The following is a 56133-nucleotide window of genomic DNA, read 5'->3' as shown; positions in this document are numbered from 1 at the left end:
AAACAAGTTTTTATTTGGGTTGGATTCCCCTTTAAATACGACGTACATGTATTATTAATGAATTAATCAAATCGTCGCCAAATATGTCTGCAGATAGAGAGATTGAAGAGCGCCATCACATTCAACTTCACCACTTTGCTTTGGGTTTCTATCAGTTTGCAAGAAAAGTAACTGGATACTACATAGCGTCCGGGGCGCGTGTTTTTTTACCGTACCGCTAACGCGTCAGATTCTCCAATTTAATGCCAAAGAGCGACTTGAGCGGAGGCCGTTATCTGTCTACGAATATAATGCCTCGGCTATCTCGATCTCGCTCGCGCGCGCGCTATACAAATCACCTTTGCAAATCACACATGCAGCATGTAGCAGCAGCATAGCAGCCTGTACTCTACCGTAGCGTATAGACTTCGAGTTCGACAACGTCTACCTCTTCAGTCTTCGATCAGTAGATCTATCTTAGTATCTAGGCCTACGATCATCACTGCACTTGAAGCTTCTCGTAGCCATAATGACGTCTACATCGAGAAACTGTGAATGTGGTGAAGGGGTAACAGTTCCTGCAGCCATTCAGGTAGATCTAGGCCTATATCTAAGTCTTTTCTGTCTACCTAGGCTAGGCCTAATAAAAATAAGACTAAGTCTTGACACGTTTAATAAGCCCAGCTCATTTGACTCCAACTTAACTTAGTCTAGAAAAGAGTTAACCAGGCGGCCTTCCTCACTTTTAAGCACTAAAACTAACAGAACATAGAATTATTATTAATTGGAAGGCTGCCTAGTTAGTAGTGTAGAGTCTAGCTACTAGTACGGTACTAATACTATTAAAAATACTACTGCTAAACTATGACTATGTTTTAAACTAGTCAGCCTTACATATTAGTACTACTAATATGTAAGGCTGACTAGTTTAATACATAGTCATAGTTTAGCAGTAGAGGCGCACGGCCAATATATGGGAGACTCCAATGAATAGGGGAGACAATCTCCCACATTTTGTCATTGGAGACTTGCTTTGCAAAAGGACAAAAGAAACAACACCAACAAAAGCATGATTTTTTACACCTAAAATTTTGATTCACTGAGGTCAGAAGCCCATTTGTTTTGTGTGTGATTGACAACAAAAATCCTTATCAAAACGAAAGTAGACGGTGAAAAGTGGTAATTTTTCATGAGGAATCTGCTTATCACATTTTTATTTGCCGCCAAGGTAATCCTTTTGCAGCAAATGTAAACAAAGGAAATTGGACTCCAAAACTGGAGACTGTCTCTGAAATTGGATACCTAAATTCTTTACAAAAGTCTCTGATATTGGAGATAATCTCCCACATTAGAGACAGTCTCCAATATTGGCCGTGCGCCTCTACTGTTTAGTTTACTCTTCTTCCTATATAGGCCTAAGTTACTGTATTGTGGATTTGAATGCTGATTGCTGAGAATCCAGCGTTGAAGTTGTGGTAAAAAAAGCAAACATATGTATAATATTTACATATTTACATACAAATGCAGACTAACATAGTCTGACATGTTGCACCTCACTCTTGAATTTGCTGAGGTGCTGTCTACGACGTCCTGAGGTAGGGAATTCCATAACCTGGCAGTGGCAGGAAAGAAGGAATTTTTTGTAACATTCCAACGATCTTGTAGGACGAAGCTTGTTCATCGATCAAACTTTGATTCAAAGTAGAAATGTCTATTGCTGCTCTCCTTAATATTAGATGCGCTACTTATGTTGGCATGGAGGGGTGGCAGGGAGATATAAAGTTTAAACTTGATTCCCTTTTTTTATTACAGGGAATAAATAAGTACTTAAACAAACTAATAAAGCATAAATAGTCTTACGTCTCTTGAAATCAGTTCTGGTGTAATTCCAATTTTATGGTCCAAATGATAAGATCCCAGTTGGCTGGCGAAAATTCACAATGATGGCGATGATGAAACTGATGTTGAAGTACGATGAATAATAAGAGTCACTGTAACAAAGTTGAAATGGCCGTGAAGACGATGTTGATGATGATTAACAGTCAATTTCAGCAATCCATGGGTTGAAGCGTGTTCATTGAACAGGTTGATGATGTTGATGATCTCGATGAGAACTGATAATTTCTCTCTCAAAATAACTGCAAACAGTTCATTGATGGTGGGCAAATAATTCCACACAATATAGATATTCCAGGTGGAAATAAACTGCTTTGATCTGATCTGGTGAAGTGATCTCATATGATGTGGTGATCAAGTGATCTAATATGATGTGATGTGATCTCCTGCTCTCATATGATGTGATGATGATCTTGAAGAATCTGCCAGCTTTATATACTCATTACAGCTATCCTTCTAGAATTCACTATTAAGGAAGGTTCTAGCATTTTCTAAAAAACTTTCTCCTTTCAGGAGCAGTCAAAATCCAGAACACTCTTGAATGACCTCATTGAAATCAACAGTGTCAATAACATAGCTAAGCCTATTGTTCATTTCCACTACCAATGCAATTCTAATGTTTGGCTTTTCCCTATTCAACAATAAAACTCCTTAGCCTTTAAATAGGCAAGGCCTTCATAATAAAAAGACATTCTGGAAAGTTCTTTACAATTCTTGGCTATCCTTAAAGGGAAATAACTAATAGATGAAAGTAATTGCTTTTAAAATTCTTTTACAATTATTCTTATATATAACAAGTAGTAGGGTCATTCCATAAAGGTCGGAAGTACATTCGGACACATTTAAGAGCTGTATCTCCTTTGATTTGATAGCAGTGTTCAGGTTGGCTGTGTTTTATTTTTTTTAGTATATCATAACACGTGACCTAGGTTATCATTACGCCATGACAGGAATAGGCTGCAATATGAAGAATAGAAAATATGGGCAAAAATGTGAGGGGTCGGACGTACATCAGACGAAAACAGGTTTTATGCTTTTAGAGTTCATGTCAAAATCTCTGATTTTTGTGATGCAGGTAATATGAGCTGTTAGCTAAAGGATGAATCTTAAAGGAAATGAAGGAAAGAAATTGATATAGGCATTGCCTTGTTTTAATTACAGGCTGATCTATTTGGGGTCGGACGTACACTTTAAAGGGGTCGGACGTACATTGTGCAAAATATTTGCACACTGTACGTCCGACCCCCTTTGAAGATCAGTTACACAAAACATAGACATTCTAAACTGGATTTTTTTTACATACGGTACTGTTTGGTTAGTTGTCTTTCACATAAGACAGTTCAATGAATCTGATGCTGGTGAAGAGTTATGCTTGATTAAAGTTGACATGCATTCAGACAGTGTACCGGGTATGTCCGACCCCCATACTGATTTTTCTCACAGTCAAGCAAAATGCTCCTCATATCTATAACAAATGAGTCATTGGGTTTAAACTGTTTCCATTTTGATATACATTTTTAGATCACATCAATAATGACACAACTCAACTATTCACACAATGCAGGATATTTTTTACTGCTAAACTTCAAGTAAAATGTATCTTTTTTAATGGTTTGCATAAGACATGACAAAGAATTTCTTCAACATTAAAAAACTTGTCCTGTTACAAACTTTGTTTGAATAAGGTGGGTTATGAACCATGAGTCTTCCCTGATGTTGCAATCAACAAAACATGCAATATGACCTTTTGACCCCTAGATGACCTTTGATCTCTACATCCTCAATAACACATTTTGTTCCAAGTTTGGGCAAAATTAATGCAAAAATATGTCATTTGACATTTTTACACCTAGATGACATATGACCTCTCCATCCTCTTTAACAAATATGTTGTACCACCCACTGATAATTTGTTCCAAGTTTGAATACATTTGAATACTATACACATAAAAAACTACCGGTATCAAAAGTTAACTTTTGACTCCTAGAGAGCTTGAACAATTGACCTTGAAATAACAAAATGAGAAAAAGTGACTTTTTACCCCTAAATAAGCTTAGAAATTATCATCTTCATCAACCAGAAAATTGTATTACTGATTTTGTGTTTTAAGTTTGAACAATATTGATGCAAAAAAAAAAAATGATTTAAACAAAGTCTTCAAAAAAATATGAACACACTATATTTTCATGGTATCAACCAAGGATCATTTGTACCAAGTTTGAACAAGGTTGATGCAGAAATAAAGAAATGAGAACAAGTCAAAATTAAATTAATAACCCTTCACATTTTCATAACTTACACCCCTATAGGCAAAAGTAGAATAGTCTAGACATCCATGTATTATTATAGCAAATGGGCAGATCTATTTCCCATAGAGGGGCAATTGCTGTACCTGAGATTGAGGGGAAGTGGCAATTTCTTTTATATGGAACTTCTTTGTTTATTAAATTTCTCATGTATTTGTAGGTTTTTGATTTTGTATTTATATTCTTTTTTAATTTCCTGCAGGCTTTTATTCAGTCATATAGCTTCATAGTATTAACAGCATTCTTAGTGTTATCTCATTTCCTAGGGATAAAGTAGGCCTATAGCATTATTGCATATGTAAACTGTCAGAACCACAATTCACCCCCTAAACTGCTGACAGCCTCGGAAGTCATATACATGTAGCATAGTTTTGACATACATTCTCTTCATGACTGCAATATGCAGACGAGACAACGCTTGGTATTTGCCTTGTTTTCATAATTGTTTTTTTTTATTTAGTCTAATATATGCTTATTTGCTTCATCTGTGTGTGTGACTTTAATTATGTCGACATCATTTGTTTATTCCCTCACCAGAGTATTTTACCTGAGGGCTATACTTACCATGCGTGCCACGTAGATAACTTCTCCCAGGGTGATGAAGTGCATTTTGCTGCAACCATTCGCCTTGATCTGCGTTCAAAACAAGATTTTGGCAAGTGGCTGGACAGTTTCCAAGAGGCTTCATCAACCACTTGGCGAGTGAAGCGAACATTTCCTTCAGTTGGAATGAAAATTGTTTTTAAGGTATGAACGTACTCGTAGACTGCAAAAAACTTGGTTTCAAGTAAATGCTACAAGAAGAATTGGTTAATTAGCCACATTAGACAAAATCAAAGTCTGCATATCTTTGAAAATACTTTTTTAAAATCTTTAGCAAATTCTTCTTAACTGCTAAAAATCTTTTTTTTTATACTGCAAGTCTGCATGACAGGAATATATTTGACATATTTTATAATCAGTCGGGTAGTATAAAAATATGATGGGTAATCTTAAGTTACGTAGGTCTACCTCAAATACAATCTTCACCAACAGTAACTCTGTATCAATAAACAATCTGTATGTGTAAACAATCTCTGTATCTGTAACTCTGTATCAATAAACAATCTGTATAGATCTGTAAACAATAGAATTGAAAGATATACTGGTATGAGTCATAAATATTTCAAATGAACGGCGGTTCAGACTATTGACGCTCTGTTGGACAAAATGAAAATAACATGATGATTGACTTGTATGTTTGTTTAAAAGCTTACAAAACATAATCATCAGGTCTAATGAAACACCATGGTGCATATCACTTCTGGGAGGATAACAAATCTCAGCAATGGTGACTGAAATTTCAGACTGAGTGCACTGTGGTGTACAAAATTTGCTCAGATTTTTTGTGTTGTAGGAGTCAAAAATGATCCAAAATAATATTTGATTGGAGCACAAATCAAGTCTACATAATGCAGTGTTAAAGGGGAAGTTCACCCTGAAGAAAACTTTGTTGTAAAAATAGCAGAAAAAATATTTTAAAATATTGGTGAAGGTTTGAGGAAAATCAGTTAAAGAGTAAGAAAGTTATTAGAGTTAAAAGTTTTGGATATGTGACGTCATATATAAAATGCATGAATTTCAAATTTTGTATGGTTACTGATGACTTAAAATTGTTTTCTATTCATGATCGGGTGTGAAATGATTTGTCTATTGATATACAAAAGGTACAGTGAAAACCATTTTCAATTTTCTGAGAAAATGACATTTCATTGATTTTTTACCATTCGCTAGATGTAGGAATGCTGCTCGCATATGATGTCACAAATCAAATAATTGAAATTCTAATAACTTTTTACTTATTTGATGTATTTTTCTCAAATCTTTGGCAATATTTTTTATTTTTTCTGCTATTTTTGCAATAAAAATTTTGTCAGGGTGAACTTCCCCTTTAATACAGGTTTACATGAACTTAAGATCACAAATGAGATTTTTAATAATATTTTGATGAATTTTTCAAAACTAAACCATCATTCAACAGACACGACACCATAATGTACACAATTCACCCAAGTGTGGATTCATATCAGGTACATGTAATCTATAGAAAAATGCAAATACACATACTTTTCTCTTTCATCTAGAAAGCATACAGGTGCCATCACAACACAAGACCAGCAAAGGAGTCTACCAATGCAGGTCGTCGTGTGGCCTCTAAGAACACCAACTGCCCAGCTGACATGGTTGTCTCCATTAAGAAATCAGTGTACGAAGGGCGCACCGTCAGCAGGTACTTTTTAATGGCCATTTGAAAAGAAGTGGGGGGGATACTTAAAGGGATAATTCAAAATTGGTTTTGATTTTTAATCTGGATTATAATTATGATTGATTTAAATATTTTATTAATTTTCCCCAAATTCAATAATAATGGTTAAATGTATGCTTATGTAAAATTAACATATCCTCACATATGTGTTACCCAGTAATAGCGCATTTCATATAATACGTAATCAGCAAATTGCACATAAATAATGATTATTTTCGAATTTAAATTGTCATCCAAGGATACTTGGACCGCAATTCGAACCATTTTTCAATCACATTTCAGTTATTTCATAGATTTTCCTCAAATAAATGGCATTTAACTTTTAAAATTAATATTCTGCTTTAATATACAAAGTAGGTTTTCTCCTACCTACTGAAATAATTTTCTTTCTGGGGCACCCGAAGAACCCCCTTTAAAAATTCAAAATGTTATATTGCTGGAATGAGCTCTCTAACAAAGCTGGATCTGTATGTAGCATTACCTTAACATTATCAATTACTGCACAGTATTTCTTTTCAGTACCAACCATACATCATTAAATTTTGCAAAGTTTTATAGAAGTCATTAAATTCTAAGTACTAACAACTAGAGGTAAACAATTATTTGTATATAAGGTCATTATTCTTCCAAAAGAAAGAAAGAGTAGACAAATTAAAAACATGTAGATAAATCTACACATACTTTATAAAAAGCAGTTTTCTTTGTGTGTATACTTATTCTATTATTTTTTTTTAACAGGAGCAAAGATCACCACCTCCCATTGTACCCAGCTGAGATCAGATTATCATACATACATAATCACCCAATTATGTGTGCAGACGCCCTGAAGTTCCGGGATGTCTCGGAGGAGGCAAAAGAAGAACTGATCTCCCTCTTCAAAAGGAAATATGGCCCTACTCAGGCCATAGACATGATTAAATACGAGCTTCAGTTGAAACATGGGGCCAACTACCTGTTGAAGGCAGCTGATAGGGCTGTATGTCCTGATGTGCAGTTCGCCCACCGGTGAGTGTTAATGAATCAGAATTGGATCTGTCTATGCTATTAGTTTATTTCATAAAGTTCAGACCTGAATTCTTCAAAAAACAACAACAAACAAATACCTTTTAAAAACAAAGAAATACAAAAAAAAAGAATATTTGCATAATTCAATTAACTATTTAAAAAATGATGATGTTTTTTTTTCTTTTAATTCTTACTAGTCTTGATGTGTTTTACGCCTGTAACAATTTTTGAGTGGGTCATTAAATTTGATTAGGAGATCTGAAGGGGGGCCAAAATAGCTCCCATCCCTACCCCGAATAAAAAAAATATATTTTTTTTATTTTATTACCCCGAATAAGAAAAATATTTTTTTTTATTTTATTACCCCGAATAAGAAAAATATTTTTTAAATTTTATTACCCCAAATAAAAAAAAAAATTTATTCAAGAAAGGTTTTGGCACATCGATCTTGCAACAATAGAAACTCCACAGGAATATTGCAATGTACTTGTTATGATATCGTCACTAAATTCCTAAAAGTCCTAAAATTTTTAAGTCCTAAAAAAGTCCTAAAATTTTTAAGCATGGGGAAAGCAGTATACTATAATTTGCATATTATGCAAATTAACAATTTGAATTTGATTGTAAATTGATCATACCATGTACACTAGAGTGAAAAAATAAGAAAAAATCATGAATTGCACAGCTTGACTATGATGCAAATTAGACCACCTCTCCCTGCTTGAATATATTAGGATTTTAATTCAACAGTAAACTGTAAGTTAGGATATCATATCATGTCATATATTGCAGATGTTTGTTTGTTAATATAGTGGTGTGTAATGTGTTACATCTTCAAATGCGGTAGATTAACATGACTATTATCTTTCCATTATAATAAGGCCCCCAGAAAACTTGTTATGTTGCCAACCGACGGTAAAATACAGAAAAACAGATTTTGTAAGAAATGCAGGATACGTTTGAAGAATCAATCTGCTCGAACACTGGCTTGAAAAAAAAGCATACTTGTATGAGCTTTGACTGGCTTCTGCCTATGTTTCACCATTTAGAAATTCTTGAATGGATTATGTCCACAGTTTCCGCATTTGGAAACTTTGGCTTAAATATTCAAATTATGTACTTGCGAAAGCAACGTACCTTTTTTTGTTGCCAAATACTGATTTTATTTAATTGTATCACTAATAATAATGATAATAATAATAACCATGATAATATAATAATAACAATAATAATAATAATAATAATGAATAAGAATTTTTATAGCAGCAATCATTCTGGAAAATAAAGTACTATCAGAATAATCATAACGAATTTGGATTTGGATTTTGGCATCTAGACTAATTGATTACTATATTTTGTTCTTTCCAGATTGTACCGCAAGGTATTTAAAGAAGAGTTTGGGGAGTCAACTGGTGAGGGGATGCTGCATAGCCTTAGAACGTACATCTCTCATTACAACACGCAAGTGGGCTCAGAGTGCATGGCGCTTGATATAACAAGCGACAACAAAGTTGTGATGGCTATATGCACTCCGCTAATGAAGAGGGTCCATGAAGAAGTGAAACATGCCTCAGAGCTGGTATTCATCGATGCCTCATCGAACATGGACAGGTACGGCTGTAGTGTCTTTTTGCTGCTGACGCATAGTTGTGCAGGTGGCCTTCCTCTGGGGGTGCTCATCACCTCTAGTGAAGCAGAGGGGGTGATTGAGGCAGCCCTCAAGCTGTACCGCTCTCTCCTTCCCCAGAAGTGTTTTGGAGGAAGAGGAGTCCAAGGGCCAGCTCTCATCATGACCGATGACTCTGCAGCAGAACAGAATGCCATCAGTCACGTTTTCCCTGCCAGTCAGACACTCCTTTGCGTGTTCCATGTTCTCCAAGCCACGTGGAGATGGTTGTGGAATGGCAAAAACCAAATCCCCAAGGAGCAGCGACCCAATCACCTCCAACATCTAAAGCGCCTCATCTACGCCTGTACTGAGGAGGAGCTTGAGGAACTGTACCAGGAGAGTCTTCAAGACACAACCCTGTCCGAGTGAGTTAACTTTATTGCTTTATTAGTGAGCATGCATGTATTGAGATTACGGAAGAGGGTCCCCCATTATATTATCATGAAAGCCCATATAATAGAAGAGTGTATGTTAACCCTCAATAGCCTGGGCTATTTGAAACTGCATAAAATTATGACCATTGCAATATGTATAATATAGATCCAATGATGATAAATTCAACGATAATGATAAATTATTTCTTATAGAAGATGATTTCAAAATATATATTTCAAATAGTCTTTTAGATTAACAAATAAATGAGTTTGACTAGAAAGATTTAATTTGTCTAGGATTTTATCAAATATGTATGCAGAAACAGTTGAGATGTTTAACATTATGTGTATACTGATTGCCACCTTTTTCACTTTAACAGCAAATTCAAAGAGCATCTTACTGGCTACTATGGGAGGAAGGAGAAGTGGGCAATTGCTTGTCGACTTGACCTCCAGGTGCGTGGTAATAACACCAACAATTTTTGCGAGGCAGCCATGCGTGTCCTAAAGGATAAGATCCTGGAAAGGACAAAGGCGTTCAGTATTCCCCAGCTGGCAGACTATATGTCCACCTTTCTGGATGAATACTACCAACAACGGCTGATTGATGTAGCCAATGGACGCCTGCAGAATGTGATTGCCTCTAGGTATATGCCCCAGGAGAAATCAATCAAGCTCCATGACATCAGACAGGTAATGAAAGTAGAAGACCTCCTAAAAAAAACAGGAATCACCCCCAAAACAGAGGTGCAAACCCAGCTTACAATCAAATGGCATGCTTTCTGAACTTTCTAAACATAAATCAATTGAGTTACTTGTACGTTTAGCGATTTCATCGTTTTGGAAACCTGTTTTTTGTGTGGAAGGTTTTGCCTATACTTCATATCATGTATGATTTTAATATGAAATTTGTTAACAAGTTTTCCACATTTTAAATCTAATCCCAAACCTTTTGCTTTCAAAACTTATGTAAGAACCTACCAGATGCTGAAGATAGTCTGCAAACATTTGAAGAACATAATAAAAACATCAGAAAACATTACTTTAAAAGTCAGGAGACAAGTTGATTACTTGATTATAAGTAAGATTATTGAGTCAAGAGCTTATATCCCAATATGTAGAATAAGTAATTGTAGAAATGTTCATTAAATTATTGTCAAGCTGCAGTAAATTGTAATGGTGTAAATTGTATAACTATTTCTTTAACTTTTGTTTTGGTTATAGCTCTCAGACTCCCAGTTCATCGTAACAAGTCAGACTTCGCAAGACAGGGGGTACGATGTCGATATGGAACTTGGACACTGTTCTTGTCATGCTGGGAAGACTGGAGCCCCCTGCAAACACCAGGCAGCAGTGGTGAAACATTTCAATGTTTCTTCGACAAACTTTGTCCCAGTCAATGACCCGCAGTCAAGACTACTGCTGTATAAGATCGCAACAGGTAAATGTTTGAAGCAATATCTAATTTTATATGTATATGGTATTTGGAATTTCAAGCTTGGATTCACTTCTTTATGTGATATTCCATATTGAGAAACATTCCAAATCTTAATTGTACAATTTCACTGCATTTTGATAAAGATGCAAATATGTCAATAGAATGAATAGACCTCTATTCTGTATTCAAGAATCCATACTAAACGAAACAAAAATGCTGATACACACATGTAAATAATGTAAGCATGATGGTCTGATTTAAATTCTCATCTCACATCCCTTCTCAGATAGATGCCTTTTTGGAGGTTCAATATATTTTTAAATTTTGATTTATACACTAATAGCATAACATATTTATTTAAAAAACAGAAAAATACAACACATTATGAAAGTAAGGTTTTCCATTAAAGGGGAATCCAACCCAAATAAAAACTTGTTTTTATAAGGAAAAGAAAAATCAGACAAGTTGATTGGTGGAAGTTGGAACAATATTGGACAAACAAAAAGAAAATTATGAATTTTGAAAAGTTGTAAATATTGGTAATCACTATACCAATGGAGACTTCAAATTGGCCGCATATGGGATGTGATAGTGATGTAAGGCAAGGACTACTCTTCCATGTACTCCAATACACATTATGGCTAAAATGTCATTTTTCCCAAAAGTTTTATTTCAAATTATATTTTTCTTTCACGAGGACATGAAACAATATACTCCCTGGTTTATATTTAGATTACTGCCACAGGGGAATGGGTACTTAGGAGAAAACCACAAATCCCTGATAATAAAGTACATGGCCTATGGGAAAGTTGTCCTTGCCCCTTGTCATAATTTACTTACTCAGTTGCCAATTTGAAATCTACATAGTATTAGTGATCTCAATTGTAAAGCAGCTATAACTTCCTTATTACTTGTCCGATTTCTTTCAAATTTTCACCATTCTGTTTAATTTATTTTTCTCCTTCCCAACACTTTATGACCAAGGCTGGATTCCCCTTTAAAGAACCATGCAAAGACTTTGATTATGTCGAAAAAATAAAAATGATTTAACTGCACTGCCCCCCCCTCCCCAGACAAATTTAAACATGTACTCCAAACAGCTGCACCTCATGCCACACAATTTCATGAGTTTTTTTTTTTGAAGTCTTGCGCATATTTTGACACCAAGTTTGCGAAAATCAGACCACCCATTACAGAGTCACATGACGTTTTGTGACCAAAGGTATACCGGAAAAGTATTTTTTTTTCCATTTTGTGTACAAAACCAATGGCAAAGTGATTTTTTTTAATTGGGGGTATAATCCACTATATTTTCCTGTTTTGGCTTTTTAAATAATTTATTCCGACATGATATTGATTGAAATGAAGTACTAAAAAGAACAATAAAATACATAACAATTGAAAAACAATAGAATTCATAAAAAAATTCATAAAGCAATAAAATACATAAGAATGAAAGCATACTTCAGTTATTTTTCCATGTTTTAATGTTAACCAGTCTTCTAGTATACTTATGGCACCCAAATGATTTTTAAGATGCTTAATTTATGAAATTATTTAAAGAAACAATATCCATGCATCTCATTTGCATAAATTATCGTAACTAATGAAATGAAGTTGTTTTCGTTAAATCTTTACCACAATCCATCTATTAACGGGACTGTTGATGTGCGGGCAAATTTTTGTGGCAATCGGCCTCTTTGGAGCCAAGAGTGTTTCTATGGAACAAAATAGCCCAGTGCAGTGATGGTTAACGATTTGGATGCATTTGAATATTTTTTAAAATATTTATAATCTGAAAACCCATTTGCCGTTTGTTGTTGTTTTTTCCTGGCCACTATTGTAACAGTTATGTAATATAATTGATTATGATACCAAATTGTTTCCAATATAATTATAGTGGTAACAAAAGAAAAGTCAACAAAGTTAAAAAGAAATTGAAACATGAGTTGTGTGTTGCAGTAGGGTTTTTGTTTAGGGTTGGCGTTATGGAAATATGTATTGTAAAGGCCGTTCAGAAGGTATAATTTTGATTAGTATGAGGGATTGCATGTGGAGCTAATGCTAGGGAACCAAGGTAAGGTGGCACTTATGACCCTTGTGGGCTTTTTAATGTTACATATACACATGTTGCCTGATGATCTAATGCCACAGTGTGACATCTGTCCATCTGTCATGCATCCATCCACAGTTTTCAAAATGCTTCTCCCTTATCATTGAGGGATTTAAAACTACTTCACTGAATCATGAAATTCAATTGTCTAAATTGTAATTTAGTAATTTTATTTAAAATCACAGAAAAATGCTTCAACATATTTTGTATTTTGATTCTAATTGAGGTATGCATGCACACAAAACTTTACAGAATTTTGATATTTTCTTTTGATCACAAACTACTAACTTGTGCAAATTTAATCTCAGGAACAAATAGATAAATGAAAACCCCTCGCAGGTCACATGGTAAGGTCAAAGGTCATTTTCAGGTCAACATTAAAGTTTACGTGCAAGGCTCTTATGACAAGTGTTATTCCATCCCAGTCATTTCACAATGAAGTTTCAATATAATTCTCTTGCGTGCCCTCACAAATCACGTTATTTCTGGTTATTTTTCATAAGTGGGCGAGACACAAAATAGCTTTTGCCTTGTTTATATGATACTATTTTTATGAATAATCTCTAATGGCCTCTCTCCTATAATTTTCATGAAAAGGAAATTGTAGTGTTCCATCAGGGTTCTTTGATGGATTAATGACCCAGCCCTCAGTATCAGGAGATATTTCCATCATGGATGCTAGCTTCCCAGCAGAACCAGTAATAGATGAGATGGAATCTATTCCTACAAGCCAAATTGATCCCAATCCTGCTGTTGCAAGTCTGCGTGCACAAGCAGCTGCTCAGAACCACTTTGATCTTCGAGGCTCGACAAGATCAGCACAAACATCTTCCAGCACCAATGGTCCTTACCTTTTTTCAGATAGTTCCATCATCGTTTTGCTGGCTTTAGTCGCATGTTTGCCAGACCGTTTTGCATGCTCTACTAAATACTGTTCTAAAAATCCCTTTTGTTTATCTAATTTTTGTCTCGCCTGCATAGCAGAGACTCTATGCGGCGATAGGCAAGGCTTATCCGATGGCGGCGTCAACATTTAAATCTTGACCAAGGTTAAGTTTTTGAAATTTTGTCATTACTTAGGAAGTATTTGGACCAGGTTCATGAAACTTGGACATAAGGGTAATCAAGTATCACTGAACATCCTGCATGAGTTTTCAGGTCACATGATGAAGGTAAAAGGTCATTTAGGGTCAACGAACTTAGAATATGCTCAAGTTTTTATGCCAAAGAAGTGGCCAGAGGCATTATGTTTTTGGGTTGTCCGTCCATCCCATTTTGTTTTTGTTGATATCTCAAGAACCGTAAGGTGGTTTTACATCAAACTTGGTATGAGGGTATATCCTGGGAGGATAATACTTTGTTTGGATTTTAGGGTCACGTGGACAAAAGTCATGGGTTATTTTTGTCGATATCTCAAGAACCGTGAGGTGGTTTTACTTCAAACTTTTTATGAGAGTATATCGTAGGGGTATGATACTTTGTTTTGAGTTTAGGATCACAGGGTCAAAGGTCACAGGTCATTTTGTGAAGAACATTTCTGGTACAGTATTTTACATACTATGAGACATGAACATGTAACTTGGCGTAAGGGTAGAATGTGACAAGACAAATATTAACTGGTATTTTTGGGTCAGAGGGCGAAGGTCACAGGACTCATTTGCATGTACCGGTATATTGGATCTCTGACAGGGCTATGAATATTGGTAAATGATATTTCAATATTTTTTTGCCTCCATCAAGAAAGTGGCCCATTGTGCTATGATTTGGGGGATCTAATTGGGTCAAAGGCATTGTGGTCATGTCATTATTTGAAATATGGGAATCTAGGTTATTATTTAACCTGTTGGCTCGGGTGGTCCCTGTTCAAAGTCTATGGGGATTAAAAGAATTCCATAGGGAAATTGTTAAAAACCAAATCATAGAAAGCTAAATTAAATCAAAATTTATATTTTACTAGGTTTAGAAAGTACTTCATCTAATTCTGGCGTGCATGGATGAATGATCAAGGATTTAGTACCGGTCTTATAATAATGTCAACCTACAGGTGATGATTTGCAGCATTTCTTCAGTGCCATTTACACGTGAAAACACAATCAAAGGTACCCGGGGGCCGTACCATTAAACTCATAAGTGTACGTTTTTTATAATTATACTTTCATAGTTAATTTTTTTTTTGGGGGGGGCTTGCTTTGTTTGCATGCCTTTTTGCTTGTATTGTTTCGTTACGTTGAAAAATTTTGAATTTACTATTTTTTGGAATTGTTGTACAACTTACATGGTATGAATATTCTGAATGGATAAATGTTATTAAGAATGTAAGATATAAAGGTCAGTTTTGACCTGAAGATTATAGCTTAGACCTGCAATTCTCTGTAGACAACAATATGTCACACATTTTTTTGGACACCTTGTAAATCCAATGTCATGTGACAAACACAATTCTTCCTTGTTGACATTCATTTTTATTTCTTTTCATTTTCCAGATGATGACCAGCTCCTAGAACAATTCCAGAATATGCATGATGACCTGTGCACCAAGATGAAACAGTCACCAGACCTCTATAGACCCGCCATAAGGGCCATGCTGGCCAGCTACAGAGGTATCAAGACTGATACGCATCTGGTATCAGCACTGCATACCTTTGGGAAGTATTCTGGGGCTGCCATGACAGTTAGGAAACGAGGTCTGGCAGCAAAAAATGCTGCAGTAAGACATTTGAACCTGAAAGGTTCCAAAAAGATCGGTGTCCAACCCACATCAACTGCTCGAAGGTGCCACATGGGACGTGGAGCAAGTCGACTACATGCAGGACGGCCACCCAAGTCGTTGCGCATCCAGGAGCATGGCTATTCCCGACTGTCTTCATCCCAGTCATCAGCTGTCGTGCCGCTAATGAGGAGGAGAAGAGCACCTGCTCCTCACAGTTTGAGCCATGTTGTGTCGCTTAACCAAGCACTGGGGAAGACGCACAGTGCTAAATAGGTGGTTAACTCTACTAATGTTAGTGACAGGGTATAAAAGGGTAATGTTTCAAATACCAGCTTTGCATTTTCCAGTTTTGCATCTTATTGAAAAGAGATTGACTTATCAATTTGACATCATTCTTATGAAAATTAAGTGCCAGCCAAAAACATTTTTTTGTATTGGGTGTTCCGAAATTCAGCTTTGCATCTTCAAAGCTCATAGTTTTAATATACTGAAGAAACCAAATATGATTTTAATGCATGTTTTCAGTATTGGAAAGGCTAATAAACTTACCTAGACTGTCATCATCACTCAGTCTACCTGGTCCATCCATCTGAACAATATATATGCAACAGACATCAAAGATGAGGAATTTTTTATATATGGCCTCTGCAATGTTTAGTTTGTTTACCAATGTCTTTATAGATTTGTTCAGAAACCCTAACCCAATTCAATAAATATTTTAAATGATTTATATAAAATCAAATAAAAGATATTTAGAGCATACCATTACTGCTCGATGACTATCTATTACTATAATTTTAGGGGAAAATAGTTTTTGAAATGTTTTCAAATTTACCAAAAACTATCTTGTTGCTTTTAATACCTGAAACTTTATCACATATTTGTCATATATGTTTTGTACATACTGTTGTGTTGGGGTTGGATCGATTGCACTTTAACTTTCAACCAGACTTAAAATGAAGGAGTCAATACAAAGCCTGTACAGTTCATATATACATTTATTGAAGATGATAACTAAGGTGATGATGATGACAAATAATACAGGAACATGAGTAAGTCTGATGGTGACTATACTCTGCAGTATAAAATATAAACTCTTCTGTAGCTGTCTGTATGCTGGAACAATCTGTAAAGTAATCTGTAACAAGCTAACAATCAATCTGCATTCTCTGAAGTAATCTGATTTGGGTTCAGAAGTAAACCCCTTTTATATTGGTCTGGTCTAGACTCTTTACGATCAAACAGGTGTTGGTCAACCTTGGACGCTTGACCAAAACAATCTGTACGTCATAACTTTACTCTGAATTGGGGGAGTTGACCTTATAGGGAGAACATGAAATGTAGTGAATAAGAAACCCATAAAATGTGTGTGCGTCAGAAGTTTAGCTGGAAGAATGAGTAATACTTTCTAATGAAAGTTGGAGCTGGTATACTTCCTGTAGAAGTATTGATTATGTATTGATATAATATTGAATATGTGAGATATGTCTTATCATCACATAACAATACATATGTAAATGCAGTATTGTGTCAGAATATGTATGGTAAGTTGTGTGATATCACATTAAGTGAAAATGGCAACCCAAACATAAAGGTGGCACCAAAGACCAAACCAGGTTAGTTTATACCAATAGAGGTAAAGGTGAATTAAATTGATTTGCAACTCAACGTAATACAGACATTGACAAGTTGTGCCAAACTCCACAACTTGTAATTTTGGAGAGCGCTTAAGCCCAAAACCTGCAGGGGAGGGGGGGGGGGTTAGGGGGTTGGATTACCGTTACACCAGTGATTTGAGAATTTCCCTAATAAATCAAAGTAATGGTTATGGTGTATGACCTAAATAATGGAAACAGGCATTCATATGATACAATGTTGCTTAGAATTATGCCAGCATATTATTAGCTAAAGTGTACCTTTTTGGTGGGGGGGGGGGGGGCAGCCTGTCCAAATTTTACTTTGGCTGGCTCTGACTGTCTCCATTTTCAACCCATTTTTGAAAAAAAAATGGTGTAAATTTTATCAGGAAGTTATATACATTCAAATGAGATATACAATTACATTGGCATGTACATTGGAGAAGTCGTTAGTAAGAATTATAAAACGGGTTGAAAAATGTAGCCAATGCAAACGGTTGATTCACATCACATGAATATGTGTTAGTTGAGCTTGGGTGTGTGTTAGTTCTCTGAACTAACACACAGGGACTGGGGTCGGTGATTTTAAGCTTTTTGCCCTTTTAAAAGACACTTTTTGGTAAAAATTAATACACTCAACCCGTTTTTGTCTCACCTGCGAAGCAAAGTGAGACTATAGGCGCCGCTTTTCCGACGGCGGCGGCGGCGTCAACATCAAATCTTAACCTGAGGTTAAGTTTTTGAAATGACGTCATAACTTAGAAAGTATATGGACCTAGTTAATAAAACTTGGCCATAAGGTTAATCAAGTATTACTGAACATCCTATTAGAGTTTCATGTCACATGACCAAGGTCAAAGGTCATTTAGGGTCAATGAACTTAGACCATGTTGGAGGAATCAACATCGAAATCTTAACCTGAGGTTAAGTTTTTAAATGTCATCAAAACTTAGAAAATATATGGACCTAGTTCATGAAACTTGGACATAAGGTTAATCAAGTATCACTGAACATCCTGCTTGAGTTTCACGTCACATGACCAAGGTCAAAGGTCATTTAGGGTCAATGAACTTTGGCCGAATTGGGGATATCTGTTGAATTCCCATCATAACTTTGAAAGTTTATGGATCTGATTCATGAAACTTGGACATAATAGTAATCAAGCATCACTGAAAATTTTGTGCAAGTTTCAGGTCTCATGATTAAGGTCAAAGGTCATTTAGGGTCAATGAACTTTGGCCGAATCGGGGGTATCTGTTGAATTACCATCATAACTTTGAAAGTTTATTGGTCTAGTTCATTAAACTTGGACATTAAAGTAATCAAGTATCACTTAACATCCTGTGCGTGTTTCAGGTCACATGACCAAGGTCAATGAACTTTGGCCGAATTGGGTGTATCTGTTGAATTACCATCATAACTTTGAAAGTTTATGGATCTGATTCATGAAACTTGTACATAAGAGTAATCAAGTATCACTGAACATCCTGTTCGAGTTTCAGGTCACATGATCAAGGTCAAAGGTCATGTAAGGTCAATGAACTTTGGCCATGTTGGGGTTTTTTGTTGAATAACCATCATATCTCTGTAAGTTTATTGGTCTAGTTCATAAAAAAGGGAAATAAGAGTAACCATGTATCACTGAACACTGAGCACTGCTGCTATATTGAACCGCGTGATGCAGGTGAGACGGCCAGAGGCATTCCACTTGTATTAAAATATTGACACATGATTTTGAGCTCATGCATTAGGGCGTGCGGCAGCACTCACGATTATTTTATGGTGACCAACAAACGAAGCTTGCTGAGTTCGTTAGGAACCACAAAATAATTAGGCACCACGAAATAACCGTTCATGCAGCCGCCCGACCTAACGCATTCGCATTCATGTGTTAATAGTATACTATTTACCTCGAAGTAGAGCTGGCCTCAACTGTATATACTGTATATGTACATATCATGTTTATGATATAAAGCGATGCGATTAATCCAGTAATGAGTGCTATATAAATGCAAATATTGTATTGGATTGTATTGTACTGTGGTATACTATTAGTCAGTCGAACCTCGTTACAAAGCAGTCAGATACATCAAAACCCTCACATAATATGGTACTCATGCTGGTCCCAGCTCTTTATAGATTGTTTTTGTTGGTTTTATTTACCCTAATATGAGAAATCTGATAGAACAAGATAATATTCATAATCCCAAGGACCTCGTTATAACAAGGTTTCAACTTATTAAAAAATCATATCTCATGAAACATGTACAAGTACATCTTATTTTCTCATTTTTCCAAGATTGTGCAAAAATACTCTTGTCATTTTGTGGTGTATTAGATCTTTCTAAATACAGGTGAACCTCACTATAACGAGTACTTTAAGAACATTACAATTACCTTGTTATATCATGTTTCTCACAAAGTCACTCAGGGTAAAAAACAACAACAAAGCAATACAAATACACCAGCTAAATCACCTTTTTATGAGAGGATTTTGTTATATCTGACCTCTGTAGGTTCCATTTTACAATGTACATGCAATTAAAGGACAAATTCACTAAATATATCTGACCTATACTAAACCCTGTAATACATTTTTTATATTTTGTTGTGAAATACCTACCGGGTATATACATTAAAAGTTCGGAAAATGAAAGAATACAATTTTTGCTATTTTTTTTTGGCTATGAGTGAAAGTTTGAAGAAAATATACCCCAAATTAACGAAATTATGAATCTGTGACGTCACGAGTTATTTAAATGTACATTCCATAAAATGTAATTTTTTCAGAAGAATATTCCCATGTGCATATACCATCAAACTTATGTTAATATACATGCCTCTATGAAATAGATTCATTCTTTTATCAAGAACCATTAAAAGAGACAAACATATACAACACATGGGACATGACATCACAGAATCAAAACTTTAGATATTCATATCAAATTTCGCTATGTTTCTTCAAACCCTCATATATTTCTTTTATTTTCTGTTTTTTTTAAAACCAGTAAAACCAGGGAGAACTTTCCCTATATGAACATCTTCATTTTCCATATAGTGTGTGTCTATGTGTTGTGTGTGGGTGTTGGGGATGGGTGTGTGTGTGTCTGTGTTTTCTTTTCTTTTTTTCATTTTGGGGGAGGGGGTTACAATGTAAACTATTATTGCTCTGTGATTCAGGAAACGAACCCATACCCAATCAAAATATATTTCATCCTAATCTAGCTATCCTCTGCCCACCCCCCCCCCCCACAGGCACACATATTACAGAGGTGCCAACTAGTACTGATTTTCAGTATTTAGTACTTAAAAATGAGAAGAATACTGATGGTTTCTTGCAAAATACTGATTTCTAAGTTTCATTTTTATGTGTTCTATGGTATTTCTTCAGAAATACTGATTTCCTCACCAAAATACTGACTCTTTTTACTTTTAAAATACTGAATGATCTTGTTCAAGTTGGCAGCTCTGATATTACATGCAAGTAAACATTCACAAATGGAAAGTGACAGGAAGGTAGATTCTGTTGACCTAGTGTGTTTGCATGTTCAAATGGCACGATGGACACATGTATGTGGTTTGAATTGTGCTGGGTGGTGGAATCAAGGCCTGCAGTCCTCAAAATATAAAATTATAAAATTAGAGCAAAATTACTTTGCTGCAGTTATTAAAAGCGGAATCCAACCCAAATAAAAACTTGCTTTTAGAGGAAAAAGGAAAATCAGACAAGTTGATAGGTGTTAGTTTGAACATTATTGGACAAACAGAAGTTTATGAATTTAAAAAAAAACGAATATTGGTGATCACTATATCTACGGAGATTTCAAATTGGCAACAAATGTTCAGTAAATCCAAAAATGAGATAAGAGGTTTTCACAAAGATGAATTTTGACATTTTATTTTAAAGATATGCAACTGATGTGGTTATTACGAGTTACACCTCACATTTATCAGTTAAGTAATTTCAGAAAAATTTGAGATACAAGGTTTTAAAGGGGAATCCAACCCCCAAAAAACTTGTTTTTATAAGGAAAAGAAAAATCAGACAAGTTGATAGGTGAAAGTTTGAACAATATTGGACAAACAACAAGAAAGTTATGAATTTTTAAAAGTTGTAAATATTGGTAATCACTATACCCATGGAGACTTCAAATTGGCCGCAGATGGGATGTCATAGTGATGTAAGGCAAGGACTACTCTTCCATGTACTCTAATACATATTATGGCTAAAATGTCATTTTTCCCAAAAGTTTTATTTCAAATTATATTTTCTTTCATGAGGACATAAAACAATATACTACATGGGTTATATTTAGATTACTGCCCCAGGGGAATGGGTACTTAGGAGAAAACCACAAATCCCTGATAATAAAGTACATGGCCTATGGGAAAGTTGTCCTTGCCCCTTGTCATAATTTACTTACCCAGTTGCCAATTTGAAATGTACATAGTATTAGTGATCTCAATTTTAAAGCAGCTATAACTTTCTTATTGCTTGTCCAATTTCTTTCAAACTTTCACCATTCTGTTTAATTTATTTTTCTCCTTCCCAACACAACATTTTATGGCCAAGGCTGGATTCCCCTTTAACAGCCAAGTGACGATACGTTCCATTAAAGTGCTTTCATTGACATTGCAAGTTGAACTACAATGTATATTACATGTATTTATATATTTATTTCATGTGGGAATTTTGTTCTTATAATTAGTCCTATAATGGTCAATGTTACAGACTCTAAGGGACTCTTGTGCATTTTTTAAAAGATGTCTTTAATTTTTTCCAAGTGCGCCAACCCTGAAAAAGTTACTAGCTTAATTAGACTCAGACTAATGAACACCAATAATAAAGTTGAAGTTCTCATTTATGGGGGACTCTTGCACATTTTTTCATGACAAATTTTTCCACAGTGCACCTGAAAAAGTCTCCCAGTGGGTGGGGGTGGCTCTTGTATGTTTTTGGAATGTCTTCAATTTTTCCCACCGTGCCAACCCTGAAAAATTCACTCAGTTTGGGTCTAAGGGGGGGGGGGACTTTTGCACATTTGTTCATGTCCGATTTTCCTCCGGTGTGCCAACCCTGAAAAAGTTGATCAGTGGGGGGGGGGGGGGGTTGGTATAGTGTATAGTAAAATATTTTACATGTTTATCATATGCACACTATAAATACTACATATAAATATGATTTCTTGTGATAATACTTGCAGGTACAACTGAAGAACATACATGTATATGGTCAGATAAGTGTTTTGAAGAATGATGTTCAAACTGGTTGGAACATGCTTCTTCTCTCCTTTTGTTAATGTCAACAAATATTTTACTTTTAACATTACAATAAATAAACATGTACACCAATAATGATACTCAATATTTTCTCATCATTTTGATTGCATTGATTTACATTTTGCATTACAGGGATATCACCAGTGTTGTGTTTGTTACAGATTGATGAAGATGGTGTTGGAAAGTGATATAATTATGAAGTTTGTTATGGTGATAATATAAAGGATGGTGTGGGTGATGATATTTATAAAGGCAGTTGTGGTAATGTGATTATTCTATACCATGAATTTGTGTGTGATATGATAGTGATAATGCTGATGGTGATAATTGATGTAGAACTTTTTAGATTAGTTAGATTTGGGGGGGGGGGGCCTGACCTTAATTCAATACCCACTTTGTAGATATAGGTACCCATACCTACATACACGTTATTTGGATAGACCAGGGAGTTGAGAGTGATTGGATCAAGTCCCTTAATTACTGAGATAAAGTTCAACTGCATACAATCACGACAATTTGTGTGACTAAATTGCGTTATAGATCTTCTCTATTCCTGAATTGATAATAAAATTAGTATAACACTGCCCTTAAAGGGGAAGTTCAGTATATGGGGTAGAGGGTGCTTCAGGTTGATAACTACTTCGGGAGGGAGGATGAAAACTACCATGAGTATATTGAAGCAGAATTATCATCTATGAAGAAATATGCCTTTGGTTTGAAGAAAATCTGTTCAGAAATGGCTGGAATATGAAGCAAAAACTACTGTTAACAGTTGGGTATACCCGACAATATATAATTTCACATGCTATACGCTGATTGGCCTTTTTTTTTGGGGGGTAATGCATATGTTAGAATTTTTAATGGACTAGCTATCATTTTAAATTTTGAGGGATTTTTTTAACCGATTATAATGATAATCAACTGTTAATTAATTTTATCCAATTTATCTCTAACAGTATAAAGAAGCATTTTTTTTTAATGGTTTCTAAAATTGCTAAATAATATTCCACTCCATAAATGTAATGTTAGCATGATTTTTTGATATGGTTGAAAAATCAAAACCACTACTGAGAGAGATCTGAGACAAAACATAGAACAGATTATTTACTACAGGTAGTTTAGTTTTTGTTTCTAAGTATATTCATAGAATAAATCTGCACGAATTTGGAGGTTGGGAAGGGCTTGTTGCCATAAACTACCATTGCAATATACCCCAATTTATCCTCATTATCAGGTCCTTCGGAGAGGACCTTAAGCCGTCGGTCCCCGACCTGGTTGCTTGCTCACAGGCACTTGTGGTTTCTTAGCAGTCGGGTGAAAACCTCGATGTATGCGTGTGTACTCATGTATATATAGTGACTGCAACAAGGACTGCAATCACTAATGAAGTCCACGCGCATGCGTATTGCACAACTTTCGTGGTATTGCACTTTTTTGCGTACCGAAAGCGATAATGGCCTCTGCTCAAGACGCTCTGCGGCATTAAATGAGAGAATCTGACGCGTTAGCGGTACGGTAAAAAAACACGCGTCCGGGGCATATGTGCAAAATAAAATTCATCTAACGGTCTTGATTTGAATAGCGAAAATAAAATGCTAGCAACAAGCAAAATAAAGACAAAAGTTGAAAAGTATCCTTAACAATAAACAAGAGCTCTGCCGACAAACTTTTAAATGAATATTCATAAGAAGACGTGATTATTATGTTCACGGGTTATAATACAAAATCACGAGCGGAGGGACGATTGAGCTCGAAATCTTTCTGGACCGCATGATGAGGTGACTGAAAGGCACAGCGAGAAATTTTCTTCCTGCGTGACAGTAAGTTTTGATTTTATAATAAAGTTATGAATTAATTTTTGGCAATGATCCTGTCATTTATTATGCGAAGGCAGTATGCAATAGAATTAATTTATAATATATATTTATCACGAGTAAGAAAAAACAATCATGCTCGCTTAATGCGATAAGACCTCATTCGTTAGCCCGACAGCTCCCCGAGAAATGTTTTTAATTTCTCGATGGAAGAAGTTCTTTTACTTGTCGCGTTGCTATATCAACATTTTAAGTTCTCACATGGCACATTATCGTTTATAAAATGATGATGGTGGTGGTTAATGATAGTGACTGATGATTATTGCTAATGATTGTGATGATGGTGGTAGTGATGATCATGGTGATGATGATGATGGTGGTGATGGTGGTGGTGATGATGATGGTGGTGGTGGTGATGATGATGATGATGATGATGATATGATAATGATGATGACGATGATAATGATGGTGGTGGTGGTGGTGGTGGTGATGATGATGATGGTAATGATGATGATGGTGGTGGTGATGGTGGTGATGATGATGATAAGTATAAGTATTTATTTCCATAATTGGAAATTCTTCTTGTTTACATGCCATGCAAAATGATAGACAACAAATTGTATAAATTTAACATGAACAATGGATGATGATAATGATGACAGAGATGATGGTGGTCGTAGTGGTGGTGGTGGTGGTGGGGGTGGTGAGGAGGGTGGTGATGGTTATGATGATGATGATGGTAATAATGATGATGGACTGGTGAAGATGATGATTCTGGTGGTGGTGGTGATAGTGATGATGATGATGATGCCTGATGATGATGATGACGATGATGTTGATGTTGATAATGATGATGGTGGATTGATGAAGTTGATGATTGTAGTGGTGGTACAGGTTGGTGGGGATGATGACATTGGTCATAAAGCTGCTGCTGATTTAAAGAAAGTAGGGTATACAGTAAATGGTGATTAGCCAGTCCTGTAAATGATGATACATGTAGATGATTATAGTGGTTATGATGGAGGTGATTGAATAGCAGTTGAGTATGCGATGGAGATTTACAATGATAGCAATGGTGGTGATGATAATTATCATGTAAGATGATTATGATAACAGTGAGTCAATGATCATAAAGACTGAGGAGGATAGTCATGATGTAAAAAAATAGAAGAAGTTTATTGTGATGTGGATTTGCAATGATTGGGATAATGTAAATGATGATGGGGATGATGATGATGCGAATGCTAAAGATGAAGATTGAATATCAGTATCCCATTTATGTCCTTAATATAAGCAGTAAAGCACTGATTCATACTATCAAAAATTCAATTTCCTCCTTAACCCCTGTCCTTTGGTAATGCATACTTTTTTCCAGTTACATGTTTTGAACTTGGTGTTATAAGATCATGTTTACTCTATTTCTGCTTAATTCTGTTGATTCTTTTGATGTCAAAAGAAATAATCACATTGTTGATCATTAGTTTATGATAAACATTGCACTGTTTAATAATCCCTTAATTCTGAATGCTTTTCATTTCAAGTCCAAAGCCATTACCTACACACCTACTGGTTAAAACGCAACTATGCACCTCTGTGAATGTGTTTGTGTCACATACTGTACATTCATTGTGTTTATGGAGCAATGAGAACAACAGTGTCGGTTAATTGCCAAGCCAACAGGAAATAATTTGAAGGAATGTCTGCCATTATTTGTTTTTCTCCCTCTGCATGACCGAGCAAACCCTAAACAAGTCTGCTGGCTTCTGTTTCTCGTGAAATTGATTTTCATTTTGTATCCTGAAACGAAAACTTGATTTTATCCGAGCACTATTCATTATTTTATCATTTGTATTTGTTTGAATAGAGTAATTGTAATGTGATGTTATGCAGGAACAATGATACATTAATTATGAGAGAGGGTTGCATGATTAACATTAACTTAACATTATTGCTATATGAGTATACAGGACAACATGTTTTCAAAACCACTACTAGAGGTTCTATTCATCATTCAAAACATGTCATATTGTTTGCATTATAACAAGAAGCTCGTTAAGTTTTAGCCCTACCCTTTAGGCAATCTAAGTTGCTTGAAAATTCATAAATTGGGGGTTGACTTCTTGTGAATTGTAAACAAAAATTATAAATCATTCCTTTTCTTGACCTGCTTTGCCATTTTTGCTCTAAAACTGAACTTCATTTGTTTTCCAATTTTATATTTGATACCCTTAAATTGCATCACATACATGTATGGCTATACAGTGCGTCCCAAAAAAAACTATACACTTTTGAAATGGCTGCCAAATAAAAAATGTAGCACTTTGGGGGAAAAGACTTATAGATATGGAAAGCCAATAAAGTCAACTTTCAAATGACACCAAAAAGTTGGAAAATTATTCATGCTTGAGCGAGCACTGCCCACTGAAACAGAGGGTATGCAAATTATGGTGGGCTGGAATTAGCCTTCCAATTTATTTCAGATTTTTTGTTTGGTACTTGCAAAGTTGAAGGTTATTTGGTGAATTAAAGATCAGATGTGATCAGTTTGTTGTTTGTGAAAATTTCATACGTTATTAAATTGAAATTTAATGCATGAGTGATCATGAATTGCAATTTTTAGTGCAGCTTTATCATGTGGATCATGTGGATCTCAACAATGTGTTCATGACAGTCAGGAGAAGAGGGGGTAATATGACTTAGGTAGGTGAAGTAAGTTGATGGGCTAAAGGTCAACAGAACATTTAGCAACCCCTCCCTCCATCTCTACCCCCTCCCCCCCCCCCCACTTCTCTCCTCCTGAGAGACTAAGCTTGGCTAGGCTGGGCAGGAATTAGTCATACAATTTTTTGAGAGGTTAGTCCTTTGGATCTTACAAAGCTAAGGGTGTTCTGCTATTCATGAGTGAGATAAGTTTTGGTTTTAATAGGCAAATTTCATGAATTACTAAATTGAAATGTACTGCATGAGTGAACAGGAATTGTAATTTTAGTGTAGCATATTCATCTTGTGGACATCAGAAGTGTGTTCATGAGAGTCAGAGTAATGTGATGGTACATGTACCTGTTACAAGCAAGAGGGCGAGGTATGCTAAGACTTGGTTAAAAGGGCATTCCTCTTCTTTTTGTCCTTTTACAAATTAAAAGTCATAGGTACCCTCCCCTCTTCATCTCCATTTTCCAGCCCCCCCCCCCCTCTCTCTCTCTGTCTCATCTCCTGGATTGTAGCCTTTTCAAAACTTAACTGCCAAGTGACCGGTGGCTGATGGTCAGTTTGAATGATTACCAACAAAATTTAATGATTATGATGATTAATGAAATAATTTATTGGAAAAAAATGAATGTTTTATTGATCACATTGCACATTGAATGAGTTGATTTACTGATAAATTGTTGATTGAATGATTGATAGGAAAAAGTTGATGCCCTAATTCAGAATTAATCATTAAACCAACATTCTGCTCTGGACTTCACACGTACATGAGAATAGCCATCAGTCTCTCAACAGGAGGGGAGGTTGGGAAACAGGGGGGGGGCGGGGCTGAATGTTCTGTTGACCCTTATTTCATCTACCTACTTCTCCCACTTAAGCCCTATCTTACGATTCTCACCCCCTGTTCTCCCGACTGGCTGACTCCCATAAACACATTGCTGAGATCCCCATGATAAAGTTGAAATGCTGCCCCAAAAGAGATCCACACAATAAAGTTTAAATGCTGCTCCAAAAGTGTAATTTGTGTTCACTCATGCATAAAAGTTCAATTTAATAACTTAAAAAATTTACTTAAGCTATCAAAACTGATCAAGGTTGATCATTAATTTATCACAACGCCCTTAACTTTGCAAGTTCGAAATGATTTGCCTCTCAACAACTGAAATAAATTGGAAGGCTAATTCCAGCCCACCCTAATTTTCATACCCTTTGTTTCAGTGGGCAGTGCTCGCTCAAGCATTAATAGTTTTCCAACTTTTTGGTGTCATTTGAAAGTTTACTTCATTTGCTTTCCATATATGTGAGTCTTTTTCCCCAAAGTGCTAGATATTTTATTTGGCGGCCATTTCAAAAGTGTATAGTTTTTTTTGGGACGCGCTGTATATCATGTGTGAGCTTGTAAGATTTAATACCATGTTAACTTTTTTTTAGCAAATGAGAAATACATGTGTAATGCCACCCCCCCCCCCTTGAAAGGAGGATGGTTTAAGGAGAGGAAGAGGAGAAGAGAGAGTGAGGGGGGGGGGCGAAAAATATGGAACGATTCTGTAGATAGAGAAAAGGGAATTCAGAGGAAGCAAGGGGAGTGAGTCCAATTTTAGAGCAATAAAGGAAAGAGGGTGTAAGAGGCCGTTCTCATTACGCTTTTTATAAACTAGTTTACTGGAAACCGATTCAGGAAACCACTTTGGAAGATCGCTTTGCTAGCATTCTCACTTGATCACACGAAAGTGGTTTTCAAAATCACTTCACGTAAAGCGCTCTTGTTGCTATGGAGACGCTCTCAGTGGGGTGACACGTTTCGCGCGAAATTTGAAACCGCACTAGGCATTCTACACCTGTCGTGTGGAGTAGCGCTCAAAATGTGCGAAGATCGCTTCCCGAAGAACGGTTGTGTCCTCACGCTAAAACCAGTTTAACGAGGCAAAGCGATCTTGAAAACTACATCGCAAGGTGGTTTTCCAAACTGGTTTGGAAGATCGCTTCCAAGACCACTTCGACCATTCTCACTACGTGTTAAACTAGTTTCCACTAAACTAGTTTTAGGAACGTAGTGAGAACAGCCTCTAAGTAAGTGTGTGGCATGTTTTTATTTGAATGGGAGAGTTAATTTAAAGGTAAATTCCAGTTCTGGTAACGATCTCAAAATGACTTTTTACAGAATCCAATATAATGACCACCCAAGTGTCTGTTTGTATGAATAAAAAATATGTGCTGAAGGATTCTGGAAGAAATTGTGTAATTGCTGAGAAATACGCAAAATAAGCACGGATTCAGGCACTTCCGTCGGGTCTTTATTCCAGCAATTTGATATACACTGTCCCCGCGTGTGCCTATCTGTGTTAGCGATCTTCAGTGTGATTGTTTTTCAGCTTAGATTTAATGATTTCACAAAGTTCAGTTTATGGAACTGTACAAGATCTAGATCGACGATGATATAGTAATACTTAACCTTGGTTTTACAGACTTTCTCACGAAATCAGTGTTTTACTGCAACTACTGTAATTCAGCTTTAATATGGAGGGGGGAGAGGAAAAATAGGATAGAATGGAAAGGGTAGAAAGACCAGCACTCTTAAAAAAAATTACTTGAGAAAGATTGTAATGAAATAGTTATAACAGAGATGTAAAATAGACATTTAAGATTAAAATATGTATGAGACTTCTGATGAGAATAATTCCTGGAAAAGGAGATTTTATTTTCCGTGAAAGTGTAACATCCGAATATTCTCTGATTACCGATAGAGGTAGATTTATCAACATGCATTTGTTAAGCTTCATGTATGATCCCCATACTTATTCCATCTCTTCTTCTTTATCTTCCCTTCAGGTTCCAATTTACACAGCTCTCCTCCATTACCATAAATTAGGGCTCAAACTGCTCATCTCCATGGCAACAAGAATCTGCTGAATATTAACACCAGGTAGGCATCGGTGACATGCGAACGTCAGTTGAAATATTTTACATCAAACGATATTCAGCTTACAAGTGTATTCTAAGAATTTTTATTTTGATAGATGATACAATTCCTTTGATTCATCACCCATGTTGTTGTTTACCTTCAATAAAAAAATGGAACGTACAAGTATGAAAGGGCATTTTTTTTCATTTTGAGATGGAATTCGATGTCAAATATATGACGTGATAGTATACTTTATTAATGATAATAATATTATTTTCTTTTATAGTACACCATGTCATCATGTAATATCTCTATGCTTGCAAAGGCATTTTATAATAGCATGTCTGTTAGTATTTTGCAATTAAGAAAGTTTGGAGAAAGGAACAAAATGATAGTATAATTTTTTTTTTTTTTTGGGGGGGGGGTAGAAATCTCTACAGTAAATACCAATGTATATGTATTTACAAGGTATTTAATATGAGATAACAGTGAGAGAGAAAAATGTATAAAATAACATACGTAATCATGCTAGACATAAAAATTTGAGTTTCAAGGGATACTTTGATGTTGAAAGTCTAGAATGTTTTTCTCAGTGATTAGGTGTTAAAAGGTGAGCAGTTCCAGAAAGAGAAGATAAATAATGAAAAATGACACATGAAATATTCTCTTTGAAAGAGACATCAAAAATCTTTGGTATGCAGACAGCCTTACTGTACTTCTCCATTTTCATTAAATTTGCGTAAAATTTCCAAACTTAGATCCAATATTCGGTTGCAAATAGACCCAAATTGGCTCCCCACTGCAAGGCCCTGCATGCATCTTTCCTAGTGATATCTCATTGAGAAAAAGAACCTCCTTGCTGTCTTCATTTGGATGTATTTCCATGCATGATATTCTCTTGTTAGTGATGAAGTGATGGGATTTAGTCTTCATCAGTAAATCCATCAAGGAGACCCTTTTGTAAAATGTATTATTCATGACTCGCTGCCAGGAATCTTCTACACCTTTCATTCATTGAATTTGGAGGAGGAATATTTGCGCCTTTTCCACCTTATTTTCTTTTTTTTCTACCTCTAGTGAAACCTGCATATTTGATGTAACTATGAAGTTTTATATATCTTCTTGTTTTTAGAGAGATTGTCTTTCTGCCTTATCTCTCTTCTTTCTTTTAGTTTTAGTAAAGCCTGCTTATTGAGAGATACTTTCTAATTTTGTCGGCTACTTTCCTTTTTTGAAAAATATTTTGTTTCTCCTTTTTATTTTATTCCCTGCCCTGTTCCTAATTCTAGTAGAACCTACAACTCAAATGACATGATGCAAAAGAGAGAAAAATACTGTTCATTTAACATCTTGTCTGAACCTCCTCTTTTCTATTTTCTGTGTGTCTTTCTCTTATTTTCATCCTTTGGTAATGCCAAAAATATTTTTGGTCACAATTTGAATTCATATAATTTTATAGCTATAAAAGCTTTCCAACTCTAATAGAATGCTTTTAATTCTCTGATTGATCTTTATATCCTGTTCACTACTTTCAGGTACTTACATTGCAAAAATACCGAGTGTAATAAATACTATCTTTAAGAAATTGTGAACAAAAAAAATATGAATAAGAGGTGAATGTATGATATTTTGCACGCTGTCGGGTATTCATATCGCACTTCTCTGTTTATTCAATGTAATTGAAAACGTCTCGATGCAGTGAGTTTTCTGCAAACACAAAAAAGTTGAACTCTGTCGGGATTACCATCGCTTACCCACACACCACTTTATTTTAGGTCTTTGTTTACTTTCATACAGTTTGAGCCGATAAGTCATCGTTAATCTGTTTGTGAAGAATATCTAACTGATTTCTCCTTCAAAGTACATGCATTGAAGCTTATTAAATGCAGTAGATTATATAGATTTTATATTTACTCTAATCGTGTAAAGATGGATTCATATACTCGTATGTGAAATTATGAGAGCCAACAATAGTACATGTGTATCCTGCAATCAGCGTTGATTCCCTCTGCGATTTTTTTTTCTTAGCAATTTGATCATTTATCACGGATTGGGAATTCAGTACGTTGCTTGGTTGCCAAGACGAATCCAGCGAAGCATGAAAGATTCAAAGCACTTTGGAGTGAAACCAATACATTTATTCTTAGCACTCACTATTTAGGTGTGCATTGCCATTATCAATTTTATGATATTCTGGCAGTGAAATCGAGTGAGAGATATATGCGTCAAGTCAGGCGGAATGCTTTTGTTGAGTTATACTCCGAGGTAGAAATAAGGAGTAGTCATGGAAGTCGTTTTAATGGATGCTAACAAGTCCAGTCTGTAGAATCCATGGAATATTGCTTTGTGCATTCCGATATCTTTTTCCCATTGATGTACATTAGTACAGCCTATTCCCAAATTACAAACACAGAGGAATACAGAGAGAGCTTATTTTTGAAGAAATTGCGAGAATAAAACCAAACTTAATAGCTAGATGATAATGATATTTCCTCACAAGTAGGGAGCTTAAAAAAAAATTGTTTAGGTTTGATTAGAATAGGGTGGTGCAGTGGTTTCAGTTTTGTGTGAAGTAGAAAGTTAGTTCTTAAACAGACTTCAAGATTAATTTCTGAGATTACCAAATGCTGTTTGATCCATTGTGTTTTCTGTGAGTGTGCTCCTTTGTTATAAAATCTACAACAAAGAAAACTAAAATTATTTTAATTTATTCAACAGTTCAACAGAAATACATGTAGCAGATGTGTCATGTCATTGGCTCTCCTTTGGCTTTACACCTGGGGACAGGTTCATTAACACTTTTGTCTGAAAAGTTGTCAGATATGACATCTTTCCTTGATTCTGATTGGCTGAGAGGCACTGTTACTATAGTAATTGTTGGATAAAATGGGACTTGTCGGATAAAACATCTGACAAGTCCTTTCATGAAACCCTCCCCAGTAGTTCACATATGATGTACATATCACGATCATGAAAAAAGAAGCAAAAATTAATTTAAAATGTTTTAAAAGAAACCTTTATTTTATGTCTTGATTTTTAAAAATTGTACAATGCTGGTTTGATTTCTGTCTTTTTTCAAATAACTTTCTTTTTGGATGGATTTGACCTGCAATGTGTTTTTAACTACAGGGTTAGACAAAGATGAATATTAATTCATCAATGGCATAGGTTGTAATGGTCAGACTGCAGTCCATGTTATACTGCAACAACGTTAATAGACAAAGAAAAAAAAATACTCCAGTGACATACTTCAGGTTGTATGGGTCAGACTTCGATTCTTGCACTTTTCTAGCAAGAAGCAGCTTGCACTACCCCACAAGTCAATGTATGCAAAGCCATGACATGGACAATCAGAAGGTGATGAACTCAAAGATGTCAACAGCTTCTGGAAAGTTGTTTCTTCAAGATATCCTTCAAACATTCTGTGTTTGCAGAGAGTATTGTCGTGGTTGATTCCAATAGAAGTAGAATCAACTATGACCTCAGAGTTCCCCATCCTCTATCTTCAATCCTAGACTGTTTTCTTCACTTGTTTCCACTTTGTGGTAGCTGTTGTTTGCCAACAGCGTCCACTGAGTGATGTATTTGAAAGGGAGTTTTATTTGCAGGTTTTTAATCCTTTAAGAGAGGAAAGCAGTTGTTTCCATTTGAAAAGGAAAGAATGTATTCTGGAGAAGAAAGATTTTTAAGGAGGTTGCATAACATGTGAGTTCAACCAGGGAAATGAGAGTTTGAATTCCATCTCTTGTGTCAACCAGTGGTGGAATGAGAAAACAAATTCAAGAGGGCCAAATATTGTGTATGTGACAAAATTTTTAAGTGTGTAAAGTGGGGTTGCAAAAGCTTCAACCTTTTTAAAAGGAAATCTAATTTTGTGATAGATTTTGACATAATATTCAGAAAATAGCATGAAATCCTTTTTTTTTCTTTTTGCCTTCTTTTCTTTCTTTTTTTTGTTCAACTTTTTTGTGGGGGTTCAACCAAAGTCCCATCTACCTGGTTCATGACCATGACACATCAACATACATGTAAAACTACAAACGAGGTAAATTTAAAAAACAATGGAAACTAGCTTTTACTTTTCCCTTTCCCCACAAAATAAAAAAGCCCCCATAAGTTGTGGAACAGCCCCCATTCATTTCTTCTGGATTCAATAGCAAGTGAAATTTGGTATGACTGATGACCAGAAGTAAAATATTTCCTACACTCGGAAAATATTTTTCTTTCCCAGTTATTCAACCAACCTAAAGTTTTGGTGGCAAACTTTCATCCACTGGACTTTCTCGGGGAAAGCCCAGCTAACTAAAAATATGTTTTTTTGTTCGTCTGTACTCATACCAATGTAATTAAGGCATGTGATTGATAAACAGTTTTGTGGAGTGTACCAACAGCAGTTATAGAGGCTACAGAGATCTTGATACATTGTAATTTTGTTGAAGGGGAGAAGATGCCATAAAAGTGCTCCTCAATTTATTTCTGACGATAGTGTTTGACATGACATTGTGGAATATATGTTAGCAGATCTCACCGAAGGGACGGAGATGACCCCCAAGTGCTCCCCAAGTCATTTCTGACCAATCTGTTTAAGATGACTCATGGATATTGTGTATTAAAAAGTGGAATGTTATCTTTAGGAGATTCTTCAAGAACTTCTTGGTTGTTCATTGTGGTGTATTATGATTATCCATGGTTGCAGATGAACATCATAAGGTGCTGAGAAACATTGTCACTTTTAGAGCCAAAGGTAGGTTTTGCATAAATCTTGTGTGATATATTGGCTTCAAACAATGTTGTATGATTATTCTGATCTTTGAAACTATTATTTGAAAAATGTTGAAGTAAATTTGACCTTTACATGAGATGATAAGAAAGTAACCCGTTAGTCTGAATGCAGTATTTTTTTTACCCAGTCCACTTTGAACAAAATTACTTGGTTTTAAAAGGGAAAGTTTACCCTATAGAAAAGTTTATTGCAAAAATAGCAGAATAAATAAAGAAAAATATTGATGAAGGTTTGAGGAAAATCCAATAAAGATTAAGAAAGTTATTACAATTTTAGGGATTTGTGACATAAATGAGCAGCTGCCCCATCTGCTGTGTAATATAAAATGCATGAATTTCAATTTTTTAATGGTTCATGATTACTTATTTTTGTTTCCTTTTTAGGAACAGGTGTGAAATGATTTGTCTATTGATATGCTGAAGGTAGAGTAAAAACCATTCTCAATTTTTTGAGAAAATGACAATTCTTTGATTTTTACTATTCAATATGTAGGAAAGCTGCTCGCATACATGTATGATGTAACAAATCAAATGACTAAAATTCTCATAACTGTTTAATATTTGATGGATATTACTGAAACCTTCGGCAATAATTTTTATTATTTTTTTCTACTATTGTACAATAAACTTTTTGTCAGGGTGAACTTCCCCTTTAATTATTCCTATGTTGACTAACTTCTCTGTATAGACATTAAATATGTTAGACCTACATGGAATACAGGGATTGAGTAGTGATATACATTGTAGGCAAAATGTTGGAGCATTTCAAGACATTCTGTAATAGCATGTGAAACACAAGTTTTGAATTAATTGTTTTTAATCTCAATATGTACTCATACTCCATACATCTTGTTTATCCAACATTTTTTCATATATTTTGGAAGCAAAATCTGTTTATCTATTATCTGCACAACTATAGAAATATAAAATTGAAGAGGAAGAACAGCAGAAAATTTTGCTTCAATATATTTTATTTTAAAAGACATTTTGAAAGTAGCTCTTGTGCCTTATAAAAATAGATAATTTGTACTTTATAGACAATTCTAGACGTAGGTTTATGATGATCCTAAAAATGCATAGAAAATACAATATAGGCCTCTCCATAATCCTAAAAACCGAAATATATATAAACCTAATACCCTTTTTACACATGTTAAAATTTCCTTAACCCCGTAATATAGTACGGGGGTTAAGCTTAGCCCACTTTCTTCCGAAAACGAAATAAGGTTTGTTGTTCCGAAGGTTCGTTAGTCCGAAAACAAAATAAGGTTAGTCAATCATTTAGTTTTCGGACTAACGAACCTTCGGAATTACGAACTTCATTTCTTTTTTGGATTAACGAACATTCGGAATTATGAACCTCATTTCGTTTTCGGAATAACGAACCTTCGGAATTACGAATCTTCGGAAATACGAACCTTTGGAAAAACGAACCTTTGAAATATCTGAACCTCCAAAATAAGGAAGCTTCGGAATTACGAATGCATGCAGTTCAAAACAGAATAAAGATGACATATAGGCCTAATACAATACAACAGCAATGAAATAAAAACTGCATATTGTATCAGCAAAATACAAAAGAAAATAAATGAATTGAAATGGAAACATTTTGGAATAAATCAAGAAATAGCAACATTTAATGAAAACAAAATAAAAAAAATAATTAAATTCTGTAGACTGAGGCTTTTGTTCAATAACCAATTAATATGTACTCTACAAACTTAGAGACTCCTCAGTGTCTAACCATTATTTACTGTCTTGTCTGTAAATTAGTGGACACATTTAATTTAGACACCCTTGCTAATGGCATGTGGTACAACCACATATCTAATTTTGTCTTCAAAGTCTTAGGAAATTCTATGAAAGTGTTTTGCAAGTGATTACGCTTTATGCATGTTATTGATTGGTGGTATGTTCTTGTGCCAATATTCTACCACATCAAAATTGAAAATGAGCATTTTTATTCCTGTGCATGTATATCAATTTTGCCTTGAAATAGATTCAGTAATATTGTTGATCACAAGGCGTATAATAGTTTACAGTGTGAAAAAGTATATTTAGAAATTTATGTATAATATATGTTACATGGAGTTATATTGATATTACATTCAATAGTAGAAAAAGAATAATTGTCCTGGTGGTTTTCAGATGGTTTATGCTACAGTTTGAACACCTAGTTGAATGAAATTGCTAGAAACCTTTTTCTTTTCTTTTTTTTACAGGGGGGGGGGGTTAGATGCTATTTTTGACAATATATGTGGTTTTTTTATAATGAAGTGAATATTATTGTAAGAAAATCAAAACAAAAGTAATGAATTTTTGTATAGGTTTGGCTTAAATTATATTCTCACATCTATATTGGCCTACTTGGTAATGTGAGATTTTTCACAGGCGACAGCCACATCATCTCATCTGGTTCTCAGAAAAGAATCTTGACAACCCCATTACCTAGTGGAAGCATGGTAAAAGAGAAGAAAGGGGAGAGAGAGAAAGAAGGAGAGAGAAAAATGAGAGAATGAAATAAAGAGAGAGAGAGAAGTTATGATTGATTGAAATGTTCAGCCGTTACCAGTAAATTGAGCCTTCAAGATTCTATTTTCACATTTGAAAACAAAATGAGCCATTTCAGCTGTGATTTCCAGTTTGTATAGCTGAATATTTAACATTCTTATCAGTTCAATTTAATTCCAGTTATTGGAGCATGCATTATTTATCGGGAACTGTAATATTTTTATTGATAAGGTTATTATGAATAAATCTTATAGAACAAGTTTAAGTGTTAACATATGCTATAATTGGCACACTATCCCAGCTTATGGCTACCATTGAAGACTTTTGATGCTGGCATATTTCGTGATTGCAACTATTAGAAGTTCTGATTCAATTTTTCTTACACCGATACATGTTGGTAGACAGCTACCCAATCAAGAGAATACCAGCACTAGTCCAAATCATGATTGACTTTTACATACAACTAGGCCAGTGTAACAAGTTAAGGACCATTTTGACAATGACCCCAGATGTACCCCCATCAAGCCCCCACTGCTTGAGTGTCAGGAGTTTCACTGTCATGCCTTGGTGCCCTCAGACCCAATTGAAAACTGAAAATAGCTGGTATTCTTTGAAGATCTACCTCGATGAGAGAATCAGGCATTTTTCTAGTGTGAAGGCAAATTACTCGTGTTATCCCCTGGAAAGGTAAAAAAACCCTGCTCAATATTAGGTAGGCCTACTTTAAGTAGCGAAGACTATTGGCGCCAGAAGCCAAAAAAGGTCTACCTTAAAGTTTGTGATGGACACATTTAAAAGAAATTGAGAAGCAAAAAAAAGGGCATCAACCCAAATTTTAGGGGGACAAGAGACACATTTAAAGGTGGGTCCACCAGAGTTGAGGGGGATGCAGGAAACAAAATTGACAAGCAAAAAAAGAAAAAAAAAAGGTTTTCAACTAAATATTTAGGGGGGAACCGTCCCCCCAACCTCAAATTTTGGGGGGATCTGTCCCCCAGCTTCCGCCGCCTATGGTGAGGATCTTTGTAGGGATTTACCCTAGATAGCAGTTATTTTTGTAGTGTGGAAGAAAATTGACAACAACTTTCTCAGAGTAGGAAGGCCCATGGACCCTACAGTAGGGTCCATGGGCACAGGCATTGTGTGGTAGAGCTAGTGACTTTATTTTGCTGTGTATGCCTCGTCTGCTATACTCCGGCCATACTGTGCAGGCTTAAATATAGGCTACATGGAAAGTGTCGGGTTCGGGAGCATGGTCATGACTATGAATGCAGAAACTAGTCATTGGGTAGGCTATTTGATGCTGGAAAATATTCTTGTAAATTTATTGGTATTATTTGTGATTTGGTGGGTGTGCAAGCTCCTATGGAGGGGGGTGTGCAGAGAGGCCATTGACCTATTGAAAGGAGGGGTGAGCCTGGGTGAAAATGTGGTCTCGCTCACCATCCCTCTATGGGCCGTACATGTAAAGATGACAGAATTTAAAGGGTCCATTAGTGAGCTTGATGTGGCAAGGAGGCAGTGGATTAGAGGGATTTTCAGGCAAGAATGATAGACTTGCCCAATGGAAGCATATTATAGGAAACCAAAACCCCAAAAGAGAAACAATCTTATTGCAAAGAGTAAAATGAGAGGAACAATTTAAAAAAAGTTTCATCAAAATCGGTTATGAAATAAGTTATAGACATTTAAAGGGGAAGTTCACCCTGAAGAAAACTTTGTTGTAAAAATAGCAGAAAAAATAGTAAAAAATATTGGTGAAGGTTTGAGGAAAATCTGTTAAAGCTTGTGTATAGTTTTGGTAAATCCACCAAAATGCACCTATCACTATTCCGATTCATTGCTAGCTAATATGAATGGATATGCCCTATAACAGTTATGATGTGGAGGATATGAAATGAAAATGTGTTTTACAGGATAAATTTTGCGATTTTACATGGAAATTTAACTTGATCGGGTCACCCGATCAAATTAAAATATCTGTGTGTTTTTGTCTTTCAATTAAATCCTATTCCAAATCATGGAATGGGCTGAAACTTTCAAGATATGTTCTTTGTCTGTAACTTTTGGATATCTAATCACTAAATTTATAAGATAAGTGCTTGAATGCCCATTTTTTTAATTTAAAACAAGCATCGCCGAGAGAGGGCGCTATATTTCCAAGATTTGAATATTTGAAATTTTCTCAGAGAAGTGCAGTTGGAAAAATATCTTAACGGTCTCTACGCTTCAGTAAGACTGTCATATTAGATGATATTCGATTATCAATCACATTATTGACCCTTTACCAAAGCTATACACAGGCTTTAAAGAGTAAGAAAGTTATTAGAGTTCAAAATTTTGGATTTGTGATGTCATAAACGAGCAGCTGCCCCATGTGTTATGTAATATAAAATGTATGAATTTCAAATTTTGTATGGTTCCTTATGACTTAATTTTGTTTTCTTTTCATGATCGGGTGTGAAACGATTTGTCTATTGATATACAAAAGTTACAATGAAAACCATTTTCAATTTTCTGAGAAAATGACATTTCATTGATTTTTTACCATTCGCTATGTAGGAATGCTGCTCGCATATGACGTCACAAATCAAATAATTGAAATTCTAATAACTTTTTAATTATTTGATGAATTTTTCTCAAACCTTCGGCAATATTTCTTCTTATTTTTTCTGCTATTTTTACAATAAACTTTTTGTCAGGGTGAACTTCCCCTTTAAAGTCTTGTACTTTTTATGGGGATCCTCAAATTGGCAAACGTGCTTCAAAATGGCTCATTTTGTGGACAACTCTCCATTTTTTTTGTACACAAATTTTCAGATTTTCCCCTTTATTTTACATATTTCACATTATCTCCTCCTGACCTTGACATATGTGGTGTGAATTATATTTTCCCATGACATATGTCATGCTCAGAAGGAGGCAAGATGCAATTTGAATTTGAAAGATGAGGAAAATCTGAAAAATTGTGTACAAAACAAATGGAGAGTTGTCCACAAAATCAACAATTTTTGAGCATGTTTGCCAATTTGAGGATCCCCATAGAAAGTCAAACAAGAGCTTTCAAACTCCATAATTTGCTTATTTCATAACCGATTTTGATGAAACTTGTTTTCAATTGTTCCTCTCATTTTATTCTTTGCTATAAGATTGCTTCTCTTCTTGGTTTTTGGTTTCCTTTAACGCTCTTCCACTCCCTAAAAACCATTATTATAGTTTTAAGAACAACTATAGATATTTTTGGTTATGATGCAATGAACTCCCCCTTACCCTAGCCCTGCCTTTTTTTGTTTATGTATGTTGTTGTGAGATATTGGTATTATGATATTGAAAAAATTGAGATGGATTTCATTGCCTCTTTATTAAAGATGTAGATGAAGTATAGGATAAAGTAAGGGAATAAAGTTCAAAAGAAAGCACTAACTTTACATTTTATTCTTTGATGAATATGATTTGTGAAATAATATTTATACATACAACTTATATGTATTACACGTTCCATCTTAATTGGATGCTCAATGCACTGCAGAGCATTCAGAGAGAGACAAAAAATTACATTTCTAAGAATTTTAATACATGTTCAAACTTAAACAATGAAAACAATAAATGTCTGTCAGAAAGGACTTTTAAACAGGTATGATTTGTAATAGCATTGTAAGTACTGTAATGTTGATCAGGGGTGGCACAAGAGGGGGGGGGGGGCAACAGGGGTTGGGCGGGGCAACCTTCCAATATAAATTTTCAAATGTGAATTGAAAATAATAGAGAGAAAGTCAAAGAATAAAACACATCCTTGGACTTAGAAGTTTGGGTACATTCATGGAAATGAATTCAATAGCCATAAATCTATGGGCCATATTTCATGATGTTGGCAGCTCTTTGACCCCATGGATGGACAAAGAGAATGAAAGTCAACAACATAGCTGGAGATAAATTTTATATTCTAAAGATATTATCAAGAAGCAGAGGAAGGTGATAGTCTGTGTTTAATTATACTGATTAATATCATTCCCTTTACCCCAATGCTCCAGTTTTCTCTCCTTTTTCGTCGTTTGTGAAACTGAAAATAATCCTAGCGTGTATTCCCGTTCTATTTTATGGTTCATTACCATGTGATTGAGGTCATATGAGGTTTCCAATTGATAACGTTCACCGCCAGATAGCAAACGCTGAAATAGCAATACAATGTGTCAAAATTTCTGGGCAAGTTAATATGTCATCAACCCTGGGATATTTTTGTGAAGAAAATGATCAGAATATTTTAGTCAAATATTTTTGAAAGAATGTTAACAGATTTATGACAAGTGCTTTAGGTCGTCTATTTTTTTTTACAGATAGGGGAAGTTATTTATGAATTTATTGGGGTAGGTAATGAATTCGATATTGAGAGGGGGCAGTGGCCCTAGTGGTTTCACTCATCAATTCTCAGTGTATGACTAAGTATTTTTAATAGGCATGCAAGAGTTTCTTCTCCTTTGCCTTTCATGTTCACATATTGGGGGTTCACCTGATAACCATGATGACTACGATAGTTCACATTATGAATATCAAACCTCCAGTCCTATTCAGTTATTGCTTCATGAACAGTTGTACTGAAATACATGACTTTATGAGGAGTGACCCTCTTCCATTTTACGAATATTGGACCTTCAGGTAACATAAGAACTTGGGGCCATGGCCATACCTGTTGGCAAGTGAAGCAGTCCATATAGCAGGCTTTCCCCAAAAATTTCAGCTACTGTATCCATATCTATTGGCCTGTATAGACATAGGCCTTATACCATTTTCATAAAATGTTCATACTGTCAAACTTTCAGTGCACTAGATTCTATACAATTATTCCAACCTTCTGTTTATCATTGTGATTTCCTTCTGTACTCATTGTCCAGTCTACAAAACTGACCTGATTTTAAGAGATTCTTCCAAGATGTATCACTCTGAGAGATGTTCTTGAACTTGTCAAAGGGTAAAGAGGAAATGCCTCTAAGCTCAGAAACCATAAGTAGGTAGTCAGTCCCTACAACAAGACATTTAGGCTAAAGACCACCAGATATTTGAGGGTGAACTGAGTGATGGGACAGGGAAGATTGTTAACCTTTGGGTTAGCAACACACAGACAGTCATTAGTTGACCTTGAATGACCTATGACCTGAAGGGTCAACCCCCAAGGTCATTTACAGCCATCAGGGTTGTATTTATGGGATGAAGAAGAACAAGGGTGTTCTTTGTGTTTACTCCATAATTTCTCTTTGGTAGAACTGCATTTTAAAGTAAGGGGGTGGTTGTATATATTGTGAATGGATGATCACTTGTACTTTGGAGATCCTTAGGCCTAAGACTACTCCTGTCAAAGAGAAACAAATTATTACACATTAGGATCTTGTTTTGTGTAGGCCCTGGTTATCATTAAAAAGGTGAATATATATTTCATTATTTTATTCGTCTCTAATTTGTTTATTAATTTATTCATATTTTGTACATTTATTGTGTAGCCTAGAGGTTAAGATTTGTACTTTAACCAATGTGAAGAAGTGATGTTAGTATGGATTTTTGGAATGTGAATTGTTTTTGTTATGTTGTATTGTGTGGAACACTTGATATGTCGAATTCAGGAAATTGAATTTATAGTGCTGATGCCATGGATACATTTGATGCTGTGCATTGGTAGATCGAAATCTGGTGTGTTTTCATTAATCCAATTTTACCTTGAGATTCTAGCCCAATCCCAAATTGAAGATGATCTCAAGATCTCACGTCAGCTATTGAAAGTGAAATGTAGCCATGGCTTTTTAGAGCTTACCTTATACTTATTCCTGTTATGAATTTTATTTTTATTGTTGTACCAAATTGAATTTTTTAGCAAAATTCTGTGTGTAACTTCGCTTGCAAATTTAGCAGGATAATCCCTTAAAAAGTATGTAAGTTTGTTTGGAAAACTCAAGTTTGCTGAGGGAATGTCCAGATGGAGCCCATGAAATAGTTTCTTAGCTCAAGATTTGAAAACTTGGCTGATGGAGACGGGTCTATGTAGTCAGGAAAAGTTGTCCATTTTCATGGTGGACTTGCTTTGATGTAAATACAATGCTAATGGTTGAGATCTGGTAACAGTCTTTACAAGGCCACTCAGTGAATGTTTACCTTTCATTGCTTCAACTAAGCAGATTTCCCCTGTGAAACTTGTGTGATTTGTTTGGACATAAGAATATGAATATGACTAATACTTTCTCAACAAGGTCAAGGTAGGCCTATGTATATTGAATACTCTTTGAAGTCATTCGCATCACTGTCAAAATTCTAAATGGCCTGAAAGTCACCCTGCTGAATAGATGGTTTTAATAAAAGCAGAGATAAAATATTTGGTGTAAATATGATGAAAATCTGTCAAAGAATAAGAGAATAAGATCAAGGCCCCTTGCTGTAGTAATATCTAGATGAGAAATTTGCTTTCATCCAAGTTTCTGCTTATTTATATATATTGCACTTTGTTTTTGTAAATGAAATTTTCTAATTTGGCACCCACGATCATCATTTTGGGTCCTGACATAATATAATCTCTGTGCAATCAGTGGCTGGAAACATGGATGTCACATCACAATCACACAAAAATATTTAAGAAATAACTCCCATAAATCCTCTTTGTGATCAAGGCTGATTACAATGTACATGTAGTTCAATTCTAGGGTGAGAAATTTATAGAGCAGTTTTGATATCTAAAAGTAATCCTAGGGCAACAGTTGTAATTTATTTCTATAAAGCAACTTCCCAGTACCGTGGTATCATATTCGCTCTCTACACAGCTGAATGAAATACCATTGGTGTGAGGTCATTGTGATATCTTCCAGAAAATTACCAAGGAAATTATGACAATGGTGTCAGATTCAACTTTCATATCGGGATGTCTTTTGTTCAGTAGAGGGTGCACTCTGAGGTATTTTCATATTTGGACGATGTGAAGGCTATGGAGGTATTTACTGAAAAAGTGTTCCAAATTTATTTTTGTTTATACATATTTGTTGGGCAAACTGTTTTATAAGTGTAAGAATTGCAATTCTATCTACTTTTTATCTATTTTATTTCATTTCTTTTTATTGTTCAACATACAAATTAGGAATAATGGCTATGATAAAAATCAATGAGCAATTACCGTCAACAAGCATGAACATCTATATATCACATCAAAAGAAATCCAGAAAAGCCAAATATTATTCAATTCCAATATTTTAGAGAGTAAAATATTCTACATATGAAACAAGTTTAATATTAAAACTAAAAGAAGATATATAAAGGAAACCAGCAAAAGAAGCAGTTGGAATAAGTAAATTACGAAAGTAATTCATTTTCATGCAAACATATCAATACAAAGCAATAAAAATATTTCCCCCAAAAATGATTAAATTAATGAGATGATTCATCTTTCAAGAAATGAAAAACAAACTTTCTCATCATGAAGACTGAGGGAAGTTGAATGATCTATCTCTCAACCTCGATTTCAGCCATTTTTCTTTATCAAGTTCATGAAACGCTCCCATGGTATTCATGCTCAGTTTGTAGTCCTGATTGGAAGAACTTCATCTTATATTAGGTGGTGCCATAATTCTCTCGTCTATATCAGGTGCAGTCTAATTATTTGTTGTAGTCCCACATGCCCATAGTGGTGTCATCATGTTACATAGAATGCTTATACCAAGGGATGGAAGAGACGGGTGGTATAATTGATGGATGAGAAAGTATAAAGTTTGTGAGTCACCAAAGCTAGCTACAAATACCCTATCAGCTAACTCTGAGCATTTTAATAGTTTATTATTAAAATGGTACTCATTTTGAAGCCCTAACAATGTCATCGAAGGTAAAGTGTAAGAAGAAAAATAAATATTACTAACTATATTTGTAGGCATATAATGGAGAACAGTCTACAGTATCAAACCCTATTTCATTTTGTTAACTCCTTGTTGCATCTTAAAATTAGAAAAGAATATGTGATATCAACTTCTTACAGCTTTTTTTTGCTGTATGATATTCATATTTTTTCTCTCATGATTATACATACATGGAGTTAATTAGATCCATATTCAATTTAGTTATTAGGGTATTTATTACTTCTAGATAATGACAGTCATTAGCTTTTCTATGTATCTTGCTGTTCTGCTGTTGAATATATATCTTGGCGATGTAAGCACATACTAAATGCATTCTAAACACATTGTAAACGCATTCTTAATGCATCTTAAAGACATCCTTCAAACCTGTGTAAAATTGAAGACACATTGTCAGACTTAAGTAGTCCCATCCCTTCATTTTTATGTTCTCACATTCTTCATTTCCCAAGCAGATATGAATAGAGAAATAAGATTTGTTTAGCATATCTTTCCTCAGGTCGGTTGTTTACCAAACATGTGTCGTCTGGGGCGGGTCTAGGACGGGTCTAGGACAAACAAAGCCTGACAGTGATGATGACAAAGTGATGTAGGAGGAACATTTAGAGGAAGATGCACCAACAAAGATAGTAGTCTATATTGGAAAAACAAAGAATATTATCAGAGTTAAGATATGGTTAGTGTGCCCTTAGGAGTGTTTCAAGAAGCAATTTGTCCATGAATATCTATTACAACTGTTCTACCTTTCCTCAAGTCATTGTATTTGATTGGATGAGAACAAAGTTGTCTGTGAAAACTAAAAAAACAAAAACAAAAGAATGTTAGCCTTTTTTAAATGTTCCCCTGATGTCCTGAATATGCAGTGTTAAAAATTACACCAGCAGTGTGCTGATAGCACAATGAATTAAACACTTGTGTAAAATACTTCATCGAAACCTTCACCAGAGTTTTTCTCTATTTTTATGTTTTCATTATTAACCAACATATTGTCAGAGTGAACTTTCTCTGCTTCCCATAGACTTTATACAGAGATTAGTAGGCAGTGGGGTGGGTTGAAAGAATCTTGGCTGTATCGTTGCCTAGCAAGGAGACCCCTTATGCAAGGTTATCCCTTTATTAAATTTGTAGTGTCTTACTGAAATGTTTCAGCTGTGATCAGTATTCAGAGATGGTATTGGAGTGGGGGGGGGGTGCTCTGATTTGCTGCCAATTAATTTATTCACCTATAGCCTGTATATCCAGGTGCTTCTCAATTTCAAATTAGCATGATTTGAATATAGGACTATCTATTATCTTCAGCCTCTCTTACTGGCTTTGTTCAAATGTTTTTTTTTTCCTTTTTAGATGGGGGGGGGGTGTTAAATTTGCTTCAAAATTTAATCTTGAGTTACTGATATGTAGGCCCTAAACTAAAGTAATATTGGAGGATGATGTGTTTCTCATTTTAGAATATATCCATTTCTGGATTTATGTGAGATTTTATATGAATCTATTATTGTCTTAATATATTGCATGATTACTTTTCATATATAACGGCAACTCAGAATCAATAATGCTGCTGTTTACATGTGAGTAGGCCTATGGGAGCTACTTCCTCTGAACTATAACAAAGAAATAGACATAAAGACAGTGCCGCTATGGTCCCATGAGTCTGTTATGTTGTAAAACTGGACAATAAAATGGCCATGAAATCTCGCAGTTGCTAAGTTTTTCCAAGACATAAACCCTTTTGTGGTATCATACAAACTAACACAATGAGTAGTCTTTTCATGGGATACCTCTTTTCTCTTCAAAATAAATTATGCGTAATGTCAAACTCGATATTCCTTATGATTATTTTAAATGAAAAAAAAAGAATTCTTTATATGTTTATAAGGTTGATGAAAAAAAGGTTTAGAAAGTAAAATCATATGATATTTCATATAAAAACATCTCTCTTGCCAAGTTGTGTTATTTTTAATTAAAGGTATTGTTTAACTTTGTGAGCAGCCGATTTAAAAAATTCTCAAACCAAGATGAAACATGTGTACACGTGCATGTATTAGAACTAATAAACCCTGAAAACAACCATTATTGAGAATAAAAAGCTAAAACTACAAGGCAAACCCCGATTTTGTAAATAGGCATTTTATAGACACCTAAATAGTACACATAAGTGTATGGGATGAAATTAAGATGGTGTTTCCGGTCACTTTATATTTCAATTTTTGAAGCACTAAATGATCATTTTCGAACACAATTTTTTCTGGGCTTCATTTTTGGAACATATCACAGACAAAGGTGACAAGTGTCACCTTCTAGCTCAGATATTTTAAAAGTCAAACCAATGTTAACCAATCACTTTAAGTTTATAACCACAATGAAAAGTAAATGTAGCCTACTCTTCTGGGGTATCTTTTAAAAGTCTGCTGTCTTCTTGAAAGATGTAAGAATAAAATACCAAGGCTACTTCAGAATCTGTTGCTTCCTGACCCCTTTTTTATCCATGTTTATTTAAACAGTCAGCTCTTGAGTAGCAAACATGACTTAATGGTAAATCAGAATCTGTGCAAGCTGTGACAGTCATTAATCAGAGAAATAAACATTATCTATAGAAAATAAGATTGCCTTCTACACAGGATGTTACACACTGTGCAAATAAAGCTCCAACTGAAGTAGAATGTTTATATACTTTCTAACAAGACACTATAGTGTCACAGATTCTCATCTTGAGAAGGGCATTCACACCCTCCCAATCATGAAAATAATACCTGCAAACTTAATTATTCAGGCCTCAAGATCCTGAATAGCATTTTTTTTTAGCTGACACACCTGCCCGATCCAGATTAAGGTCCCAGAAGTTCACAAGGAGTTGCTGCAAGGCTCGCATTTCTATAAAGAGGATGGATGTGCTTGTATCCAACGCTCTCGTATATTTGCCTTTCTACTGTCAAAATACCAAGATTATTTTTGTGGCTGGCAGGTATAAAAGCATCTCAGGAGTATTCACTCCAAGCCAGACATGAAAGATCTTTTAGAAATATTAGTACCTGTTCACACTTCTTTTACCTGATAATTATTTTGTTTTTCTCACCTGTATTATTGGCCAAAATTATTGTAGTTTCTCTGCATACTTTACCTAGAACATTCATAATTAATATGCATTCAAGCTGCAAATTTCTCCTTTATATTTCAAAAATGTATGTAAAGGATCTTCTAATTTTGAAAAATATCTAGTAACTTTTGGGGATATGAGTACTCTGCTTTCAAAATGCCAGGCATGTTTTGTGATCACTTTGTCTGGTGTGAGTGCACTTTCTGTCATTCTTGATTCCTTTCTGATATTCTAGTCAAGCGAACAAAAGTTTGTAAATTGGAATCTTTTTCACAAATAAACAGAATAAAACAATATTAAGAAATTCAGGTAAGCTACATGTATGTAAGTGTGATTAAAAAAAATTATTTGAGACCTACTTGCTCTACAAATACCAATATCTTTTTGGACATGTCACATTCCAGTGTTAATTACTTGACTATTTCATTTTTATTCTTTGTGCAGGAGAGACTAAATTCCTTTCATTAGTTTCTTACAACGGCATAGAACAAGAATGCTATTTACTCAATCTTCAAAACAGTTATAATAAAGAAATATTTCATATCTTGTTTTTCACATCCCTCTCATCTTCAAAATGTTGCTATGACCTAAAAGCGATGTTATTAAACTAAAAGTGCAATCAGTGGAAAATATTCTATTGTCAACAATGCCAGTCTTCTGATCACAATATTTTGCACAAATATAACCAAGAGATAATCTACTCTGCACATTTGACTTTGGAAGTGGGCGCAATCTTTGATGGAGTTAGTCTAGCATGGCATCAAACCATTCACGAACGGGCCAGATTTTTATTCCCGTACCCTTGATTCATTTGTCGCAATTACTGCCTTTTGTGCCGGCATAAACCGTGCGTGAATACACTGTATGAATTGATTTGTGACAAGTTTCTGCTCAAGCTGACAAAGCAAATAAAAACAGCAATATTCCAAATAATTTGTAAGTAATCCCCATGTAACAACTGCTTCTTTGATTGTGTGAGTTGAACGAGCTCCATTCCCCTCCTCTCCCACAGTCAAAAAAGTTCAGCGGTGAACAGAAATGTTTCAGATTTTTCTTTTTGCCAATGAATGTTATTAGAATAGGATAAATGACAGTGATTTATAAACCCTCTATTGAGCGGCAAATGGTTCCTGAATGAGGTCATTTTTCACTTACGGCAACTGACAAATATTGCATGTTACATTTCGACTTATTGTATATAATAAGAATCATCTTTGTCAAAAGAGAACTTTGGTTGTTAGAATATGCGGAACAAGACATTCATTGATTGGGGATTAAATAGGGTTAATTTCTCCCCCCTATGTGAGATTATATTGGTGCATAGATTGAGATAATTGTTAATCCATCATGAGAATCAGGGGATGTCTAACAAGTTCAGGTGTCATCTCAAGTTCAGTTAATAATGCCATGGCCACCCCTCCACTCAGAAAAATATGGAAGTATAACAACACTAGGTGGTTTCAAACCTCCTCGATCACAAGAATCCCCGTTAAATTACGAGAACTTTTTTAGGCTGAAAAATACCCGTTAATTATTCCTGCATTCACACCGCCCTGAAACATACCCTTCGGGATAAGTTCCTGAAGTTACGAGCATGCGCAGTATGGTCTGATAAGCAGGCAAGGCGCGAGATTCAAAATCACTAGCCCAGCAGCCACCCACAGCTCCCGCGCCCAACGACGACCAATGACACGCTGGGCTAAAAGTTCCCGTAATTTGCTTTCACATGGCCAAAATACCTGCGACCTTGGAAAAATCCCCGCGAAAGTTCTCGTAATTTCGCCAAGTACCTACTATTTAGCGGGTATTTTCTTTCGGGGAGATTACGCGTAGTTTGCTTTCACATTACCAAAATACCTGGTATTTTCTGATCGGGGTAAATTTCCCGATCAGAGAATACCTGGAACTGGCGAACTTCGAGGCGGTCTGAAACCACCTACTGTATCACACCAACAGGGACACATACACAGCTATAGCCTGCTGACTGCATTAAAGTTGTTTGATTATTACCAATCATTTCTCAATAATTTTTAATGCCAAGTGAATATTGAAATTCCTACATGATTAAAAATTAATCAAACATGAAGATATTTGTTTAATTTTCATTTACTTTTTAATTGATAAACAATCTTCAATCTCTCAGTGAAAGATCGTACAACTATAAAATGGACACACCTAAGTGCAATTAATTTGGACTCCGTCTCATGGCCCATCTACCAAATTTTACGTTTTATTATAAAATATTCATAGCACAAGTCACACTTTCCACATTGACTATATTTTTATGTCAATAAAAATGAATTCCAGTGTGAAAAATAAAAATTGTCATTTTATTTCATCAATTACAATATCAAATATGAATTAGCAAATATATGATTATCTAGCAAAGTTCTTTTCTAGTCAAAATATTCCCAGAAGAAAATAGCTTTCATTTTAGTTTAACCATGGATGCATTCAAACAATAGTTTATTGATTATATTTAAAAAAAATCATCTTTCAATAGGTATTGGTGTTGATCAAATGATTTGGTAAAACCCATTGATCTTTAAAACGCAATAGAGACAGTCATTTTCCGTTTCAAAAATGGTCTTTTTGTTTCAGAAAATCTGAATTCCGTTTCCAACTTGATCTAAAATTGGAAATTCTGTTTTGTCACTGAAAATTTACACAGAAAAACCTGAATTCCATTTTGCAAAGGTGAATTCCATGAATTTTTACATGAAAAGTATAAGAACCAAACAGAATTTCCGCTTTATTTACTGGTAAAACGGAAAATTACTGTCTCCACGGCAGTGGCGGATGAGCTTGTAAAGAAGGAGAAACTGATTAAAAAATCAATTGAACGCAACTATCTCTTTGTATTTGTGTTTAGTGTTTCGCAGTTTGATTTCGTAATCATATGATTCTCACTTTATAAAACTGATTGAACACACCCACATTCTAGGGTTCACTATCCTTGCCTTTACAAAGTAAGGTAATAAATCTTCTATATCAAGTTCAAATCTTCTTACTTCGTCTTACTCCTCAATCTTTCTTGTTTCATCTATACTTCTAAAACCCTTCCTTCTTATTTCTAATCTGTTAAAAGGTAGAATTAATCCTCATGAATTATTCTTTTGAGATGAATTTCCCGTTAGCTTTTAATGTTTTTGTGGCATTAAACTAAGCTTCATTATTAAGTTTGCACTCAGAAATACTTGTTTGTGGCGGTGACCTTTCATTTCATAATAATGAAATATTTTTTAAAGTAATTTTTCTACTGAAATATCATTAAAATAATGACAACAGCAAAATGCATTACCAAAGGAATGAAAAAATGTCTTTTTTGTTGGAAAAAATGTTTCATAACATTGTGGTTTTTGTTAATTAAACGTATTGTGTTGGGTTGGGATTCTGACCAAAAACCACTATAAATGCATATTTTGCTCTTTTTGTTGAAAAAGAGTTTTACACATGAAAAAGCTTCAAATATCAGGATACAATATTTGTCGGTTACTTTCTAATTATGATTTTAGATACTTCTTATCGATGTAAAAAATCAAGAGAGGGATATTATCTTAACTTTCCATGTAATTCTGCTTTGTAATGATTTGATTTGATAAAAGGGGACTCATCAAACAATAGTAAAGAATAATAGTAAAGAATATATACATGTATATATAGATAGCTAAATGAACTACAAATTTAATCTCTGTCTCTTGTCTCCTGATACTACTTATTTTGAATGCTTTTTGATATTTACCTCACTCAGATATAGCCTGAACACAAAAATGTTTATAATTTGATGAATAGTTATACGAACAGTTAATGATGACTGTATAATTCTAAACCTATCTTAAATTATTTCATCATTTGTATAAATTTTATATACAGAAAGTGGAAAATTAATTATTTTACTTTGTAATTTGAGGCTTACATTCGTATTTGTTATGAACTAAGTTATGACAATTCCCCTGGATCTGTAGGAATACTCAGTTTTTGTATGAATACCAATGTCCGAGAAGGATTGACCTGGGAGTTCAAGCTGAATTAATTTGGATCATTTTAACGCTACTCAGTAGATAGTTGTCTTACCATTGATATGGATGTCAATGGTGTCAGTCAGATCATCATGCTGTATATTGATCGTATAAATTTACAAGCATGGGTTGTACTTTCATTGCTATAGGTTGTAAAATCTATACAATATCCGCAGTGTTTTGTACCTGATGTTTGCTCTGTGTTTAACACAATCATGAGAGGAAAATGGAGAGAGAGGGAGGGACAGACAGAGAGAGATATATGTTTACAGAAGAACTTGAAAAGTTTCTGTTTTAGATACTCTTACCATTTCTGCATTTGTATTTACTCTTTCTTTTCTATACCTGTTGATTAATTTTGTATACATGTGAATATATTGTTATTTTGATTTTATGAAATAAAGTACCTCAGAAGAGGAAAAGAGAAAATATATGTTTACAGGGGATATGTGGTGAGAGAGAGAGAACAGGGGGGGGGGCATAAATAAGAATGTGGGAAGAAAGACAAGGTCTAAAGAAAAAAAAGCAAGGAGGGGAATAAAAGAAAGGGATAACGAACAGTCTTGAGTGTTTATTTCATCCTGGGATGGACACAATACCAGTCCTATAACCAACCCTCTCAATCTAATCTATATCACCCACTCAAGTGATAGGGGGGTTGTTACCACCCCCCATACAATCCTATTCCAATGGAATCATACCCCTATTCATCCCACCTCTCGTCTCATAAACCCCCTTTCAGGAGCGATCTGGGCAATTGGGTTCCCTCACAAATACCCGACACGTCTAAACAATACGCGATTGTGGATAGAATGAAACAACCCCTCCCCCTCGTCCACCGGTCTCATGCCCAACTGTTGCGGGCAGGCGGATGCTAGAGACGCTTTGTGCACTCAGGCGATTAACGGAAGGTGCTATCTCTTTTCTTCTTCTTGCATACAGTGAGGAGACAGTTATACGAGTTCTGCTTTAGCCAAAGGGATCGTTGCAAGAGGATACTATCAGGCTGTGACTCCGGAGACCAGGGGAACACCGGCTATTCTGTCATCGGTCTGCCATTTCTAACCTGTTTCCGTTCCTGACTTGCAGGTATATTAGCATTCACCCTTTTACATTATCTCTCTTTCTCTTTTTGTCTGGGTTCAGTTGTTCCATTTCTATCATGTTTTTGATAGCACATGAACCTAATGAGGTGACCTGCACTGTCATCCTATACAGTATTTTTAGAAAGTAGGTGTGAAATGTTGAAGTTTACTGCCATGCACCTCGTTCCCTAATCCAGGTATACAATCAAATACCAACAGAGAGTTAGGTTCATTCATCTACAGTTGTAAATGATGACTGGAGCAATATGGAGTTCTTTGTGTACTTTTTTCACATCATTCTCAATGATATTGTGGCTTCAGAGGAAACAACCAAATTTCATTCTTTGTAGGCAGGCTAGTACTATGGCTAGTAGAGATGAAGGCACATGAAGCCAGTTTTTACTCCAAAAGCCAAACACATCCACTGTTTTCAAGTATCCTCAATTTTCTACCTGTGTAGGAAATATTATATATTTACAATTTTACATGCAGTAAGTTTCAACATAGTTTTCAGAGACTCATGCATCATTCATTGTACTGAAGAAGAAGAAGAATAGACCCTACAGGTAAATTTGCATGTAAAAGTTAACCTTCAAAGAGTTCAATAAGTTGAAAATTTGCCGAAGTCCAAGCAATTTTTTGAAAAAAATCATGCAAAATATGTGTTTCTCTCTGTTCTTAGACAAACAGTTTTCTGTGGTCTGGTCACGTTACCTGCGTGTGTAACATGTTCTCATAAGAAAAAAAATCTGGAAAATAATAATTATGAGCTCTATATAGGCCTTTATATGGGGTGATAGCTAGAAAGAGAGTCTATCATCAATATTGGTTTCCTTATATAAAAAATGTAACAAGTAAAACTTAGACCGACGATATAGATGTAGTCTCATGCATGTTTACCAGAATACAGCGTTCTTAACCTGCGGAATACTGAAAGATATCAGCACTTTACGGGGAAACACTACTTTCAGTTATCAAAATTCACAACTAAAACCAAACATTGTAAATTGAGAAGATAAAATCTTAGCCATCTTATGTACAATTTAGCTAAATCTGTAAAGCTATAATATTCTTCTTACTTTCTACGCAGAAAAGAAGTTATAAAAGAAAGTTGGATATTTATCGGAACATATATTTGTGTAATGTAGTCATAATTTACATTCATTCAAAAAATCTAGCAGTAAAAAAAAAAAGCAGTTCTAGATATATATATATTGTCATATTTTTTGAAAATTTGCTGGTTTTATGTAAAGTTGTTGCTGGTGTTGTCATTGATGGTGGTAATGATAATAGAGTTTCTTGCATTAATGTTATTAATTCATTTCTGCATTTTTTGTACTTAGGAACATATATATATTAATTGATTAATTGGTGGCTAAATGAATTAATTGAATAACCAATCCATTTATACATCAATGTCTATTTAGTATTAGTTTAATGCTTAATTGTTTAATCTATGGAAATTTATTTCTGTTTTAAATTCATTATTTGTTGTAATTCAATCTAACCCTAACCCTATTTTTCTGTGGGCATTTACATGTATTTGCAAAGGTCTAATGCATTTTGTCAAGCATAACTGTCTCTTCTTTCAATTTGATACCACATACTGTTGATTCATACAGCTTTTAAGCAGTCTTTTATTGTAGCAGTGAAGCAGTAAAAAGAGTTTGTAGTTAATCTGTAACTTCGGTCTCTCTCTGAGCGCTGACCAGACATTGCACCGTGTACTTTTCTTGACACAGTAAAACGATACATGTTGATACCATTTTAAGGGTTTAAAATTTCTATTGTTGTCTAAGGCAGGAGTCAATACAGTATTCTGACTGCTTTGGGAGTTGGTTTGCATATAATTCTGAGGACAATTTATCGTTGAGATTAGTCCCTTTTTGATGGATTCTAAATACTTCTTTTTAGCTCGTTGGAAAACTCAAGATTTTGTTTGGTGGTAATTGTGGAGGAATTTGATGGATACCCAGGTGTAGATTGAATAGTTTAAATTAAGAAAGGTAAATATAATTTCCTTGAATAAATGTACATTGCTCGATGGAGCGAGGACTGGTTGATGGGTGTGTAAATGAATTTTTATTTGATAAATATTAATTAGTTGAAGGAAGGAATGCAAAAAATTTTTTTGGGGGGGGTGGGTTCTTGAACTTTGAATTTTCTCATCAAAAGTCCCAAAATGAGTTATAAACACTTTTGCTCAATGCATTGATTTTATGATGATTTTATTGTGGTGATTAAAATTCTCTTATTGGATTTGATTGTTGAACGTCATAACAATTCTGAATATTATCGTCAAAGAAGAAGTTATTGTTATATTATCTAAAATACTTGCCAAAAGTAGGTGTTTATTTATATCTTTTTCCTGGAGCAAACATTTAATAATAACAACAAACAAACAAAATACTTGATTAAAAAATCTTGCATTTCTTAAAGAGCTAAAATGTGTTTTTAGCTAATGAAGAAAAATCCTGTTGAATCAGTGATAATGTTATAAGAATATCAGTTTGAACATGAAAACATCTACAAAGAATAAAATCATGTTGAAACTGGATATAGAATGTGATTCGTGCATGCCAGGTGTGTTCATTCCACGGTATCAGTGGTTTTATCAAGGGATTATA

General features: G+C 34.9%; 2 protein-coding genes and 1 long non-coding RNA gene across 4 annotated transcripts; all 3 read left to right on the top strand.

Moving 5' to 3' along the window:
* Positions 1–371: 371 nt before the first annotated feature.
* On the top strand, positions 372–10156 carry LOC121429759 (the record flags this gene model as incomplete). Its single annotated transcript, XM_041626965.1, has 6 exons — positions 372–571; positions 4720–4929; positions 6306–6451; positions 7226–7492; positions 8861–9526; positions 9916–10156. Coding segments are annotated over exons 1-6 (1593 nt in total), but the record flags the coding sequence as incomplete, so codon positions are not given.
* On the top strand, positions 10114–17138 carry LOC121409092. Of its 2 annotated transcripts, XM_041600911.1 has the most exons (3): positions 10114–10228; positions 10760–10976; positions 15570–17138. In XM_041600911.1, the coding sequence occupies exons 1-3, from the start codon at positions 10187–10189 to the stop codon at positions 16067–16069; spliced, it is 759 nt and encodes a 252-aa protein (XP_041456845.1). In that variant the 5' UTR covers positions 10114–10186; the 3' UTR covers positions 16070–17138. The 2 variants fall into 2 exon arrangements, with proteins under 2 accessions (XP_041456845.1, XP_041456852.1); XM_041600918.1 differs by lacking the exons at positions 10114–10228; positions 10760–10976 and adding an exon at positions 13585–13929.
* Positions 17139–24246: 7108 nt separating this feature from the next.
* On the top strand, positions 24247–53748 carry LOC121409086. The gene is made up of 3 exons (XR_005969116.1): positions 24247–24536; positions 30069–30162; positions 53364–53748. It is a non-coding gene; the product is annotated as an uncharacterized LOC121409086 (long non-coding RNA).
* The last annotated feature ends 2385 nt before the right edge of the window (positions 53749–56133 follow it).

The sequence above is a fragment of the Lytechinus variegatus genome, chromosome 1 (assembly GCF_018143015.1).
Source record: "Lytechinus variegatus isolate NC3 chromosome 1, Lvar_3.0, whole genome shotgun sequence".
NCBI classification, from domain to species: Eukaryota; Metazoa; Echinodermata; class Echinoidea; order Temnopleuroida; family Toxopneustidae; genus Lytechinus; species Lytechinus variegatus.
This window is presented reverse-complemented; position numbering and strand designations above follow the sequence as displayed.

What these genes read in the sequence shown, in the direction of transcription:
- LOC121409092 (XM_041600911.1), top strand. Translation starts at nt 10,187, where the DNA reads ATGCCCCAGGAGAAATCAATCAAGCTCCATGACATCAGACAG. An exon ending in AGCTCCATGACATCAGACAG is followed by an intron (nt 10,229 to 10,759) that starts GTAATGAAAGTA and finishes TTTTGGTTATAG; the next exon opens with CTCTCAGACTCCCAGTTCAT. An exon ending in GCTGTATAAGATCGCAACAG is followed by an intron (nt 10,977 to 15,569) that starts GTAAATGTTTGA and finishes TTCATTTTCCAG; the next exon opens with ATGATGACCAGCTCCTAGAA.